Source organism: Zootoca vivipara, chromosome 1, assembly GCF_963506605.1.
Source record: "Zootoca vivipara chromosome 1, rZooViv1.1, whole genome shotgun sequence".
NCBI classification, from domain to species: Eukaryota; Metazoa; Chordata; class Lepidosauria; order Squamata; family Lacertidae; genus Zootoca; species Zootoca vivipara.
Genome location: NC_083276.1, coordinates 41,050,902 through 41,120,953, shown reverse-complemented (window position 1 = coordinate 41,120,953; position 70,052 = coordinate 41,050,902). Strand labels below are relative to the sequence as shown.

The following is a 70,052-nucleotide window of genomic DNA, read 5'->3' as shown; positions in this document are numbered from 1 at the left end:
GAACTCCGTATAAGCATCTTAAATCTTGATTTTTCAACTTTCAAAGAAGGTGCACCTTCTATTAGAAATCCACCATGCCTCTTTAGAAATCCACCACGCCAGTTATAGCCAGAGATATTAGCTTCAAGAACAGGAACAAATCACTCACTTTCATAATCTTCCTGGTTTAAGGTGTTTTGCTGACACTTGCTTTCAGTGACTGAAAACATTGTTCAAACGTTATCTGCCTATTTCACAGGAAAATCCTCTGTAAATATATTAGAAACACGTTACAGCTTATTGCACAAGAGGTGCTTGAAAAATGGCTTGTGACATTTTGCTGGGTGTCCAATGTTAATCTGTTTTAAGCTATCCTCATATAGCCTGGTCCTTGATGTACTTGCATTTATTTAGCAAATTTCATAACCTGGCCTTCAGTTCTTAAGAACTCTAGGGGACTGAACAAGAAAAGAAATGAAATCAAACACAAAAGCAGCAAAGGCAATGCAATAATATTGAAAGAGTGAAGTAACAAAATCACATTAAAAACAAATTCCATAGGTCTGGACAAATGAAAAGCGCTTTGCCTGATGCCATAAAGGCTTTTAAGACTTAGTGCTAGGCAACCTACCCTGGGGAGATAATTAAAAATGGGGGTGGGGAAAACATGTCTAATAATAATAATAATAATAATAATAATAATAATAATAATAATAGGTAAAGGGGGGCCTGACCATCAGGTCCAGTCGTGTCCGACTCTGGGGTTGTGGCGCTCATTTCGCTCTATAGGCCAAGGGAGCCAGCGTTTGTCCGCAGACAGCTTCCGGTTCATGTGGCCAGCATGACAAAGCTGCTTCTGGTGAACCAGAGCAGCGCACGGAAATGCCGTTTACCTTCCCGCTGGAGCAGTCCCTATTTATCTACTTGCACTTTGATGTGCTTTTATTATTTATACCCCGCCCATCTGGCTGGGTTTCCTCATCCACTCCGGGCGGCTTCCAACAGAAAAATAAAATAAAATAATCTATTAAACATTAAAAGCCTCCCTAAACAGGGCTGCCTTCAGATGTCTTCTAAAAATCTGGTAGCTGTTTTTCTCTTTGACATCTGATGGGAGGGCGTTCCACAGGGCGGGTGCCACTACCGAGAAGGCCCTCTGCCTGGTTCCCTGCAACTTGGCTTTTCGCAACGAGGGAACCGCCAGAAGGCCCCTCGTCGCTGGACCTCAGACCCGTTGCTGGACCCTAGACACCATCCATCTCACCTCAGCAGAGCCCCTTACCCTTGCAGGAAGATAGGGAGGGGGTCTGAAATATCTTTCCTCCCAACTCCAAAAACCTCCAAAGATTCACACGCCTTCTGCATCAGGGAATATTCTGGTGCTAGCTAGTTGGCTAGGAGTTTGGTGGGGGCTATCCTAACAAAGATTTAGAACTTTGCTACCGGTATGTGCTGCCTGTAGAATGTTGTCCAATTTCCAATTGGTAAACAACAGTAAACACAGCTTTGCGAGACAAAAGGATAGCAGAGAATCGATCTGCCTACGACAACTATTAGCTGTGTTGTAGAAGCGTGCAAAAACTCCTTGCCCAGTACACTTCCGTTGCGAATGTCAAGCCTTGTTTTTAAACGGTCCAGGAATTTTCCTCTGAAGTTCAGATAACAGTCTAATTGCAGCGAAAGTCTTATCCAGCTTTCAATGCCTGTGAAAATAACTCACGCTCACTCCCTTGTTCATTAAAACAAAGATTTATTGCTTAGGGCAACTCCAGCCAGGAGAAGTCAGGTCCATCTCGGCTGGAACTGCGACACGAACAGAACAGAATAAAACATACGGTGTCATATATTACAGAACACAACAGCAACAGGTACTACTTCCTGTTTCCTGTTTACATGACACATCACAGGGCCCCTCGTGATACAGGACGACTGCTGAGCTATTAACCCTCTCAGCTCACACTGCCTCCACAGTTGGAGGTGCCAATGCTTCTGAACACCAGTTGCTGGAAACCACGGGAGGGGAGAGTGCCCTTGGCTCACATCCTGCTTGTGGGTTTTTCACAGGCATCTGGTTGGCTACTGTGAGAACATGATGCTGGACTGGATGGGCTGCTGGCCTGATCTATCAGGCTCTTCTTATGATGAGATCGCACTGCGGCAGTGCGCCCATGCGCTTTCCTTGTGGGTGCATATAGAGAACAATAGAGCACTTGCCCACAAATAGGTAAGTGCATAGAAAATTAGCTTAGTGTGTGAAAAATGCAATGCTGAGTCCAAAGAGAATTCTTGCTTGTCAAGTTTGTATTTCAGCCAGTACGAACTTTCCTATAATCCACCCAGGTGCTAGGTCGCTCTTATGCTTGCAGTTTTAGCGCCACAGCACAACCACAGAAAAAGCCAAACCCTGCACTCACAATGGAATGATAGCAAATAATACCAGATATAGATAAATTAGTTCCCCAGTCCCCTTGCTAATTAACCATGCATATACATAATTTCAATTTAACTTATTCAAAGTGATAAGCACCCAGAAATATTATTCAGCCCCCAACTGCCCAAGCAGAAAAAGAGGACTTCTTCTCTGACCTTCTGAATCTCACCTCAGTGACTCCACCTGCTACAGGACGGATCCATTTACCGGTAGTTCATGAATCTGATTTATTGCTTCAGGTCCCGTCTCATAGCATTTACAAGCCTACAAAGAGAAAATCCACAGAGCCAGGAAAGTGACAGCACTAAACCTTAGGCATTCAGAGTATTTTCCTCACTTCTGATTTAACTCTTCCTGCTTCTGAGAGGCCCAAGGGTGACTCCAGTTTATCTATTTGTTTGTTTGTTTTGCATTTATATCCCACCTTTTTCTCCAAAGAGCTCAAGGTGGCATACGTGGTTCTCTCCCTCATTTAATCCCCACAACAACCCTGTGAGGTAGGCTAGGCAGCGTCTGGCCCAAGGTCACCCAGTGAGCTTCATGGCCAAGTGAGGATTTGAATCCTGGTCTTTGAGGTCCTAGACCAGGCATCCTCAAACTTCGGCCCTCCAGATGTTTTGGACTACAATTTCCATCTTCCCCTACCACTGGTCCTGTTAGCTAGGGATCATGGGAGTTGTAGGCCAAAGCATCTGGAGGCCCACAGTTTGGGGATGCCTGTCCTAGACCAACAATACTGCACCACAGTGACTCTCACTGGCTAATAAGGGGAAATCTTCCCGACAGCCCCAGATGCTCCCCAAGTGCTTGGGAAATTAATAAATGGTTCATTTTAAGAAAGTTTTAGAAGTTGAAAGTTGAAATGAAAGCAGGGCCTTTGAAATGGCCTACTAACAATCAGCACCTAGAGATCAGGCTGAGGAGGTAGACCGGTCACCTCACTGAAACACAAACATGCCCACAAAGGTGAGATGCATAATATATATCTGCTTCAGTTACTCTATTTATTTTTAAGTTTGCATAGGCACATATAAATTAACACAGCTCTTTTGTCCTTTGCAGGGATGTGACACGCTTCCTCTTTTTTCTGGTGATGCAGAAGTGGCCAGCCTCCTCCAGTCCAATCTTGGCACAAGGCATTCAGCACTTGGCAAAGGATGCTCAAGGGTGAGAGGGAAGGCGGATAGGCAGGAGTCCTTCCACAGAACAGCGTTTTCTAGCCACTGTTGTCAGTGCAGCCTGCTGCGAGACTGTGTTCTGTACCCTACACTGTTCAACTCTCCCCAGTACTCACTGCCTAGGGCTAAATGATAGCCTAACTTTCAATAATGAACAACCTAGGTTAGGTAACTGGCTGAAAAAACAACAGCGCTGAACCTACTGAAAGCAGGCACCAATGGGGAATTTCCCCACCACAGCAGCATGCAGCACTGCACATCAAACATGAGAATTTCGCCAAAGGCTATTCTGGAATATTTATTATTAGGGAAATCAGATACAAGACTAGAGACAGATAGAGAAATGTCAGGCTTTTTTACACAAGCAAGGACAGAGAAACCTTGTTGGAAGCTGTTGATTTTTAAGAAAAGATTTATAATTTGTTAGAGTTTGGCTATTAATAAAGAATTTTGAGAATTTCTGCATATACCTGTACTCGTGAGCATAAATCTAATCGTTTTAATTATGCTTATTAATGTTTAAGGCTACTTAAACTGTAAAATAACTATAAACAGATAGTGGCGAAATGTCTACTTCCAGACAGTATAATCCAGGACTTGTTTACTTTAAAATGTATGACTCATCTCCACTTAAATAAACAGCCAATGGTTGCTGCATGAGAGACACACAGTCTCAGATGAGCCAACCTTCCTTTGAGGAATTGTTTGCAGATATAAATTAACAAGTTTACAGAAGCTAAATGATATATTTTTTAAAATTAATATTGTTAGTGAAAAAGTTACAAGCCTTTAGCAGTTGCATATCTGAACGCTGTGTTTGAATCAGTGGTACTTATTATTGGGGGCAGTGCTTCTGGCCCTCCAGATGTTGTTGGACTCTAGCTCCCATCGTTCCTGACCATTGGCCATGCTGCCTGGGCATGATGGGAGCAAGAGTCCAATCACATCTGGAGAACTACAGGTTCCCCGCCCCAGATTTATGTAAATGCTATAGGACTGCAGCTAAGGATTACAGTCCAGCAATTATATTGTATGGCGGTCTCGCTACAGTTCCATGAATTGACACACATCACTTCCACAGCTGTATACAAAGACGAATAGCTTCCTTGTGGTGTCTAGCCAGTATTTCTCTCCCTCCAGGGTGTCTGCGACAAGCCAATGTTTGGAAATGTAGGTACCCTAGGTATGCTCACCGGCAAACTGGGATTGGCAGCATCGCGTGTAAGAGAGAGACCCAAAATGCATTGTGTGTGCCAGCTGAGTGATTCAAACACATGTGCAAGACCAGCTGCAGTACTATGCAAGACAAGAGATGCGGGTAAGGATAACATTTTGTTGTTTGTGTTGTAGCAGTCACACACTCCCCATTCCCCATTCAGAATTCTGTTCATGAACCACCGCTCAGAAGAGCACCTCTTACTGAAGTGACACCTCAGGCTGTCACACCAACACCTTTGATGGATAGGCAGAACTTGAAAGCCTGCAGGCCCATTAATGCACCTGTTTTCTTTAGCTACCTTCTGTAGTAAGGAATCCAATTCCTGAAATCTGATCAACCTAATTTGAATGTTTGCTAATTATGTGTCAGGACTGGTTCAGCTACAGGTCAGCACAGAGTCTCAGAGATGAGCATTAATAAAGTTAATTCTTTATTCAAGGAAACAGAATACAGACAGGGAAACCTACAGTCAAGATTGGCTCCCAGTAAAGCAGTTTCCAGAACTGAAAGTCTATGCTTCCCACTTCCCTCTACTCCTCCTCCTCCTCAGCTGGATGTTTTCCAAGCAGCCTTAAACTCCACTGAGGAGGAGCTCCCTTTCCTCTTTGTTCTGCTACATGCAAGGCCCTCCGTGCCCCTGGAAACAAGGGAGGAGGGGATCAGCAGGCTGCTGTGAAGTTGCTGCAACTTCTGTGCTCTCTTCCTCCTCAGCTGCCTATCCTGCATCTGCACTGCTTTCTGCCTCTGGTTCCTCTCTCTCTCTCTCTCTCTCTCTCTCTCTCTCTCTCTCTCAAGCCTGTTCAGGGCCATCTTAAGTATATTTGGCGCCCTGGCGCCGTGGTGCGACGGATCTCTCCGGCGCCCCCGCCCTGCCCCGTTTCCCAGCGTGGCGGGCGCAGCTGTGCAGTGCCCCCCCTGGCGGGCTGGTGCCCTGCGCCACCCAGCCTGGCCGTAGGGCCGGCCCTGAGCCTGTTGCTTGTTCAACATCCAAGCATTCTGCTCCTACCCGCTTCATCCTCTGACCTGTCTTCAGTGTCCCACTACCACTGCCTTGGCTCTGACCCTTCCTCCTCTGAGGCGTCCCTGGTGGGTTCTCCAGATGGAGCCTCCCACCACTCCTCATCATAGCCAGTCCCTGACATCATGCAAACCATGCAGTGGGTTGGGAAGGGGTTATTTCCCATGATTTGCATACTATGCAAATGAGCAGTGTATGGCATCTTTGGGCAGCTGCTAGGGCCCCAATATTCTGGCAGGGCCCATTGTTGATGCCTAACTTGGCCTCATCTTGACTTTTTTCGTCCTGGCCCAACATTCCACAAACGCAAGGCAGCTGAATCTAGCCACCCTTTTAATTTTACACAATGCTTCTGGCCTAATGTGGAATTAGCAGGGCTGTTGAAGCCAGCCACCCAAGACTGCTTGGAATGCTTCGCAGGAACATGCTAATTCCTAAGGAAGAGACTGCAGCATGTTTGCTCCTCCCTGGGATTTGTAGGTTAGGGTGGCGTGGCAGCTAAACTAAAGTTTAGCTTAGTATATTTATCCCAGTCTAGGAACATGAGTAATCTCCTTGGTCGCAATCTGTAAACAAACCTTGGTTATGGATCATGGATCATGGTTAATGAGAAACCTTCATCATGATCCCAGGTCTGGACAACACACCAAGCCTAACTTGGTTTACCCGACACACTGCACTGAACTAAAAAGTCAGGGGAGGAGCGAAGTAGCTGTGATCTTCACCTAGGGAGCTAGCATGCTCCTGCTAGGGCTAAACCATGGTTTGCAAACATAATTAATAACTGGTCTTTGTTTGGCCTCAATAGCAGGTTTCCTCCTGGGACAAAGAGCAGCCACTAGCAGATGAGATGCAGCTCAAGACTGTCAGGAGGGACAAAGGGTTAAAAACCTTTCTCTCCCTCCCCCAATAGGTATATCTCCCTTTTGTCCTTGCCTTCGGCTGATTAACATTAAATGCGCTGAGGGGGGTTATTGTTTTGTTCTTGTACTTGTCTTCTATTATGTATCTTGTATTTTTATGCCGTGAACTGCCCTGAGCTCTTCGGTGGTATACAAATTTAATTAATAATAAGAAATAGTACAGAAAAAGCAAGCAGCCAACTGCTGATCAGGCAGTTAAAACCATGTCTAGTCAGAGCCCGACATTGCTTTCCTTAATCTCACAACTGTCTAATACCTAAAACAAAAATCCACACCCTTCAGTACTATTAACAAATACTAGTCTGATATTGACGTAGTCTACACAGAGGTGTTTCTTTACAGTCTTTTATAGAACAGATCAGTGGCATAGCTAGCCGCTAGGGTGCCCAATGCGGCACCCATGTCCTGCAGCTGGGGCGGGGTGAGCTGCCCATGGGGGGGGGCAAGCCAAGGAAGGGTGCACTGCATGGAGCCTCTCCACAGCCTTTCCCTCAGCTATAGCATCATAATCTTACAGATCACACTCAGACAGGTTCACCTTCAGTTGTTACTTTTATCATCTTTTAATCCAAGCGTTTATTCACTAATTCATTCCTTTCGCATCAAAGTATGTACTATTATAATCTTGTGGGGGTTGCCTATACCATGAACACTAAAGGAAGGCCAGTTGTGGTCGCTGTCATTTCACTGGGTGAACTCACACAGGGGTGTGGAGGGCCTAGGAACCCAGACAGAGCAAAAGCAACAGAGCAGGATGGCCTCTGTGACCTCAACTGTAGCTCATGATTCCAGCAAAACCCAAGATACGCCTCCACACATGCAAGAGTTTATCACAGGTGATACCAACACAGAGACAGACCTTACCTACACCTTATGTAACACACTCCCCTCTGCAATACAGCAGGTGCCAATGACAGTTTGTTTCTGGCACCTATTAGAAATAGTTCTTTGCCCAGGTGTTTCCCAGTCATTGCTGCCAGGTGTGACTTCCTTTGGGGGTGTAGTGACATTTTGCTGCAGTGACACCTCTTTTACTGGCTTTATGTTTACTGCCCCCCCCCCAATAAATCACTTTATTTTTTGAGTTAAACAAAAGTCTCAAAGCAGGCAGATAAATAAAAGTCCAGCAAGCTGCATTTGCTGCGGGACCAAACCGTACTGCATGTGGGAGACTGAATGTTCAACTGCTCCTTTTCTTTTTTCTCTTTTATTAGCTAGCATTAGATGGCCACAGTTGTGGCTCCCTGTTAAGGAAGAGTCAGCTGAATTGCATTCTGCCATTATAATGAGAAAATGGGCTCACAGTGGAAATCAGTTTTATAGTTAGAAAATGGTTCAGTGGACTTATGTGATACAGTGGTACCTCTGGTTACAAACGCTTCTGGTTACAAACGCTTCTGGTTACAAACGCTTCTGGTTACAAGCTCCGCTAACCCGGAAGTAGCTGCTTCTGGTTGCAAACTTTGCCCCAGGATGCAAACGGAAATCGTGCACCAGAGGCGCACGTGCAGGGGGAGGCCCCATTAGCAAAAGCGTGCTTCAGGATAAGAACGGTTTCAGCTTAAGAACGGACCTCCAGAACGAATTAAGTTCGTAACCAGAAGTACCACTGTACTTTGCTGTATAGCCGAGGTACAGTAAGTATGAGGGTCATTCATGCTAAATTTGTGGTGGAGCAGATAAGAAATGACTTATTTTGAACAAGTTGATGGAGTGACTTTGGAAAGTTGGCAGGTGGTATGCATTTTTCTTCCTGCAGTGAGTTGGGGGAAAGATTTTGCCATTCATACTGCATCTTTCGGTAAATCATTGAGCTAGGGAGATGTCTAGCATGTGCTGTTAGCCACAACTTGTGTAACATGGCTGTAGTTTTTATTTAAAAAAGCATTTTTGTGGCCAGTGTTATTCAATAGGAGACAGATCAGGTGTCAGCCTTGAAATTTCTACAATTCAGGTAAGCCAAGACGTTCCACTAAGTGAAAGGAGGCAAGATGAAACCACAAATAAAATAGTTTAAGGGGTACACAGAGAATATCCCTGAGGTGAACAGCAGCTGGATTTCTTTATAAACAACATATGAAGGCGCATGAGAATATTCACGGTGGGATGGGGAGTCTTACAGCACACTCTTAGCCTTATCTACTCAGAAGTTAGTCCTATTGAATTCAATGAGACATCCTTCCATTTAATTGCAGCCTTAGGGGTAACTTGTTTTAATAATAATAATAATAATAATTATTATTATTACCCTGCCCATCTGGCTGAGTTTCCCCAGCTACTCTGGGTGGCTTACAATGTATCTAAAACACATAATAAAACCATCAAACCTTAAAAACTTCCCTAAACAGGGCTGCCTTCAGATGTCTTATTAAAGTCAGATAGTTGTTTAATAATAACAACAAAGTTAGTTGCTGAATTTCCTTTTTCTGCTGCAACTTTTAAGGCTAGTCTCACCAATTGACCTGCTTGGCCTTCTCCTCCTGCGCCTTTAATGACCACACAATGTGCAGAGGCTGGGGTGATTATAGGGCATGGGAACCAACATGAGCACCTGCTCATGTTACCCAATGAACTGGCTGTTATGGGCAGTAAAGCAGCAGCGCACAAAAGTTTGCCAGCCCATTGAGGGCACAGGGGTCTAGTTAGGAAAAAAACTGGCAACCTTTGTTTCTAACCTTTTTTCACTTAATTAGTCACCTAATGGCTGTAAGTTGTTTGTGGATTGCTAAGTGGTATGTAATTTCTTATTGAGGCTATTTCTTCCTTTATTTGCTTATAATAAATATGTAACATGCTCTACAGCCAGAGACACCCAGGAGTGTGTCCAGTAGCAAGCTCTTTTTAGACGAAAATGTTTAAAGAAATATCAGATATTCTTAAGGAACCTATTCAGTTTCCTCCACAAGTAGTACTCCTTTATTTGAGGGTGCAAATGATGGCATTAAATTTAAAGACTTAACCTTTTATTTGGTAGATGCACAAAAATGGAAAATGCTGTCCAATCTTCATGTTTCGTCTTGGTTACATAACACTTGGAACATCACATTTCTAGAAAAAGAACTTGGCATATTAGAGCTATAAATGTAATAGCAAAACTGGACTCCTTCCAAGTACCTTGATGGAATTTTGTTTCCTATGTCAATGCAGACCAATTACAACAAATTACAAATGTACAAATTACACATGTCACCTTGTATGCATGGGAAAGGCGATACTGTGAAAATCCTGGTGTCACCTTCTGTCTTTAGATATGTACTGGATCTTCTTTCTTGCTATTTTACATTATGTATTCTACTTTCTTTACTCTTATATTGAAAATTCTGTTATTTTTATTAGATTTTCCAAAAATGTTACTTAAAAAACAACTCCCAGAGTTGCTTGCAGCAATTAAAAGAAAACAGTCCTTGCCTACAGGCTTGTAAACTAAAAGATATAATGCATAAGGAAAAAAGTGAGGAAAGTGTGAAAAAAGCAAACAAAGACACCAATTTTTAAAGTTAATTGTTGTTGGAATCAGCATCTGTCTGTCTCAAGATGCAATGATTGCGTCTCTGGTGGTGAAGTCAAACCACTGTGTTGGCAGCACTGAAGTTATCTTCCATGGAGTGCAAGCCTGGGCAGTGTGTGGAGGTCCTGGGCTGCCCAGATGACAAGTTATGGTTAACTTGTTGTCTGTGGAATGTAATTTATTAAATTTGTATACTGAACTTCATCTGTAGATCTTGTATTTTTATGTTGTGAACTGCCCAAGACCATTGCCTTAGTGTTGTGTTAATCAAGCCACTGAACCAAAAGCATATATAATGGGAAGTGGAATGCTCTCCGCAGACTGAAAATCATTTTTACCTATGCAGAATAGCAGTCATAGGGATCCCACTGCTTCTGCTGTAGCTCAGCACACACACACACCCCACTGTGCTATTTGCTTTAGGAGAGAGTTCCCATTTAGCACCAATATGGGTTTACTTCCCACTGTAAACAGTAACTACAGGAGCAGAGGTTACACCCCTCAGTTGCTATTTACTTAAATAAAAAACCAACCTCACCATTAATTATGTAAACAATTATTATATCTAGTTTTAACTTAAGTCCTGATATTTCAGTTCTTGAATTTTGTTACAGCTCAAACACACTTTTAGTTGCTGTGCCTACTCAAAATAAACTGGCAAATAAAAAAATACTTAAAAACAAACAAACAGGCAAAGCAAATTGTTGCAAGAGCCACCAGCAGCATAACATTTCATCCCATTGTAAGTCACAAAAAACCAATAGCCTCAGCAACCAGGTGACAAATTCTGAAATCCAAGTGGCTGAATACAGGTGAGCACAACATAGTTTTATTGAAAGGTGTTTACAAGGAGTGGACAGAACAGGCCACGTATTTATAAGAATGCAAGGATAAAGAATTCAAGCTGCTATGAAACAATATTTAACAGACATTTTAGCAGCTGTACACAAGGAAGCTTTAATGTGGCACAGAGGGGTACCTCCAAAGAATAGATGAACTGTACATGTAAGTAAGGCATCTTTTACAAACGTACTTTTACAAAGACATGAAGAAATAAATGCAAGCAGTATTTCAACTGTTTATACACTGTACACCTCAAAGTAAAAGAAGATCAAGCAAGAACTCTCACTTGTGCTTGGGGAGGTGAGAGAGAGTGAAGCAAGGAGGGGTGTAGAAAAACGGGGTGGTCTTAGAAGGGTATATCCTCTAAGTCAGAAGAGGTTCCAGATTTGCCGAGGGATCACTGGGGAAGAACTGAAATGCAGCACTCAGTTCTTGTCTTAGCTCTCTCAGCAGAGGCACAGTAGACTCGCCTTTTGCGTTTAGAATTCTTTCAAAGAATTTACTCCACAAGTCACTGCCAGCAGACCTAAAACCAGATAGGAAAGTAATTTTCATTCAAAATGTCACATACATGGATGCTTGAGGATTCTTGCTTATATGTCAATCTCTCAATTTTCACTGAAAATGATATTTTGAGTCCATAGTTAAGAGTAGATAAAATTATTAAATTTCTAGCCTACAACTTTTAACACAAATTTTAGAACATAATTTACAGTAATATTTACAGTAATACTGTAAACTGTACACTGACTGAATGTGGCAAATTTGAAACTTACTGCAGATCACCTGGGACTAAAAACCAGCTAGTTGCCAGTAACTAATACAGAGCTACAAGCTGAAAAACTTGCTCACTCTTTACTGTTTGCTTCATTATGCCATATTGCTTCACTCAGTTTGTTTACCCAGAGGGCAGGCCCAGTTGAAGACAAATAACTCCAAGGAGGTATATATTCACTGCAGCTCTTGCCTCTTGCAATGCACCTTTTACCTGTTAACCAACATTTTTTAAAAAGTGTACTGGTTGTGTACAAGAGTCATACTGTAATAATTTTCACTGGCTAAAAAAGCCAACCCCACATTTGCATTCACATGCTTCATTAATTCAAGATGTCTACTCACAGAGAAGGTAAAGGTACCCCTAACCATTAGGTCCAGTCGCGGATGACTCTGGGGTTGCGGCGCTCATCTCGCTCTATAGGCCAAGGGAGCCAGCGTTTGTCCGCAGACTGCTTCCAGGTCATATGGCCAGCATGTCTAAGCCGCTTCTGGCGAACCAGAGCAGTGCACGGAAACGCCGTTTACCTTCCCGCCGAAGCGGTACCTATTTATCTACTTGCACTTTGACGTGCTTTCGAACTGCTAGGTGGGCAGGAGTCTACTTGGAGTAGTGCAACATAATTCAGACTTGCTTATAAGATATGTGCATTGTGTAATGGAATTTGAACTTTACGTCTGGTTATTAATATTCTGCCATGTTTCAAAAGCAATAGTATATATACACAGCTCTTTAGAAAGTTTGTTTGCTTTAATGCTACAGGCATGCAGAGATCTCCATTCTAATTTCATAGATAGTAAATGCCAAGTACTGACCATCCACCTTTAAAATGGAAAATATAGTTGTGCTTAATCCAACAATCTTTTGCATGGAATGCAATTTGGCAAATATTAGTTGATATTTGATCACTCAACTTTGTCAGCCTACAGCTTTCCTGCTTAAACAGCAGCACTGGAAATCTTTGAGGACATGATAACATTCAGTATAAAGCTTTGCACAAGAAATCAAGTAGGAATGGGGAACCTATGAGTCATGTTCAAATATATAAAAGGATGTCATATAGAGGAGGGAGAAAGGTTGTTTTCTGCTGCTCCAGAGAAGCGGACACGGAGCAATGGATTCAAACTACAAGAAAGAATATTCCACCTAAACATTAGGAAGAACTTCCTGACAGTAAGAGCTGTTCGGCAGTCGAATTTGCTACCAAGGAGTGTGGTGGAGTCTCCTTCTTTGGAGGTATTTAAGCAGAGGCTTGACAGGCATATGTCAGGAATGCTTTGATGGTGTTTCCTGCTTGGCAGGGGGTTGGACTGGATGGCCCTTGTGGTCTCTTCCAACTATATGATTCTATGATTCTATTCTATGAATGCTCCAGAAGTGCTGGGCTACAACCCTCACCATCCCTGATCATTGATCATGCTGGCTGGGGTTGATGTCCAACAGCATCTGGAAGGTTACAGCTTTCTCACCCCTGACCTAAAGCATTCCTCCTACCAGCTTCTCAAGAAAAACCTCACCCAAGGACCAGGAATGAAACAAGTTGAAACAAAAAGCGTAACAACACCAGCAGCTGCAAACCCCATGTAGTGCAAATGTGTTTAATATCTGTATTTTAGAGAACCAGGCTTGCCTAGACAGAGTGTTAAGTGTTAACTGAAACACCTTAGTCAGTTTTGCCTATCTGGAAATCTTCTATCTACGTAATTTAAGATTCAATTTAAGAACAGGAACAAGGAGTTCCTGCATACATACACAAACACTTTTGGCAAAGGTATCTCTTTTTCTGCAATATTCTGAACCTTCCAATCAACGTAAGCAGGCACTGAATATACTGCTCCTTGCAAACCCATCACACCCACACCATGAGCCAGCTCCATGAAGAACTGCTGCTGATGTAAAACTATCTATATTAAGCCCATCTATAAAAGCAGATGGCTATAAAAAGGCAGCTTTGTTCCAACTCTTTAGAGCACATAAAGTGCAACAGATTTTCTTCTGCATTGGAACAGACTTAAACAGGAATTGCCAGGATGGTTGACAGTAAAAAGGAAAGGCGTCAATTTGCATCAAACAACCATCTATATACCCCCTTGATTCTACTTATGTAGGGGATTAAAAGCAAAATATAATAAAGAGACAGGATAAGTTGATTGGTAAACATTGCACAGAAGATCACTCTCTTGGGCAGCCTTCACCATTCTGAAGCCCTATGGATGTTCAATTCCCATCAGAGTCAGCCAGCCCAGTACAGTATACAAAAGTTAACATTCCTCCTTCAGAGAAAAGATTGGTATGCTACAGATCTAAAACACATATCATTCCATGTCTGAGACAAGTTAGCAGGCGCAAGGTCAGCCAAGTCAGTTTGCTATGGCAATGGCCCAGTGCCATATTTATAAGTTAGGCGAGTCAGTGAGTGCTGTATATGAGTTGGAGTCTGTGTTATGTCTTGAATTGCTGGAGCAAAGAAACACTTCCTACTTGCCTATAGATGTATCTGAAATGCCTACAAGCTGTATGTATACAGCAATGTCCAAAACTGAAGCTTGATCTTCTGCAGTGGTTAACAATTTTGGACCTTAAGCTATCTCTATGTGGTGACTAGAACGGGGGGCAACTTCCACTTCGTGGGTATCTCACCTAAGATCTCCAACACATCATCCCTGACCATTGGCTATATTGGCTGATATCATCTGGAGGGCCACAGGTTCCTCATCCCTGGGTATAGGGCATTGGGAAACAGAGAAGCAATGGTATCACAGCTGATGTCTGGCCTCTGCAACCTTGGCTTCCAAGCTAAATATGTTGGCCATACCTGACCCAGAATGTAGCTGTGGTGTGGCTATGAATTTGCTCCAGAAAATCAAACATTAAATTGGCTTGAAATTCAGTTGCGCAGCTACATTGGTATCCCTTCGCCTCCCTCAAGACCTGTTAGCATCCCTCACCACTTTACAATATAAATAGTTGGGGAATAGGGATCTCCTAACAACTCTCAGCACCCTTAACCACACTTCTCAGTGTTCTTTGGGAAAGCCATTGCTGTTTAAAGTGGTATGATATTACGGTACTTTAACTATACAGTGCAGATGGAGCCTGCAATTTTCTCTGTTCATCAACTGATCAATAAATGTAGCCCTAATTCAAACATGCACATACCATTAGCTGGCAGATGTTGTCACTTCTACAACTATGAATCAGAACCAGACAATAAAGAGGAGATAGAACTAAAATAGTATTTGCTTGTCTGTCTAATACTTACTGAGATAAGTCTCTCATCGTTTTCCAGTGGCCTTTCTCCTGATAAACTTTCATGGGCTCCCGAAACAATATTAGATGTATTGTGTCTGCAATGCCAAGCAAGTCCACCTAAAACCACAACATCATTAGTCAGACTTGGTACTGTCCTCACCTGCAGTTTTAACACCCATCATCATTTAAGTTGCACAGTAAAACAATTTGAAAACTACTCCAGAAATACCATTATCAGCTTCTACGATAAGTCATCATGGGGTCTTCCAGTAAGTGATGCAAGAATTTTTTTTTAGAAAACAATTCTTTCAAATAAAATATAAAAAAGCAAATAGTGGCAATTAGCTGCACATGGGAATAACACAACAGGAGAAGTAGGCTGCCACCTTCTTTTAGCCAATAGAAAAAAGGAAGACTGAGGTGAAAGGGGTGTTCCCATGTCAAAGTCTTGCATGGTTTGTGCAAACAGCTCCACAAATCTAGACTACATGCCACCTACATAAAATGTCAGCACATCTGATTTTTCATAATGGCCAAGGACTATCAATAATTTTTTTCTACAGATATATGTATTTACCTGGTGAGGAAGTGATTTTTCATCAAGGATCTGTTGCCCGTTCTGGGTCTGAGCTATTGGAAAACTTTTTAGTGAATTCACTGCTGGCTGCAGCTGCAGATCTAAGCTGTGGGAGAAATCCACTATTTTCAGAGCACTGGTGGTCTCAGCAACAGCATTCGATTTGCAAATTCTGAGGAAAGATTTGTGACCACAAGTTTGTTGAATGCTCCATTGCACTTGCACTTCGCTATGCTGCTAACTCCCTCTAGTGTTTGTCTTAAGAACTGGTACTTAAAGGAGTTTACACTGACAGCAAATTATTATATTATAGTTCTCAGTGTATAATTACTGTGGATGAAAAACACGTTTCTGCTCCTTCTTCTGTCCTCTTATTTGCCCCGTAAAATCTTCTCCAGAGGTTTGGGAGAAGGAGTTGAAGGAAGAAGTCCTATTGCATTAGTGCAAGTACACTTAACCAATGTTAGCTTTTTCCCTATAAGAACACATCATTACAGACTATAGAATAATTGGAATCTCACCCTCTGTTGGCATCAACCAGTATAGGACCATTTCTGCTACAATTCCTACATTTGAAAGCCAACACCCCCTTGGTACTTGTAGAAGTAAGCACATAGTATAGCTACATATTTATGATCGAGACCATCAAAGGCTACTGAAAGATTCAGCCAGGTCAACAAGCTGCTTAGAAACCTCAAAGAAAGGTAGGACAAAAATAGAATCAACAAAGCTTTACTATCAACAACTTTCTACATTATGATACTGTAATGATACAGTATATTAATAATAATATTAATACTCTGCATATTCTATTTACTCACAGCACTAGTACAAAACAAACATCCTACATTTAAAATTCCAACCATCTGAACACATTCTCCTCCCACCTATCCCCATCCAAATGACTTGTATCAATTCAGGATTAACTTTAGAAAGCACAAAGCCCAAGGCGTGGGGTATGGGGTCACTGGAAAGGAGCAGCCAACCTGTCTCCCAAGAATAGTGTCCTTGGATGCAGATTTCCATGGACTATCTCCACTCTGTGTAATTTCTCCACCACTTCTAGAAGATTGTTGACAATCAACATGACTTCTTCTTGGGGCAGGGTATGAATCATATCCTGAGAAGGAAAGAGCAACATAAGCTATTGCAGTACTATGCCGTCATGGTCCAAGCAGGTACTTTAGTTCATAGGTGGGAACCTATTGGGCTTGAGGAGGGTGATTTTGTCAAAACATAGAAAATAGCAAGCATAATGTGTATTATAAGGACTCAAGATTAGCTTCCCCTTACTCAACTAAGTGATCCCATTGATAAATCAAGTCTCTTATACTTTTCCACATTTATATGACCAAGACTCTGGGTAGATTATTTAAACAGAAACATGTACTTTAAACCATTTAGCACAAGTTATACTGGAAGCGTTTGAGTTCATGCATAAGCATAAGCATTCTACTAGCTGGGGGCAGAGGGATCTGCATTCTTCTTCTTTGGCGTTCACTCGTATCCGAGTAAGATTGTCTTCCATAAACACAGTTTTAACAATGGGTCCATAAGTGACTGTGGAGGCCAATTCTGGATCCACACGTCCTTCCACAATGGGGACATTGGTTTCTGGGCGGGAGTTGATCACGGTGTGGATTTGCCAAGCGTGCCTTCCTCTTAGCATGTTTCTCCCTTGTGCCCTGAGATTGAGTGCCTTCAAAGCCCATGACACCTTTGGTAAAGGCTGTTCTCCAACTGGAGCGCTCACAGGCCAGTGTTTCCCAGTTGTCTGCATTATTAACTATATGACTCTGAAACCACTCAACATTATAGCAATGTGCTTTGGTACAATTGAGGTTACGGTCATACTCTAGATCACAAGCGTGGAAAATCTCAAGAGTGCCAGAAAACAATGCCAAGAAGATGCATATATCACCTGCAACTTAGGATTGATTCTCACATACAAGTCCTGCTTGGCTTTTTCCTGCACTGTATTGCTTGAAGATGCAAACTGTAAACCGAGGGATTTATTTATATGGCACCATCCAAGTTGCACATCGTACTTGATGCAAATAATGAGGTGACTTTCTGCCCAACCACAGCAGACTTGCACTTTAAACAAAGGCAAATGGGAGGTGACGGGAGACAGGAAAGGAATTGGAGGCAGGGATAAACAGAAGAATATGCTGTTGCTGCAGTTCCTCCAGCTTAGTCATGGTAGGGATATGGGGGGGGGGGGACTCCTGTAATCACTTGGTGGGGAAAACTAAAGATGGCTTCCAGCTCTGTCTATGCACTGCCTAGTTCATAGTAAACATTTCTTCACACAGTTGTGTCTATGCTCACATGGCCAGAGGGGGGAAGAATAAGTGAAACCAACATTTTTAGAATCATTTTCAATATGCACCTCAACTCTGCCCATCATACTAGGGTTATCCACACTGACCTGGACAGTAACATCACTTATCCCCTTGTGCAGAGTCACACAGCCATTGTGGTATAAGAAACAAGAGAAGTTTGCATTAAAGCTCTGATCAAACTCAGTGCCTAGACGCTCTTGGAGTTTCAGCGTGATATAGAAGTCCCATGGCAGAGGTTCTGAATGCACCTAAACAGAAGGAAAATAAAAATACCTATAGTTGAAACTGCACCATTGACCTTAATGATTGTTCACACGGAATCCAGGTGACTTCTGTGCTGGATGGCAGCCTCTATGCAGCAGATTAAAATCCTGAGTTGAGATGACAGGCCTCACAGCATAACTAGCAAGGCCATTTTTATACTGTCATCTCACCCAGCGACATCCATGCTTACACAATGTGCTCTGGAATTACTGCCAATACAACTTATATTGGATAACACAGCACAGCTCCACCAAAGCAGTATGGAAGAGATGTGAATGCAAAGTGCCCCATCCCAACCTAAACATCTTACAGAGAAGTTATAAAGGACTTGAACTAGAATGTTCCCCTTCATGGAGATGCAGGAAAACGGTAAACAAAAAGAGAAATCAAAGCACACGAGGACTCCTCATTAAAACCTGCAAAAGTAAAGTTATGCTATATTACTTATTTAAATTAAACTGCTAAAAGCTGTTTTCCACACACACCACTACCAGTAATGTCTGGAACAAGCAAGCCTTCAATAGCATGAGAGAGCCCATTCAGAATACTAAATATAAGATAAAGGTAAAGGTAAAGGTACCCCTGACCATTAGGTCCAGTCGTGACCGACTCTGGGGTTGCGCGCTCATCTCGCATTATTGGCCGAGGGAGCCGGCGTATAGCTTCCAGGTCATGTGGCCAGCATGACAAAGCCGTTTCTGGCAAACCAGAGCAGCACATGGAAACGCCGTTTACCTTCCCGCTGTAGCGGTTCCTATTTATCTACTTGCATTTTGACGTGCTTTCGAACTGCTAGGTTGGCAGGAGCTGGGACCAAGCAACGGGAGCTCACCCCGTCACAGGGAATCGAACCGCTGACCTTCTGATCAGCAAGCCCTAGGCTCAGTGGTTTAACCACAGCGCCACCTGGGTATAAGATAATAACTAGTAAAAACAGCACATGGCAGAAATAGTATATCATTTAAACATTATAAAACCCCAAGAAGTCAAGAAAAAAAGAAAAGGAACCAAGCACATTAACCATAGGTGATCAAGGATAAGACCTTCTGCACTATAAAACCTGTGTTGTTGAAGTGCCTTCCCAATAAAACTTCCAACTGGTATGAAGTCTGTTATGGACACCAGGTTAATACAGTTTTATTCTCACATGCTATTAGCTGAACTGAACTTACGGATTTTTATAACTGCTGCTCTTTGGATAGGCTATGCCCTTACATTTCAAAGTTGGTTTTATGGTGCCTTTCTGCTTTTATGCTGCTGTAAATTTAAGGTACTTTATAATATCAACACAGCAACATTTTATTGTGTATTTTTGTTCCTAATTTGGGAGCTACCTTGGGGATTTCAACAAATTGAAATTCAGAAGAGAAATAAGAGGGCCCCAACGCAAGTCAAGCAAAAAGATGAAGGGGATTGATAAAGGAGTAGTGAAGATATTGTGGAGTTGGGTGAACTGTAAGGAGGACACTTATATACCTTTATTAAAAATGTATTTTCTTCATCTGCACAGCTGGCTGTTACAGCAGAAAACAGCTTGTCACCTTCACTGATCAGATGCTCCTGAGTGATACAGTATTTCACACTCCCTGTTGAAACAGAATTTTAAGACTGAAGTAATCATGACCACTACATATTGAAAACAACCTCTGGAGAGAACCTTCTACAATATAGATAATAAAAATTTAAGAAAGCTGACTTCTGTTGCCTTTAATGTTTTCAAACCTGAAGTGTGAATCATAGATAAGATCATCCACCCCTTTCTACAAATGTGTAAATAATATACTTTTCAATCACTGCCTCACAATGGGCAGGAGTCAACTAATGAGTCCCACCAGCAGAAGCACTGTGCAAGGACTTCCACTTGCACAATGTGGCTCCCCCCAAAAAAAGGCTTTGGGGAGGGGAAAGAACCTACAGAACCACATGTGGAGGAGATGGAAGGGGGGGTCATTCTATCTGGCAAGCCAAAATGTTTTCCCTGACATATATTGTCTTACCATGACATCAAATTCCTGCCCAGAATTGACAGGTGCTGTCATATGTTTTTTAAATTAATTCAGACAGGTACAGCTCGCTTTGCTTATCTACTATGTATTTTGGAAAATGGCCCAAGTGTTCTCTATGCCTTTGGATACCTCTTAAGATATTGTAACCAAACTTTACATTTTGGTTCCTAAGCTCAAAGAGCAGGCTTTTGTCTGCTTGGATACAATTTTGCTTCAAAGCTGGAGGCTTCACCTTTCAAAACTGTACTAGTTTTGGTATTTCTTAGAATTTCCGAACAATGCCAAGTACAAGGCAGCTAGTGTTACATAAGAAAATACTAGTTAAAGCAAATAAGTAGTCCAAATTCAAGATACCACAAGCTAGGCTTATGAAATATTCATGAGACTACAAAGTTTACTGACAACTATTAAACCACTGAGCCTAGGGCTTGCTGATCGGAAGGTCGGCGGTTCGAATCCCTGTGACGGGGTGAGCTCCCGTTGCTTGGTCCCAGCTCCTGCCAACCTAGCAGTTCGAAAGCACGTCAAAATGCAAGTAGATGAATAGGAACCGCTACAGCGGGAAGGTAAACGGCGTTTCCATGTGCTGCTCTGGTTTGCCAGAAGCGGCTTTGTCATGCTGGCCACATGACCTGGAAGCTATACGCCGGCTCCCTCGGCCAATAATGCGAGATGAGCGCGCAACCCCAGAGTCGGTCACGACTGGACCTAATGGTCAGGGGTCCCTTTACCTTTATTCTTCCACACAGCAGCATTATGAGACCAAGCAAGGTGAACTAGGTGGGAAAATAAAGCATACTGGTTTGAGAGCTTGTGTGTGTGTGCATTTTTTATATTTCAAATATAAAAAGAATTCTAGCAAAAAAAAAATCTAATCATCTTTACCAATATGAACTTCTTTTCCTAGCTCCATCCAAGGCATAGGCTGAGCCTCCAATTTAAAGTCAGGAGACTTTGTCAACAAGTCTGAAAAAGGTTGCAACAGTTGTTTGCGCCGCTCGGCATTCCACAGCCCGTCAGGAGAGTAACCTAAAACAGGCAAACAAGCAAAACTATCAGTTACAAGTTACAACTATTGATAAGGACTGCATGGGCATCCCTCCCCTATTGAAAATATTAGTATTTCTATTATTTCCAAAGACATTCTCAAAATTCAATCATTCAAGCAATTTAAATATTTTTATTCTAGAATCAGTTCTGCCTTTTCTGCCTTAACACTTAAGATCATTTCTCTTTTAACCTCTGCTTACACTACTTGCTAGCTTTAGCTGATTTTTCACTGTCATTTGATAAAGCTGTAGGATATACCCCATACCAAACACTGTCAATCATTTAGATAAAAATATTTATTGTTCTATCGGTCATTTATAAAGGTAAAGGTAAAAAGGTAAAGGACCCCTGGACGGTTAAGTCCAGCCAAAGGGTGCGCCGCTCATCTCACTTTTCAAGCTGAGGGAGCCAGTGTTTGTCCACAGACAGCTTTCCGGGTCATGTGGCCAGCATGACTAAACCACTTCTGCCGCAACAGAACACCGTGACGGAAGCCAGAGCGCACGGAAACACCATTTACCTTCCCACCACAGTGGTACCTATTTATCTACTTGCACTAGTATGCTTTTGAACTGCTAGGTTGGCAGAAAGCTGTGGCAAAGCAACGGGAGCTCACCCCATTGGGTGGATTTGAACTGCCAACCTTCTGATTGACAAGCCCAAGAGGCTCAGTGGTTTAGACCACAGCACCACCCACTCCCTATGGTCATTTGTAAAGAACCTGGAGGAAGAAAGCAAGCTATCAGCAGCATACTCACTAGAGCCATTTTCAACATCACTGACAAGTTCATCAGTTGAGGTATGAGCCAACTCCAGCTTCTCTGGGATTTGTTGAAATTTAGAGATTTGTGTAGGGGAACATGAAGATGCTGAAGATGCGGTATCTTCCTGACTTGCCTCCATAATTGGGCTATACATAATTGGGGAAAGATATTAAGATTTACATGTGACAAATTTATTCAGACTCCCTTGACAATTCATAATGCAACAGTTTAAGATCATATCCCTTTAATGAAAAGAAGTTTCAAAAGCATCATATAAAGCATAAATAGAAATGCACTAGTTCAATTTTTAAAGAAAGTATTAACAGGTGCTTCAATATTCATTCAAAATTGTCCTACTTGGAACCTGTTCAGAAGCTATTTCACCCCAGGATTCTGCCCAGGATTATTTTGGGAGTGGGCCTCAAGATTGTGCACTCATCACCCATGCTCCTTACCTCCTTACCTACATTTTTGATACAAACCTGGGGGTGAAATAGCATCAAAGCAGAGTTTTCAGTATCATGAATCCATTAAAGCTTTCAAAATACTCATAGGACCCACAGAAAATGAAGAGTTGTTTTAGAAAAGAATCGAGAGAGAAAAGGGCATTGCAGGCAAAAAAAATTAGATGTATGGGCAATTTGAAATAATAAGCAATTTGGGAAGAATGTCTCCACGCTGCAACTTGCATTGTTGCCAGTAGGCAAAGAAGGCCACTGAAAAATTCGAGCCACCATCGAACACTGAATCATGCAGTTCCTAGTACAGTGGTACCTCTGGTTGCGAACAGGATCCATTCCGGAGCCCCATTTCCAACATGAGCAGTACGCAACCCGTGTCAGCGCTTCTGCGCACACGCGGGTCACGATTTGGCGCTTCTGCGCATGCGCGAACCGCCAAACCCGGAAGGAACCCGTTCCATTACTTCCGGTTTCGGCGTGTTTGTAACCCATGTTGTACGCAACCCGCAGCATTCGTATCCAGAGGTATGACTGTATATGAAGGCAAGGCAGACATGTGTCCCACCCTAGATAAAACCACATGAAGCCCACTGAATCCTCTTCAGGTACCTCAGCTTCTTCGTAGAGAGGGCCTCAGCATATTGATTTTCATCAAGAATTGTCTGCTGGCTCAGAGATGTAGGCTTAGATTTTGGGTGTTCTTCCTTTGGTATGTCTTCAAGCTTGTCATCAAGATGATTCCTCTGTTCTGTTATCTCATGGAAAGGGGTTGATGCCAGGTGGGCAGCCCTAACAAAGTCACAGGTGTCTTCAGGATTAGGGCAGAGGGTTTTGTTCTTATACGGGCTTGTGAGAATTGCATCTTCACTCAATGGTTCGATTTCACTGAGTTCAGCCTAGAGAGAAACACATAATAGCCACCACCAAAAGGTATTTTTTGTTTTCAGAAATTTTGTCAAAAAAATCTACCTGCTGAACAGCATGCAGGTACATCTATAGTAAGAATTTACTTCTACACCACTTTGCTCATTACCCAGGCGAGAGACCCCCTTCTAAATGAAACATGGAACTAAGAAATTTAATTCAAGTCCAGCATCCAGGAGGGACCCAATGTTTATTGCAGCCATGCAATAGGGCAGACCTCAACTTAACATGGTTCTTCTAGCCGAATCACCAGTTAAAGTCTGCCACAAGGGGCATCAGAACAAGGGTTTTATAGGCAACACATAAACAGCTAAACATCTTAACATTATTAAAACAAACATCCTTAGGTTGAAGTCTGAATTAGGTCACCCATATGTCTTAAGTCAGGGAGTATCAATTTTGGTTTTCTCGGGGGACATGCTCTTCTCAGATACTAGTCCTGAGAGCCAGAAGGAATTACGCTAGACAAACCAGCCCCTTCACGAAGTCAGCAACAGCATCAAGAAATAAGAGCTTTACCTTGGGAATGCCTAGGTTACTGAAATCAAAACATTATTATTAAAGTGTGGAAACAGAATTATCTTTAAAACTGTTGAAATTTATCTCTCATACTTATGCTCTCATAGGGTTGCTAGAGGCCAGACAAAATTGGTTTAGTGGTCTGACCCAGCTCAGAATTGTCCCGTCCCACCCCCGCAAGTCTACACTGGTGTAAAACTGATTGAACACAACAGATCCTTCACACATGATGGGTGACATATCTTTAAAGGTAAGCAGTGCATACATATGTACACTTTGGTCAATGTGTGAAGTGGTCCTTAGAGACAAGATGCCACAAGTGTTCATGTGTATGCCTTAATTCAAGAGGTAACAGGATATTCTACATAGATCTAAATAACTCCTAGCAGTTCGAAAGCACGTCAAAGTGCAAGCAGATAAATAGGTGGGAAGGTAAACGGCGTTTCCGTGTGCTGCTCTGGTTCGCCAGAAGCGGCTTTGTCATGCTGGCCACATGACCTGGAAGCTGTATGCCGGCTCCCTCAGCCAATAACGTGAGATGAGCACCACAACCCCAGAGTCGGTCCTAATGGTCAGGGATCCCTTTACCTTTATGAAAAACTTACAAAAATTTCAGGGGATATATTTTCCTTGGCAGTTATACTTTCTGAAGGTTTGCGAACACCAAGAACTCGTCTGGAACGTCCCACTGGAGGGCCAGTAGAAAGACTAAAGGAAAAAACAAATAAATGCCAATTCATTCCATTCAAGAATTTCACCACTTGCATTCATTTTCTTCTGGGCTAGAGGATTACAAACGTACTGTACAAATACAGCTCTATATGTACATTTTAAAAAAATGTAGGTGGTATAAGCATAAAGATTAATGAATATTCTTGATCATGAAATTGATCCGAACATAGAATGCTTTTAAAATAAAATTGAGATCGTTCTGTCTCCTGCTGAGAAAAAATACACAGTTACCTGGTACTCGCATTTTCTGACGCAGATTCTTCAACAAATATAGAAAATGTCAAAGGATTCACTGGAGGAGGAATTTCAAAATCTGTGGAGGGGAGAGTCAGTAGACTTTAAAAGCTGTTTGGAGTTATTTGATAATATACTTTTTACTGAACACATTGCAAAGGTGTAGTGCAATCAGCCAATTCCAGTGGCCCATCTTCACATCAGCTGACAATCTAGCTCACCAGCAAGATCCACTATAACAGTGAGGATGAAAACCTATACTGTAGCAGGAAGCACATGGTATCCACTAAAGAAGTTCTCAAAGCAACACATGTGTGAAGGAATGCAACTGCTTCAGTCATTTTACATTCTGTTTGTTGTAAAAGGTTTAGAGCTTTCTGTGCAGGAAGATAAGATTTTCTTCCTATGACACTGACACACAAAAGGAAAAAGGCAAGTCTAGCGACTAAAAGGGGGAGAATAAGCAAATGTAATTAGGGGAAAATGGACACACATAGAATCTACTGTCCTGATTGGTGAAAAGGTTGCAAAAGGGATTGACTTAGACTGAGTAACATGATGAACTCAGACTGGATGTTCTCTTGGCCTAACCTACGTCACATGCTTACAGTTTTGCGGATTTCAGAGTGGCTAATAGATTTTTAAAAAACAAAATGGGTTTTGTTTTTAAAACTGAAAATTCTACACTTCTGTTAAATAATTTAGATAAACATGCTAGCTCCTACAGTTAATCTATAAAATGCATTTGAGCTAAGGGAGACTTCTCTTGTCAAATGAGGAACCAACTTTATTGTTTCATGTATTTACACTCATTTTCATCTGAGGAAAACAAGCTGTTCTGCTGTGATCAGCAATTTTCAAGATTTTATTTTTGCTTCCTGCTTTGTTTTTGTGAGGGTGATGATGGATCAAAGCAAAGTAAGGCAGGAAGGAACAATACTGGAAAGAAGAGATGGGTTGCTAACTTCCTGTGGGTCCAGGGCCAGACTGCCTTATTGCAAACCTTCCAGGTCGCACCCCAAAGTGGTATGCCCAGAGTCAAAGAGCAAGCAAGGCTTCAGACAATTTTAACATCTACATGCAGCCGCTGGGAGAGATCATCAGGGGGTTTGGGCTGGGTGTTCATCAGTATGTGGATGATACCCAGCTCTACCTCTCTTTCAAATCAGAACCAGTGAAAGCAGTGAAGGTCCTGTGTGAGTGCCTGGAGGCGGTTGGAGGATGGATGGTGGCTAACAGATTGAGGTTGAATCCTGACAAGACAGAAGTACTCTTTGTGGGGGACAGGAGGCGGGCAGGTGTGGAGGATTCCCTGGTCCTGAATGGGGTAAATGTGCCCCTGAAGGACCAGGTGCGCAGCCTGGGAGTCATTCTGGACTCACAGCTGTCCATGGAGGCGCAGGTCAATTCTGTGTCCAGGGCAGCTGTCTATCAGCTCCATCTGGTACACAGGCTGAGACCCTACCTGCCTGCAGACTGTCTAGCCAGAGTGGTGCATGCTCTAATCTCCCGCTTGGACTACTGCAATGCGCTCTACGTGGGGCTACCTTTGAAGGTGACTCGGAAACTACAACTAATCCAGAATGCGGTAGCTAGACTGGTGACTGGGAGCGGCCGCCGAGACCACATAACACCGGTCTTGAAAGATCTACATTGGCTCCCAGTACGTTTCCGAGCACAATTCAAAGTGTTGGTGCTGACCTTTAAAGCCCTAAATGGCCTCGGTCCAGTATACCTGAAGGAGCGTCTCCACCTCCATCATTCTGCCCGGACACTGAGGTCCAGCTCCGAGGGCCTTCTGGCAGTTCCCTCGTTGCAAGAAGCCAAGTTGCAGGGAACTAGGCAGAGGGCCTTCTTGGTGGTGGCGCCTGCCCTGTGGAACGCCCTCCCATCAGATGTCAAAGAGGAAAACAACTACCAGACTTTTTAGAAGACATCTGAAGGCAGCCCTGTTCAGGGAGGCTTTTAATGTTTAATAGATTACTGTGTTTTATTTTTCTGTTGGAAGTCGCCCAGAGTGGCTAGGGAAACCCAGCCAGATGGGCGGGGTATAAATAATTTATTATTATTATTATTATTATTATTATTATTATTAATCAGTAATTAGTCAAATATTGGCCACCCAAAAGAGATTAAGCATAAGTAGACATAGGGATCAAGTGACAGGAAGGGGGAACTGAGAAGTAGGGGGAAATGAGAAAGGTTAGAAACAGTCTCAGATTCTATTCCATCAGGGTAAAGAAAAACCTCAAAAACAAGCAAGCAGACACACACTGCTAATTGCCCCCTCCTGCTCCTCCTCAAATGATTAAAATTAGCCTCAGTCATTTAACAGTGTGCATACTGCTTAATTGTAACTAAAACCTCTAAGTGGTTTTATTGAACACATAGGAGGAAATTCAAGAGACTTCCTTCAAGCAGTAGTCTATGGACAAAACTTACCGCTAGAGCTTGATTCCTCGTGTGGAACATTTCCAACCATATCAAGATTGCTATAAAGAAAGCATTGGATTAAAAAAAAATACAGGGCACCATTCAGATCACAAGAGCAGACAATATAGTAAGCCACCCCACACCACTCTGAAACATATTTTGAACTGGAATATCATTTAAATATCTGACAATTTTAAAAAGCCTTTTCTTTTCTCCAGAGCCAACTCCCACATTACCTTTTCAATGAAAAAACATCTGAAAGGCATTCTTCAACAAATGCTTCATCATCTGCCAGAGAGAGTTGTCTTTCCTTTAAAGGATGCTTCAGAATCTCAGCCTCTGCCTTGTCAGAAGGCACACCTGCAGGCTCCTGCTCCACTACTTGCTGAAATAGTTGAAGAGAACAATCTGCTCACAAACCACACTCCAAATTACGTTCCATATGCACTAGAAAGGCCACTGCCAACAAATAGCCTACCAGAAATTAAGGTGGGATATTACCTGTGCACATGATCTCTGCTCATCATTTCCTTGCCGCTCTCTCGCCATCTTCTCCAACTCCTCAATTTTCCTTTGTAACTCAGCTTTTTTCTGTGCTAAGGCCTGTAGTTCCTCTGTATGAAAGAGAAGGTAATAAATCACCACATATTCTCCACAATAGAAGTATAGCTAGAAAGACCATGTATAGTCCCAACCCTTTTCCCAGGTTGCCCTGTTGTAGACTTGGGGTGGGAAAGGGACTGCACATCTGAAACACAAGGCTCCCACCAAAAGAAAAGAAAATGGACGTTACTCCCATGTCAAGTTTATTTCCTACCACCTGCAACATGCAGTGGAACTCTGTTGTTGATTAAGTTGAAATACATTTCTCAGAGGAGAGGGAAACTGAACTGAAGGCTGCTATGATCCTACACAAACAAGGTTGCTGAATAAATACATTTACACATTGAGTATTCTAGATTAAAGAGAAAGGGGGAACATACTTTGTTCTTCCTTGACTATCTCACCTTCATCTGTTTTTTCTTTGGTTAGAAAGAGGATTGCCCCAAGGCATAGAAAGGTAAACCTGCTACTTACGCAGAAGGGCTTACTAGCAAACAAAGCAGGACACTACAGTGCACTCTTGCCCAGCTTAGAAAAATAATCTACAGGACGAAAATTCTATGAAGAAATAGAGTATTTGATGATGAAAGCATTTCCTTGACTTGTAACATGATCCAAAAGTGCTTTTCAACCAAATTCTTTCTAAGAAACTAGCACAGGCTCTGGAAATCTATACATTTTCTGACTAACATTAAGCAACACTGGAGGATTTTCCTGTATTTGCCCGTTTCTAATAGATACCTTCTCTTCTCTTTTTTGCTTTCTGCCGGTAGATTTCAGCTCTGATCTCCTCCAAGGAAAACTCCTCCACTCCAGCATAGACTTTCTCTTTACAATACATTGGCTTTTCTTTCTTCTCCTGGCCATCCTGTTGATGACTTTGCACACGATGTAGGGGATCCTCCTCCTTTCCAGGCTTCCAAGTGCTTAGCACACAGTTTATGCTAGACTCTATTTTACAAGGAGTCCTAAGGGAGGCAAGTATGAAGCAAGAGTGAGGATTGGACCAGGTACGTAAGAGCAAACTATTAGGAAGAGTCCTCTATCTAATGGGTATGGGATTATGCAATGGAACAAATAAACAGGGTTGTAATTTTGGTATTTAAAACTGCCAACTATGTTACCACAAATATCATTGGGAAGTTACTGCCGTGTTCAACAAGCAAATGTTTGAAACCAAAAGGAGGAAATGGTGATATGGTATAGCAACATACTCAACTTCATACGAATCAAATTATAAACTACTGTACATTTCACTATGTGTTCAGGAGCAATTTAAGGGCAAAATCTGTCTTGGTCATCCTGATAGATGCCCTTCTTTGTGAGAGGGACAGGACAAGTGCAACACTTGCTCTTGCTTGATCTCTCAGCAGCTACTGATACTGTTGGTCACAGTATCCTCCTGAACTGTCCCTGTGAGCAGAGGTGGCACTGTGTTTGCGTTTCAGTGTTCTACTTCAATTAATGGGGATTATGCATCCATGCCCTTGCAGTTGTTATGTGGTGCCATTATGTCCCCAATGTAATTTAATACCTATTTGAAGCAGCTAGGAACACTCATTAGGAGCGTAAGCTGATGACTCTTTCTCTGCAACATTTGAATCAGGAGAGAGTGTGACTGTTTTGAACTGGTCCTGGATGCAGTGGTGAGCTGGATGCAGACCAGCAAGTTGAAACAGAATTCTGTTAAGAGGAAGACGCTGTGGGCAAGTGGTTCCCAGTTCCAGGCACTCCGTTCAGAAATAACAGGTACATTGGGCGGTGTTTGCGGGGTAGCGGTGTTCTAGAGCTAACCTTGTCAATGAAAGCCAACGTAACTTCTAGGGAAAGGAACATCTATCAATATAAGTGATCCACTGATCTAGGAGCTGTAGCTGATGCAGTCAAGTTGAGATTACACCAGAAGGAATTGCACTGGAAGTCAACTGCCTACTGGGCCATGTTTAAAGTATTGTTACTAACACATGAGAGCCCTCAACAACTTGGGGTCAGATTACCTGTGAGACTGCCTGTGCCTTTCTAAACCTATAAAATCATTTATTTCCCCATACAATCATTTAATCATAGCACCGCACTCTACAGACTATCACTGAGTGGGTGTGTTACCCAGGTTCAGGCATTTTCCTGCTATTTGCCCTGCATCCCTTTACCATGCATGAATCATCATCAGTTGCTTCCGATATCTTGTAAAGAAATACTTTTGTCCAGGCCTTTCCTAACCCATAAGATTGAACATTAGTTAATACTGAGTTTGTTTTTATTATACGAAGGCATACAACCTACATTGTTTGTTGTTGTGCAGACTCTTCAACATATGGAGTAAAGCTAGGGACTACAGCAGGGGAAACAGTAGCAGAAACCAAATTGTTCCGAGGACGCTAAAGAGAAAGAAAACCAGTATCAGTATGTTCACATATGACCATACCAGTCTGTCATAGTGGCCTTTTAGATACTTCCATCAGATAGCCCTTTACAAAAAAAAAGTGCACCACACCAGTCCTGCAAGCATTCCTTAAGAGTACCTAAATACAAAACCTGGGAAGCAACATCACTAGAGACTGAAATTTATTCTTCATTGGTTCATTATAGCAAGATAAATCAAAGCTAAATACAAGGCAAGAGCCTTTTCTGTCTCTGTGTAGAACCCACTACTTTAAAGCCATGACTTCAACCTTCTGGTCCAAGCCGCAAAGTATACCTTGGGTTTTGCCTCCTATAGAGCAAATTTCTTTTCCCCACATTTCTTTCTTATGCAAAACAATGCACAGAGCACCTTTCACATCCAAGGATGAATGGCAAAGCATTTTGGAAAGTGTTTATATATCCCATCTAACGCCTAGAGTGTTAATAACCAGGAGCTGTAGACTCTCCAGAAGCCCAGGAGGTACCCCACACCCAAGGTTAAAACAGCAGATGCTAACCAGTGCTGCATGAAAAAGGACTGCAAGATAGATTTAACTACCAGGACATTAAGACAGGAAATACTCAGACCAAAAACTTTGAATGGTCTGAAATAGTCAGAGAGAGCGCTTTAGTTTTAGACCGAGCCCAAGATTAACATTAAAAAAGTGAAGGTGAATTCCCCACACTCAAAATAAGCATTCACTTTTGAAAGATATTTCTACATAGGCACCCATTATGTTCCAACTGTAGTGGGAAGATTCACCCTTTTTCCTTACCCTGCCTGTGTTCCAAGGTCCTGCCTGCAGTTCATTCTCCTTAGCCTTTACTGCTGGAGGTACAACCCATGGCTGTGGTACAAGTGCAGGAACCTCAGCTCTAGGAGCTACAACTCTGTTCTCATCAAATATGGCAAAGCCTGGGCGATGTGATGCTTGCTGAGATGAATTATGGAGTCTCTGTTCCTGGCTGGGGACTAGAAAATGACACTGAAGTTAAAGGTAAGTGTTCATTGTTCACATGTGAGACTAATTGTTTCCAACATAGCCAAGCTTCACTTACGCTTCACAGCATTTCCTACACGGCTGATTGGTGCTTTCACCATTTTCTTTCCTCTTCCCTTCAGTTCTGCCAGTGTAGCTCTTTGAGGTTCAGAAGCAAGAGCACCCAACTCCTCTTCTCCATCAGCATCTTCTAGATCTTGCAAGGCCTGTCGAGACACACGGGCCTGGAACTGCCTAGACACAGAAGTAGGAAGTTCTTTGCAGTGTAAATGACATTACTTGGGTTTTCTTTTTGGTTGTGCGGGTGGTGGAATTGCTTTCCATATTCCCACAGGCCCAGTCTCTCTTGTGATAGGTTACCTGTGATGGGACTGTAGTTTATCTAAAGGCTCAGCTTTGAACTGCAACCCATCCTGGAATATCAAGTCAGCTTTCTGGTAATTCCCTCTTGCCTCAAGTTCCTCGGCCCAAGTGATGAAGAGTTGTGCCAGGGATGTGCCTATCCCTTGGCTGTACATATAGCTATATAGGTCCAGGGGTTCACTACAACAGCTACCCTGCAAAATGAAATAGAAAATTAAGGCTTTGTTGTATCAAAAGAGGGAGGTACAAATGTTCTTTTTCAGAGCAACTCTAGACTTCAGCAACTTGCAATGCTCTGCAGCAATATGGAACAAAACGAAGCACACTTCTAGTCCTCGGGGTCTCAGAGACATTGAAGTATGGGAGAATGAAGTGTTCTTTAAGCTGTTTACTCTCATTCTGTGATGAGCATGATCACCAGGATACTAAGCAGTGCTCAGTCTGACCTGTGCTCAAAATTCAAACTAGTCCTCATCAAAACATGAGAAGCAATTTTAAATTCTAATCATTAGCCCTTAGTCTTTTCTCTTTTTTGGCTTATTTGTTATTTTAATATTTTTATTTTTGTAAGATGCTTAGAGGTTATATTGTAATCAAGTAGAAATTAATACGGTTATATTTACATACGGTTAAAACAATGTTTCAAAAGAAAGAAACATGCTTAGTTATTAGATAATCCACACATGACATAGCAAGCATCCCTTCCTGAATGAAGAGAGGAAGAATGCTTCTTAAGAATCTACTTGGCATTGACATATTTTAAAGAGATCTCAATATCCCTTATATACTGTGGGAGTTTCTCCTAAAGGTCCCAAAGAGATCAGAAGCCTGCTCCACAGTAAATAGGAGCAGGGTGAAAGCAGGTGTATCTGCCCCTGTTCTGTAGAGCAGCATTCCTATTGAGATATGGCAGGTATATTATATACTACACTTTCAAGAAACAATTGAAGGCATTTTTATTCTGACAAGCTTTCCCAGTTGACCCAAGAAGTCCCTGCCATGAGCATCTCATTTTCTAATTCATCTGCTGTTATTTTTTGTACTGTTCTTAAGCCATTTTTATTATATTGTGTGCATTGCCTTGAGACATATTTCAAAGGTGATTAACAATCATTAACAACAAATATATACTAGCTGACCCAGCTATGCGTTGCTGCGTTTTCTGTTTTTTTTTAAGAGTATTGAAATCATTTTTATTTTGAAAGTTAATGGCTTAATACCTTTGTTTTTTGAATTGTAAGATGTATTCTGTTTGTTCGGATGTTTCAACTTTGTCCTTGTATTTATGGTTTTGTTTTTTGTCTTCTTATGATTGTGTATGTTTGTTTGTTTTGGTAGTTTTATTTGTATTTTCAATTTTTTGAAGTGTGATTTCCTCCACCCTGTTCTGAGCCATGACGTTTCCCAACCCTTTCTCTCCCCCCCCCCCCTCGGCTTATCCCTGTGATTTCCCCTCTCCCACATGCCCTTTTTACATTTATTATTTGTGTGTGATTGTGGGTTGGGGGGGGGGCTAATTGATGAGAATTTGTTTGGTTTTTTTGTTTTGGGGTTTGAGTTGGTTTGACGGTGTTTGTGGCTCCCTACCCTCGGCTTATCCCTGCGATCCATATGCCCTTTTTACATATAGATAGATGGGGATTAATGGATTTTTATTATGTGGTGTTTTTTTAGAGGTTAATTTCCCCCACCCAGGCAGGCCCCTACCTCCACTTGGCCTGGTCTGGAAAGTGGCCTAGTCTGCAAAGCCGAGGCGAGATACTGTGGAGAGGGCAGGTTTCATCCCTGTGTCTCCCCCCATCCTGTTCTGACCCATTACCTATCTCTGCCCCCTATTGCCCCCCCCCAGGCAGGCCCCTACCTCCACTTGGTCTAGTCTGGAAAGCGGCCTAGTCTGCTGCGGCCTATTCAGTCTGCTGGGCAATGTTGGGCCTTGTTGCTACAAAAGGCCTATTTTCAGTTGGTTGCTGTGGAATTTTGTTATGTCATCTGGTGGCGCGGCTTTGGAGGCAGCAGCGTGCAATCTGCCTTTCTATTGGATGCTGCTGGAGTCTTCAGAGCTTCTGCTGGTGATGTATGATTTGCGTGCCACTTTTTTGTGTTTAATCATTATTTTAGATATGAAAGGTGTGCTTTTGGGGGGGGATTACGCCAGATCCCTCCCTGGTGGGCAAGGTACGCTTTGCCCTAATTTGATGCAATTTGGTTCAGCAGTTACAGTGAAAGGTTGCTACATCTGCGCGTGCAATGCCTACATTTATATATATATATATATAGATATAAACTTCCTGCCAACCTAGCAGTTCGAAAGCACGTCAAGTGCAAGTAGATAAATAGGAACCGCTACAGCGGGAAGGTAAACGGCGTTTCCATGTGCTGCTCTGGTTTGCCAGAAGCGGCTTTGTCATGCTGGCCACATGAACTGGAAGCTATACGCCGGCTCCCTCGGCCAATAATGCGAGATGAGCGCGCAACCCCAGAGTCGGTCACGACTGGACCTAATGGTCAGGGGTCCCTTTACCTTTAGATATAAACTACCTACTTAATCAGGGCTCATTCACAGTTTATTATTACATTTTATATTGTTATAAAATATTATAAATGTTATAATAATTTTCCTGCCTTCTTCCCAGTCTGGGACTCGGGATAAAAGGGTTTGAATCCACACCAAGTGCTGTTCCAAGTATTTTTGTATTTATTGTTAAGGGTTTCATTAACTCTTGAAGAATACTGCAGCATATGTGTAAGGGAGTTGTTGCGGCTACTCCCGAGTAAAGACGCTGCAGTCCGTTGTGTCTTTAAAAGTTTTACTGTGCATGCTATTTACAGTGCAGATAGAAGAAAACAGAGATAGCCTAGTCACTCTCAGAACCCGGCAATGGCATCCGTCGGCTTCGGGGCCAGCATAATAACCTGGGCACCCTGAAATGCCACCCCTTCACCCTGCGTTTGGGCGCGCACCTCAATCTTAGCTGCCAAGTATCCAGTTTTTCGCGGGAAACCCCCGGATTTTAATTCGTTTCCCGCTGTTCTCCCGAATGGAAAAAAATCCCAGAAATCCCCCCGATTTCCTACCTGCCAGGGAGCCTCCATTTTGGGTGCTGCTCTGACCATGTGTGGCATAGCTGCCAAGTTATCCCTTTTTAAAGGGATTTTCCCTTATGCTGAATAGGCTTCCTCGCGAGAAAAGGGAAAACTTGGCAGCTATGATGTGTGGGCACTGGAAATAGGGCAGAGCGGCCCCGGAAGTTGCTTCTACTCAACTTCTGGAGCCGCACTGCTGCTGATCCCGTATTTTTTAGCGGGAGACTTGGCAGGTATGGCCTCAATTCAGGCGCCGGAAGGAGCGGTGTCCCTTCTTACTCTTGCTGGCTGGAGCGGTGCCTGGGCTCCGACGCCTCCCTGAGCCATCCCTCCCTAGATGGTCAGAGTGGTGCAGGAGCTCCGATACGTCGCTGAGCCCTTCTTCCACCGTCTGTTCCCCGGAGCGTTGCCAGGGCTGATGCCTTGCCTGGCGAAGTGCTGGTCAGGATGATGGGGAGAGGCCTCCTGACAATAGGGGAGTCCCCCTGACAATACTGTATGTAAAACCATATTTTTGCACCTGCCATATTTTGTGAAAGTGATATGTGAATTGTTGCTTAGCATCTAGCTTGTCTCATGGCATTTTCATCAGTTTTGAAACGTATGGTTTTGATATTGTAATAGATGCAGTACAAGAGACATGTCCTATTAGTATTAAACTCTTTTGGAAAACTAAGTAAGTCCAAACAGGATACAGTTAGAGTATTCAGAAGAGAGGATCAACTAGGTAAAGGTTAGAATCTCCCCCCCCCCCAATGAAATGCTGTGGTGCGTGTGATTTCATCATAGGCAAGAATTGGCCAGTGCAAATGAATGCACACATCCTCCCATAAATGGAGACAGTTCATGTGGAGTGAGCTGCCTCAAGAAAACTCATGAAGTACAATAACTTATGTGATGGAATAATAAAGTCAATGAAACTTATTGATGTTCAGAGCATAAAGTAACCTACTACAGTCTGACAAGGTTTAGAGCTCAGCAAGCTGGAAAAGAATACACAAGAAAATTCAAATAATATATCTATCACTCACAAACTTAAGCCAGATACTGAGATAGCGGGGGTCTTGGTAATATCTCTGCTGCTCATTCAGTGCTTTAACAGCTCTCTCCAAAACAACAGAAAGGTTGCTCTCTTTACCACCTTGAGGAAAGGTTTGCTCTGTCCATTTAATATACCTAGAGATAGCAGAACAATTATGAGCACAAGGAAATGACACCTTTATTTGAGAATTGCCCGTGTTCTTGCTCTATTATTTTATGTTATCCAAAGATCATCTGAAGACCTTAGGATATCAATACAAAATAAATAAAACAAAACTAGAACAAATAACAACCCCCCACAACAAACCAATAATGCCCCCCCTTTCACAAAAGCTTACCTGTCCCAGACATCCAGTGGATCATCTCCATTATAAAAGCGAATTTCAGATTCAAATTCCCTGGAAGTAAAGTAATCAATAGTTAAGTAGCTAGAAATATATATATTTACTATTTCTTAGCATAATTTAAAAATCAACATCAGAGGTTTTTCCTCAGTTAAGTCTACTTTTCCTCACAATATACAAATTATTTGATTAGCAAGATACCACACTTTGGAAAATTCTTTTTCAAAAGATAGTAAAGATTCCAGGTTTATAATAGTGATTAGCTTGTTTGAAATACTATTTTGAGGAGAACAGACAATGTTTTACTTGACTAACTTGTGCTATTTGGATCTCAGGTAGCAGAGCTAGGAAAATTCAGATCAAAAGTCACTGAAAGTTGAAGGAGACAATACTGAACTAGATTGACCAATGGTCTGAATGAATACAAGATAGCTTCTTATAGCTGGCTTATACCGTGTTTCCCCTATTTTCCCCTAGTCATAAAATAAGCCGTAGCACGATTTCTAAGCATTTGAGAAATATAAGCCGTACCCCCAAAATAAGCCATAGTGATAGGCGCCGCGCAGAAGAGAGCGCTGAGCGCCCTGAGCCAGCGGGACCCAGCAGCAGCAACTCCGGCCACGGCAGGAGAAGGCAGGCACCCGGAAAGCCACTTCTGTCCTTAGAAATGTCTCCCTACACGCTGTGGCTTACCCTGCTCCTCCCCTCTCCACGCAGTGCTGACGCAGAATCAGGACCATCGTATCAACGGATTGAATAAGCCTCCGACGTCGGCTGCGAGCTGCTTCAGCGCTCGCTGGAGGCTTATTCGCTGACAGGGTTAGCGAGAGGGGTCACCTACGGTAAGCATTTGGGGGGTGGCTCTGTTCTGGCTTTCTGAAGCTGTGTTTGCTGAGTCCTGTCTTGCTTTTGGGACTTGGGTACTGTGCCAGCTTGGGATGGCGTGCGTGCAATTGCTGTTGCCACTTCGTGTTTTTCAGCGGGATTCTCTGGGTTCTCAGCGCTTTTCCCCGTTTGTGTGCGAAGCAACACTCGGCTGCAGCCCCTGCCTCTCCCGGCAGCTGCATTAATAAACACCTGGCAGCATTAGGCAGATTTTTTATCTTTAACTAACTTTCCTTTCCATATTTTTCCATATATACCTCTACACTTTCCCATTCCTTCCTAACTCTTTGGATAGAGCGCCCCCCCCCAATTATTGCTGTTAATTTTGCCAATCCTGGGTTGTTATGGAACCGAACAGCTTGGGTGCTTCGAAACGCGCCTTCTGTTGCTACCGGGCTGTGGGGCTTCGCTATTTGACCCCCCCCCCAGGTCGGGATTTTAAAAGTAGTTATGTGGGTCCCAGGGCGCAACATCACCCCCGATCCTTTCCTTTGCCTAAACGGACCTCTTCCCCCCTGGCTTTGGGAGGCTATGCTTCAAGGGTGCTACCAGGGGTTTTTAAATATCTGTGCCTCATAAGGATTGTTACGGTCCATAACTTTTGTTGCTTTCTACAGGGTTGTGGGTTCAAAGCACTGCCACCACCACCCCTGCAGGCACTCGGAACTGGCAGTGCCGACAAAGCACCCAGCAGCGCGCGGAAGAGAGCGCCGAACATCCTGAGCCAGTGGGACCCAGATGGTGTCTTATTCTCAAAACACGGTAGTAAATATCAGGTTCCTGGATCCAGCACAGATTCAATTGCTGGAATAGCTATGCCAGCCTGGTTATGGCCCTATGGATCCTTAAGAGAACAAAGGGAGTGACTGTGCCAAAGGGCAAATGGGTGGGCTCCTTTAACTGTTAGAAAGACAAAATGTCAGAGTTAGGAGTCATGTAAGCCCAAAGCTGGAAGAACAGCTGCAGGCTGCAAGGGCAGAGGCGGCCATGTTTGATTTCTATTTGAATCTAAGGCCACTTAAAGACAAAGACCTTTAGGCAGTGGTTTCCAACAGGTATGGCACCCTGGGGTGCCTTGAATGATAGTCAGGGGTACCGTGGGCAACACTGGCCTCCATTCCTTTTTCCTTCCCTCCCTCCTGATACCCTTTTCATGTCTCTGCCTCCCAAAGGTTTGCCTGGCTGTTTGTTGCAGCAGCCCTGGCTACAAGCTCCTCAGGTGAATGGTGCCTCTGGGGCTGGCCAGAGGGTGCTGGTTGCCAGGAGCTGAGATAGCCTCTGAGTAAGCAAGGAAGTGCTTGAGGAAGCCCAGCCAGCCAGTCCACCAGCCTTTGCTGTTGGGATAAGTGGGAGGCCAGGCAGGCAGGCGCTGCACTGGCCTTTCTTGTGCTTAATTGTGCAAGGCCTGTCTAGGAGCTGAGTGCCCAGTGCTGAAGGAGAGCCTTTCTGCCATGCAGGCCCAGTCGCACCCGCTGCTGTCAATCAATGTAAGGTGCTGGCCGCACGTTCACCTTTGGCGTTGGGCCACTAAGGCTGAGAGCATCCACTTCCCAGGCCCCTGTGGGGCAATGTGAGGAGGCATCTCTCTTTGGGACAGGGAGGGACAGCTCAGAGACCAGGGGCAGCAGCTCAGAGGACTCCCAAGGAGAGGGGAGAGGAGATGGGGGGAAGCTGAGGGAACTGCTGACATAACTGGGCTCCTGAGCCCCACAGGGGTGTCACAGAAAGAATGTAGTTGGTTTAAAGGGGCAGTGGACTCAAAAAGGTTGAAAACCTCTGCCTTAATGGATAGAGACACAAACCATACTATGCTCACCGCTTTTGCTGCTGGATGGCTGTATGGCTGGAAACATCTTGCTGAGCCAGAGCTTCCTGTAGGGTAGCCATCACTCGTCCTTGCCTAAGAGGCTGCACATTCTCCTTGCTCAGCTCCCACTCGCTCCCATCCGAAGACATAGTAAACTGTATTTTATGCACACAAGGCAACAGCGCCTAGGTGCACGATTTCAGGATTACAAGCCCTAGTGATAAGGAGAAATGAAAACAATGAGGATATTAATTTGTGTGGAATGAAAGCAGACATTCAGCTTGTTGGTATACAGGTGAAATTAGGAAAATGTTCTCGAAGCTACGAACATGAGTTTGACCAAACTGCGGGAGGCAGTGGAAGACAGGAGTGCCTGGCATGCTATGGTCCATGGGGTCACGAAGAGTCGGACACGACTAAACGACAACAACAGGAAAATTAGAACATCATCGAAAAGTGCATTTATTTCAGTAATGCAACTTAAAAGGTGAAACCAATAAATGAGATAGATGCATGACATGCAAAGCAAAATGTGTCAAGCCTTTATCTGCTGTAATTGTCGTTAGGCGGGTCAATTATAAATGGAATGTAATTAATGAAATGTAATAGCGATGTTTATTTTTGTATTATTGTGACTATTTGTTTTATTACTGTGGAATTTCCAAAAGAAAGCATTTGTAAAAAATAAAAAATAAAAAGTTGCATTACTGAAATAAATGCACTTTTCGACGATGTTCTAATTTTCCGAGTTTCACCTGTATTTCCTAGCAACCTGACAGTATACACTTGCAGGCCACCCCAATCTGAGTGGTGCAAGATTCCAGGGGTTCCAGGTGCTTACCCAGGGTTCATGTTTCCTCAGAATGGGGGACAGCAGAGACAGTCTTTAGGATATATGGCTAATTTACACACATACTGTATATACAAGCTGAGTTTACGATGGAGGGGCTCACAGAATTAACACCCCAGAGGCTCTTGCTTCTCCCATAGCCACAGCCTTGGATTCCAGCAGAAATCGGGCATGTCTCTCCCTCACGGGCTTCTGCCTGCCACCTGCTTCTAGCTCACTCTTTCTCACACACAACTCTCCACTGTCTATTTGCGTGTCACAACTGCAAGCAAGCAAAAACGTGGGAGGAGAAAGAAGCGTGTAGGCTCTTATGCTCTTGCCATTCCCTTCGCGGGAGCAAACGGGTTAGCAAGAGCCTCGAACCTCCCCCCGCCCCGGCGTTCCTTGGACAGTTGCTGCCAGGGCACTAGCGAGCGCCGTATTTGTCCAGCTTAAGGACTGGCGCTCCACGCCAAAAACAAACAGGGAGAAAGCAGAGACTCCCTGCCCCGCGGAAGAACCGGCTCAGCTAAAGGAAAAGCAGAGCGACAACCGCTCACCTCAGCCTCTCGCACGGCCTGGGCCCAGGGAGGGAAAAAGGCGCCTTCCGAAGGAAGCGGCTTCTCCGGGCTCCAGCTCCAAACTCCCGAGGCTCCTCAGCAAGTCTCTCCCACGTCCACGTTCAAATATTAACCGCCGCAAACACGCACACCCCTCACGAGACCCCGCTCCGCCTTAACGGCTGCCTCCGAACACCGCCGCCTGCCATTGGATGGTAGGGAATGCAAAGCATGACGGGTCCGCCGGTGCATGATGGGAACGGTAGTTACCTCTGGGTGTCGCGTGAAAGGGAGGAGAGCGGGCGAAACGGAGCTCGCTTTGCGGTGCGGCCTTCTTCAGGACGACGTTCTCTCCCAGCAGCACCCCCGCTATCTGAGCGATAGAAGACACTTGGGAATATGCACAGTGGGGCGTCCGAGTAAGCAGGCGCAGGGTCGGGGGCGGTGACCGAGCAGTGTGCATGGTGCTTTAGAGAGTACAAAAGAACAGGTCCCGAGGGCCTTACCATCTTAAAGTACAGTACAGTACCGTACAGAGAAAGAGAAGAGGAATGAGTGTGTTGCAAAGGGCAGGGGCGTACACGCAAGCCCTCGTCAGGGCCGGATTTAGGTTTGATGAGACCTTAAGCCATGCATCCCCAAACTTCGGCCCTCCAGATGTTTTGGACTACAATTCCCATCTTCCCCGACCACTGGTCCTGTTAGCTAGGGATCATGGGAGTTGTAGGCGAAAACATCTGGAGGGCTGCAGTTTGGGGATGCCTGCCTTAAGCTACTGAAGGTAGTGGGGCCCTTTATATGTCCAGCTGTACTTTGCCAACAACAAATTGTCGCTGTTTTTTTGGGTTGAATATATGCTATATCAGGCATCCCCAAACTTCGGCCCTCCAGATGTTTTGGACTACAATTCCCATCATCCCTGACCACTGGTCCTGTTACCTAGGGATTGTGGGAGTTGTAGGCCAAAACATCTGGAGGGCCGCAGTTTGGGGATGCCTGTGCTATATGGTAATTCATGGACCTAATAGGTATCTAAAACCATTTGCACATGCAGAATGTAGGCACCCTATATATAGAAATGAGCAAACCAGTGATATTTTAGGGAGCAGGCTAGCAGGCGGGGCCCATTACTTACATCATAGGAGCCTACACAACACAAAATACTGTTGCTGTATGTAGGTTTTATTTTATTTGTTTTTTATCTTATATTCTGGAAATGTACATCCAGTTGTTTTCCGGCACTGTGCCTCATGTTCACGCATGGGGACACTGGAGCGCCAGGTTTGCACATATGTATGCACACACATGCTCTTCCGTTTTGCTCCTAGTATTGCCAGGAGTGAAATATGTCGGGTGGGGAGAAACTGGCTTTCCAGATGTTGCTCAACTCGCATCATCCCTGGCCTTTGCCATTGGCTATCCTTGCTGGGACTGATGTGAGTGGCCGTTCAGCAACACAAAGGACTGCTCCCCTCGGCCCCCCCACACCTGTGATATGTGATTCTTTCAGTGAATTAAGCTTGTATTTTATTATTATTATTATTATTAAAGGTTTTCTTTGTTTGCAAATATATGTGCAATGTCTCTCATAACATTTTTACAAATCAGTTTCATTTGTTGAGACATTGGCAAGAAAAGGGGGAAAGAGGTAGATGGGGGGAGGGTGGGTGGGGCTAAGGCGGGAGCTAGGGAGCTGTGCCAAACGCTTCATGGAAAGAAGAGTATGTAGTTCTTTGGGCAGCCTTTCGAATGACAAAAGCATTTCTGGGTGAAGCAGAACGATTTCCTGGCTCCACACTTCTTTTCCTACTTCTCACTCATATGGTTTAATTCAATCCCAGAGAAAAGGAGTCATGTTTTAGCAGTATATATTGGGAGTAAATTGCAGTGAATACTGCAATTGATGGGGTGGGGGGAGAATGGAACCTTTGCTTGGCTCAGCTGCAACTTGTAATTCTTGGTTTTATTTTATTTTAAAAGGTTTTTGTTACGGGTGACCGAGGAAGAAGTAGATGCATCAGGAAATTATGCACAGAGCTGATGCATCATCAGCCTCAAATGGCTTTCATTTCCCAGAGTTGGTGAAGAAGAAGAAAAAGAAGAGGAAGGAGGGCCTTGATGGACAGGGGGATGACCAACCTGTGAAGGCTGCCCCTTGCTCGCCTCCATCTTCTGGACATTCCTCAATTTTTCCTTTGCTTGTTGAGGATACAGAAGCTACTGGGGTCTGTAGAAAAAAAACAAAGAACAAAAAAGTTGAGAAAGAGATTCCAGACTCTGAGTCAGATGCTACTTGGATCCCAACAGACAGTGAGCTGAATAGCAAGGCTGGAACAGATACCCACGTATGTAATAAGAAAAAGAGGAAGTATCAGCCTAGTGAACAAGAGGGTGGCAGAGACTTTTGCATTCCTGAGACTCCAGAACAGGTCAGCAGCCTGTGTCCTGTGGTACCCTTAAATCAGTGCTTTGATCTTTCCCTGCAGGAGAAAAAGCAGACTGCTCAGTCGGACAAAACTGCAGAATTTTATATTCCCATTGCACGGAAGAAGAAAAAGCGTAAAAAAGCTGAAACTCCAGAAGAGGCCAGCAGCCAGCTTGAAGCCAGTGACTTGGAAAATGCCGGTTATGTCTCTGAATCCACACCTGTTCAGAAGAAGAAAGCAAAGGTGCTCTTGTTAACAGAGCAGGCTGAGACAAATAGAGCTTCTGACAGGCTCACAGATATTAGGGCTAACCCTCCGAGTTTGCACAAGCACAATAGAACAGACTGCAGTGACACAGAGGACACACAGGACCTCTTTGCACCTTCACCTCCTGCACTAATCTTAACACAGCACTCAGACCTTTCCCATGAGGAAAGAAAAGAGACAGCTGAGTCAGACAAAACTGAGGAGTTTTGTAGTCCCATTGCACGGAAGAAGAAAAAGCTTAAAAAACCTAAAGCTCCAGAAGAGGCCAGCAGCCAGCTTGATTCCAGTGACTTGGAAAATGCAGGTTTGCACAAGCACAACACAACCAACCGCAGTGACACAGAGGACACGGAGCAGGACATGCTAGGGCCTCCTCTTGTGGCCCTAACACAGCTCTCAGACCTTTCCCAAGAGGAGAACAATGAGGCGAATAAGTTGGACAGAACTGTGAAATTCAGCAGCCCTGCCACACGAAAGAAATCACATAAGCGTAAAAATGCTCCCAGCACGAATGATTCTGATGATGGGCCACAGAAATCTCCAACTCCTGTCCATTCGGATGCTGAGGAATCATCTTCCAGCAAGTTTTCCCTTGTGGACAATGAGTTTGTAGAATTTTCCCAGCTTGCAATGAAAGATCTGGACTCTGCCACCAAGGAGCTGGAAGAGTTCATTCCTCATGTCAGGACCCTGAGTGATTCAGCGATCAAACAGCTGGCTGGTCGGGACCTGGTCAGGTTTAGAAATTTTAAGAAAAAAGGCATTGCAGTGCGGTTTGGCAGATTTTCCAAGAAGGAAAATGACCAGCTGCGGCAAAATGTTGAGGCCTTCTTGAAAGACACTGGGATAGAGTCTGCAGAAAAACTCCTCTTTGCTCACAGGTTCCCCGAAGAGAGAGAATCCATCAGCAAGCTGAAAACTATAAACTTGTTTGGTGCAAAGATTGCTCAGGGAATTCCAAGGCCTTGGAGGCTAGTATATTACCGAGCAAGAAAAATGTACGATCCCAAGAATTATAATGGAAGGTATTCTGAGAAGGAGGAAAAGAAGCTCAAGAAGTATCAAGCCATGTTCGGCAACAACTGGAAAAAGATCTCGGACCTGATGTCTCGCAGCAGCCATTCAGTTGAAACAAAATTTTCTGAGATCAAGTGTGCATTTAACTCCGGTCCCTGGGGTTCTGAAGAGAAAAGGAAGCTAGTTCAAGCCATCAAGGAGACACTGCTGTCCAAAATGAGAGACTCAGACTCTGCTTCAGAGAAAAAGGATGAGGATGGAGCACTCGCACTCAAGTATGAGAATCTCTGCAAGGGCATCTCGTGGTCCCAAGTGGAAGCCAAAGTGGGCACCAGGCACTGGAGGCAGTGTAAAAACAAGTGGATTAATATTGTAACCGAGAAGATTATGGGTAAGCAGACGAGGAGCAGACTTGAACATCTGCGGATAAATATTGCCCTCATTGAAAGGTTGTATGAAGTGGACGCTGATGATGTGGAAGAAGTTGATTGGGAAGAGATATCCAGTGCTATAGGGAATTTCCTTCCATATTATATTCGGACCAGATTTTACAGACTCAAAACTTACCGTGTCCCTCATTGGAATAACAGAAGCTTCATGGAAATCATCAGTCATCTGTATGAAGTGACGCTTCCAATGTTAAAGAAACAACAGACAGAGCTAATGGCAAGAAAGAATATAACTGTGGAGCCCCAGCAAGCTGAAGACCACAGTTGGAAAAGAGGTTTCAAGTTCAGTGACATCTTTCATGACGGCTACGATATCTCTGATGATGACTTAGACGATGATCAGGAGAATTAGGACCTGGAGCTTTCAATGCTAAGAGCCAGCAGAACTCTCTGAATTCCTAACAGACAGACAGTAATTCCACTGATAAAAAGAAAGAATATAATTTTTTTCTTCACTGTTTATAAAAAGATAAATAAAGCTTTATTTAATTTTGGAAAAAAAGGTTTTTGTTACAGTTTTTGAATAATACAATTTAAGCAACATGCAAAAAAATAAAAAAGGGAAATGAAATAGGAAAGAGGAGCATGGTTAAGGCAGGGGTAGGCAACCTAAGGCCCATGGGCCACAAGCGGCCCTCTCAATGAATTCTGGGCAGTTTGAGCAGGGAATGCACTTCAAATGTGTTTTGAAAGTATAGTATGTATGCAGTGGAGCAAGACATTTCACTGTTTGTGTGTACCTGTTTCAGTGTATCTGAAGAAGTGTGCATGCACACGAAAGCTCATAACTATGACAAACTTAGTTGGTCTCTAAGTGCTACTGGAAGGATTTTTTTTATTTTGTTTTGACTGCGTCAGACTAACACGGCTACCTACCTGTCAGTGTTTGTTTGCATTTCTGGCCACTAGGTGCTGCTATTAGGATAGGAGATGTATACAGTAGATATAGATATAATTACCTACTAAACATTTCTTGTCACAATCTAGCTGCAAACATTTTTTCTTTCCTAAGACAAGTGTTCAGAACTGTACAATGTTCACCCTATTGAATATCTCTTGTGAATATAAACAGGGCCAGTCCAGAATAAGGGGCCTGTCCATATGGCTATTGGTAGGAAATCATTATTAATCCAGGAGCACTTGGTGAGTTTCATGAAGCAACCGGTACCTCTTCACCTGACATCATGTCAACCATGTTAAATGGCATTACAGAAGTGCAGGTTGGTATCCCTCTAGCAGAGGAAGATGAGATCAGATACAGGATTCATATTTTTAAAATTAAAACCTGCGCTATTCTACTAGGCTAGGAGTCTTTGAAAGTTACTTCAAAAAGGAGAAACGTCCTCAATTAACTATCCACAACAATTGGTACTATGTATCGTGACTTAAAGGAAATTGTTTGACCTAATAAACTTGTCCTGGTTACAGGTAGGTAGCCGTGTTGGTCTGACGTAGTCGAAACAAAATTAAAAAATTCCTTCCAGCAGCACCTTAGAGACCAACTAAGTTTGTCATTGGTATGAGCTTTCGTGTGCATGCACATGAAAGCTCATACCAATGACAAACTTAGTTGGTCTCTAAGGTGCTGCTAGAACAAACTTGTCCTGCACACTCTTGATCAAAAGCAAAAGCAGTGTGTTAGAAACATATCAGAGGCACTATTTAGGCATGGAACGATTGCCCCACATTCCATGTTACATTGAACATGTATTTATTTTTGCTTTTTGTTTTAATTGTATTTATTACTTTCATTTATATCCCACCCTGCCTCCAAGGAACTCAAACTTGGATCCCCCCCCCAAATTTTATCTTCACTGCAGCCTTGCGAGGTAGGCTAGGTTAAGTGAGAATGACTGCTCAAGGACATGCAGTAAGCCAGGAACCGATGGTGTGATACTGCAAAGCTGCCATCCCCAAACTGGCATTGCTGCAGCTTACCTGAATGCTATGGAGGTGGGGTTATGACACTAATAAGAACAGAGTTGTGCAGGCACACCAGCAATAGCTCCAGATTGGCTGCTCAGCCTCAACCACACTGCAGCCTCCTCCTCCTCCTGATAAACAGCAGCAACACTGCTTCTGGGAGGCTAGTGCTGTGCCTCAGCCCCATCAGATGAACTGTCCTGCACATCCTCCTGAAAGCCTGGCATGGCTCCCTTGAACCTCATTATCATCTTGAACTAAGTGGTGGTGTGTTTCTACACAAGGCATGTATTGTGGAATAGTCACACTTCGTTCATTCACGGCAATGGGTCAGTTTTGTCTAGCTGTTAACAAGAAGATTGGTGGTTTGAGCCTACCCAGGGACGGCTGTGGGCAGGATTCCTGCATCACACAGATTTGGACTAGATCAGGCACCCTCAAACTTCAGCCCTGCAGATGTTTTGGACTGCAATTCCCATCATCCCTGACCACTGGTCCTGTTAGCTAGGGATCATGGGAGTTGTAGGCCAAAACATCTGGAGGGCCGCAGTTTGGGGATGCCTGGACTAGATGATCCTCAGGATCCCCTCCAACTCTACAAATCTGTGTTTCTATGATACAGGACATCTACCCGACATCATCCAATTGCTGTACTCCTGTGTCTCTCACCCCCGTCCCGCTGCTTCCATCTTTTACAAACTGTTTAAAATCTTATTTTCTTTTAAAAGAACGGCAGTAGCACAACCTTCATAGCTGTGGATGATCCTTTGTGTTGCTCTTTTGGCTTTTTCAAGATGTGGGCAAGTGAGTCTATCACCTTCACTGTTACCTTTCCAGTCAGCACAATATCAGCTGCATATTTTAGTTAATCTTTTAATTAACATTATTACGGATACATTTATTATTATTAAAATATTTGTGCAACAGAGTTTAAATGAAATAGGATGGTTGCATACATTTTAGAAACTGCATTGTTTTAAGAAGGAATATTGCCATTCCGTTTTTTCTGCTCATTGCTATTTTTATGACTGTGTTGTTGTTTTTCCAGGTTTTTAAAGTTTATTTTCTCTTCTACCTTTAACACTGAAGTAATTATGGAATTCCTGCCAACCTAGCAGTTCGAAAGCACGTCAAAATGCAAGTAGATAAATAGGAACCGCTACAGCGGGAAGGTAAACGGCGTTTCCATGTGCTGCTCTGGTTTGCCAGAAGCGGCTTTGTCATGCTGGCCACATGACCTGGAAGCTGTACGCCGGCTCCCTCGGCCAATAATGCGAGATGAGCGCGCAACCCCAGAGTCGGTCACGACTGGACCTAATGGTCAGGGGTCCCTTTACCTTTAATTATGGAATACTGCTGAAATTCAAAAAGTACTTCTGCAGGTTGAGGCTAATAGACGTTGTAGTCCAAAACATCAGGAGGCCACTAAGTTGGCAAAGTCTGGATTAATGTGTTGTAAATCTTCTCCTTAAACTGCTAACATAAATTGTCAGTGAGGGATGTATTACAAGGGAATGATGTAGAGCTGATGGTTGTTCTTTGGGAAGCTGTTCAAAATGACCAGGGGTTTCATTATTTCATTGTTTTCACTTGTAACAAATATTTTGCAGTTTGGTAATGATAACCAGGAACAGCCTCACCTCAAACATTAACCTTTAATTAGAAAGTACTGTACAGGAACTGGAAATTTCAAAAGAGTACCAAGCAGCATTGGGTTTTCAACATTCATATGCCTTATCATTATTGAGCCCAGTTTGGATTTCACATGGCTGCAACTCAAAGCAGTAACAATGACATAAAATTCACAGATTAGAGGGCTTGTTGCTGCCTGTTTCATTAAATGCTTAACATCTCATCCAATTGACTATCCACGTGATACAAGCAACAGAGCTTATCATAAGCAGTACATCATCACAAAAAGCAGCGATTAGGAAGAAGTTGTACTAATATTGTTGACAGAATGGTGCTTGTGATATCAGAAAACTGTAACAACCTGCATGTTACATGCTGCAGAAATAATAAAGTCTGATAATACCTGAATGCATGCACACACACCTTACCCGGTACCACCCACAGAAACAAACATAGAATCCAAATAAATAGAATTCAACTTGTTTATGATGGGCACACATTCACACTGGCTTTTCCTAAACTCCCTGGGAGTTGCTATCCCTATTTTCTCTTTTGAACCGTAGCCCTAGTTAGGCGATATGGCTCTGGGAAGCTTTCCCAGTCTGCAGATAGTTACTCCATTACTGTGCATTTGTTTAATTAATTGCTCATTTTGTTCTCAGGCTGTTGTGTTGGCCTGGTGTGTTTAAGGTATGCATGAGTGCCTAAAAGGTGACAAGCCTCTGAAGGATGACTCTGTCCCTTTCATTTATTTATATGACTTAGGCACATGATCCCCTGTTAATTGCAGGCACTGTTAGTTTAGTGTGACTTGAGATAATGTAGTGTTGGCTCCAGGCCTCTTTAGCTGGCCGTACACTGGTATATTAACTCTAGCCTATATAATCAAGATCCAAACCCCCAAAGTGGCAGGCGTTCTCCCACAAAATGGGCATGTGAGTTCTAAAAATGTTTATTCTTCATTTGGCAGTGGAGGCAGACAGGTTGAAACTAACCTACAGGCAAGTTCAGAAATTGCAGAAATCATATTAAGGGCAAGGTGTCAAGAGGCATCAGAACAGAGTGTCTGTTCGTAGAGAAAGCGTAGCATACCCAAAGAACCCACATCCAAGCACAGGACAATGTTAATAATATTCCCTGATTGCTTGAAGGCAATTCTTACTCGCAAGTATAAATCAGATGATCAAGCAAGTGGTGGTTTTACTAGTCTGGCATTGGCCATCAAGACTTTCACTTCCACTCCATGCCAGCAAGGGTGATCTATCAATGGCAACAGGCTTCTGGATGTGGATCCCTGCACTGGAGGCAGAGGAAATGGGTGCTACAAGGGAGAAAAACGCTTGAAGCAGCTAGGATCCAAATACAGGTTATCATGCTCTTATTCAGTAATGGGAATATTTTAACAAGCCTGTTCAAAGATGGTAGTGCTGATCATCCTGTTCTCTGTTGTTATAGATGACCACAGTTTGAGACACAGTCACCCTAAGGCAGTGATGGCGAACCTATGACACGCAGAGCCCTCACTGCTGGCATGCACCCCATCGGCCCATTTGCACTGTTGTTGTTGTTGTTGTCCCCCCCATTTGTTCTCCCACTCCTCCTCATGCTACAGCTTGTTTCCGCTGTTAAAACCCACCTGGAGCCTTTGTTGTTGTTGTTGTTGCTGTTTTTTAACCTATTCTGTGCTGGTTTTTTTGGCGCTTTGGCAAACTATGTCGGTGCTGCATGTTAGTTCCAGCGAAGGTATTATTCGTTATTTGTTTCTGTTCTCTTTCGCCCCAAAAAAGCGCTGCAGATTTGGGGCATCCTCCCAAAAAAAACAGCAACTTTTGGACCCCCCAAAAAACCTCCAAAACTTTGGTCAGCGGCTCCCCCCAAAAAGCTCAACAACTCTGGGCACTTTGTGATAAATAAGGGTTTTTTGTTTGGTTTGGTTAAATAATTGGTTTTTGGTTTATACAGTTATATATTACAATTATACATTTTTGTTATTTAAACTATAAATATTGTGAAATTATGGTGTTTTTTTCTCGAAGTGACACACCACCCGAGTTATGCTCGGGTTTTTTTTGCAAATTTTGACACACCAAGCTCAAAAGGTTGCCCATCACTGCCCTAAGCAGTGGGGATAATGTTAACTCCTTCTTCACTGGAGTTTTCCTTTCTACATGTTCTATGCACAGAATGAATAGTCTGGAACAGCTACCCTGGAAATTAGGATGGTGCCAACAATTCATTTTAAGGCATATACATAACAACAACAACAACAACAACAACAACAATTTATTATTTTTACCCCGCCCATCTGGCTGGGTTTCCCCAGCCACTCTGGGCGTCTTCCAACAGAAACATTAAAATACACTAATTTCTTAAACATTAAAAGCCTCCCTAAACAGCGCTGCCTTCAGATGTCTTCTAAAAATCTGGTAGCTGTTTTTCTTTTTGACATCTGATGGGAGGGCATTCCACAGGGCACGCGCCACCACCGAGAAGGCCCTCTGCCTGCTTCCCTGCAACTTGGCTTCTCGCAATGAGGGAACCGCAAGAAGGCCCTCGGAGCTGGACCTCGGTGTCCGGGCAGAACGATGGGGGTGGAGACGCTCCTTTAGGTATACTGGACCGAGGCCGTTTAGGGCTTTAAAGGTCAGCACCAACACTTTGAACTGTGCTCGGAAACGTACTGGGAGCCAATGTAGATCTTTCAAGACCGGTGTTATGTGGTCTCGGTGGCTGCTCCCAGTCACCACTCTAGCTGCCACATTCTGGATTAGTTGTAGTTTCCGGGTAGCCCCACATAGAGCGCATTGCAGTAGTCCAAGTGGGAGATAACTAGAGCATGCACCACTCTGGCGAGACAATCTGCAGGCAGGTAGGGTCTCAGCCTGCGTACCAGGTGGAGCTGATAGTCAGCTGCCCTGGACACAGAATTGACCTGTGCCTCCATGGACAGCTGTGAGTCCAGAATTACTCCCAGGCTGCGCACCTGGTCCTTCAGGGGCACAGTTACCCCATTCAGGACCAGGGAGTCCTCCACACCTGCCCGCCTCCTGTCCCCCACAAACAGTACTTCTGTCTTGTCAGGATTCAACCCAAATCTGTTAGCCGCCATCCATCCTCCAACCACCTCCAGGCACTCACACAAGACCTTCACCGCCTTCACTGGTTATGATTTGAAAGAGAGGTAGAGCTGGGTATCATCCGCATACTGATGAACACCCAGCCCAAACCCCCTGATGAGCTCTCCCAGCGGCTGCATGTAGATGTTAAAAAGCATGGGGGAGAGGACAGAACACTGAGGCACCCCACAAGTGAGAGCCCAGGGGTCCGAACACTCATCCCCCACCACCACTTTCTGAACACGGCCCAGGAGGAAGGAGCGGAACCACTGTATGGCAGTGCCCCCAGCTCCCAGTCCCTCTAGACGGTCCAGAAGGATGTTATGGTCAATGGTGTCAAAAGCTGCTGAGAGATCCAGCAGAACTAGGAAACAGCTCTCACCTTTGTCCCTAGCCCGCCGGAGATCATCGACCAGTGCAACCAAGGCAGTTTCAGTCCCATGATGAGGCCTGAATCCTGACTGGAAGGGATCCAAATGGTCCGCTTCTTCCAGGCATGCCTGGAGTTGTTCAGCAACCACCTGCTCAATCACCTTGCCCAAGAATGGAAGATTTGAGACTGGGCGATAGTTGGCCATATTGGCCGCATCTAAAGATGGTTTTTTAAGAAGCGGTTTAATAACTGCCTCTTTCAGTGGGTCTGGAAAGGCTCCCTCACAGAGAGAAGCATTCACCAACCCGCGAAGCCCATCACCCAGCCCTTCCCGGCTAGCTTTTATAAACCAGGATGGGCAAGGTTCAAGGAGACAGGTGGTTGGTTTCACTCGTCCAAGCAGCCTGTCCACATCCTTGGAGGTAACAGATTGGAATTGATCCCACACAACTGGACTAGACAGGACTCTAGCACTCTCCCGCCCCAGCCCTGCTCCCACGGTGGAGTCTACCTCTTCCCGAAGCTGAGCGACTTTATCTGCAAAAAACTTTGCAAAATCGTTGCAGGAGATCTCAAGACCTTTTCTTTTATTCATCCAGGCTTTTCCAGGGCAGCACAACTGGATAGTGTTCCTACTGGTTTTACAAATAGATTTAATGTGGGGTTCCCCCCATATGCCATAACAGTCTTTTTGAAAGGTGGGTGGTTTATCATTAAAAAAAATAAAAATAAACTAATATAAAAGGAGCATATTGGCTATTTTGGCTAGCATTCAGTATTCACTAGAGGCTGGGAGGAAACCCTCTCCCCCCCCAATTGATCTCTATTCAACATAAAGATGAGATGCATATCTGTGAGCATCAGGGAGTTAATTACATTGATGATATGCCGGCAATGTAAATAACACCTGCTGCCTCCGCAACTGAATACTATCAGTTATAACCACACCAGTATGTTTTCACAGTTACATATTACTAGTGGTATGGGCACACTATAGATCCGATAAACACACCCTTGTTACTACATTGTGCACTAGATTCTGCGTGACTAGGGTTGCATATGGATGACCAAAAGATACCCACTTGGGTCTCAAATTTCTTTCAATGCAGCAGACGCTATTCTAATTATAATTAGGGTGACATTATTTACTGGGGTAAATAATACTTTAACACACAAAGCTTCTTCCAGGAAGGTTGCTGACTTTGTGTAATTTCTGTTAAGGTGGTCAGGTACCACTCAGCAGAGCATGTGATAGACAGATGAGATTAGAGTTTTAAAAATGCCAGGATCAAATGGCCGTTTTCTGTTACTGACTTCCAGACAGCTGAGATAGAGCTGAGATACGACTATGATACGCACCGTAGAAAGGTTTACAACTGACATTTGTCATTGAGAAGCCACTGAATAAACCATCTACTCCTTACACAACAGTGTAGTACAGATGCTGAAATATCAGCTATCATCTTTTGATTGACATTTCTAGCTACACTGATCCCTGTCTCGCAAGATCTGGTGACTGCCCACTATTCACGCTCATCGTCTTTAAATGTCTTGGGGAAAGTAAATGGATCTACATTGTCACAGAAGTACATTTCTTTTCCCTTCCTTAGTTGTCCTCCAAGGAAACCAAACATTAACCATTTACGGGAACATAAACATAAACTTTCCCTTGCACTCCGTCTCAGACATCGAAGCTTGCGTGCGCCACTGCACAACCACACACCTTCAGAATGTATCTGTGAGGATTGTTTTGTGAAAGCACTTCCACGTCATTCGTTCCTTGAATTTATTGGTTGCTTTTTTTGCCACAGCAACTCAAAGCGACTTGCAATATTGTAAACAAACACATAATACATTAAAATCGGGGGGGGGGGGATCTTAAAGGCAATTCTGTTTTTAAAAAGCTACGTACCGTAGATTAAAACTTCCCACTCAACTTCATTGGACTGGTCATGTCATTCGGATGCCTGACTATCGTGTTCCAAAGCAACGACCCTATTCCCAACTTAAGAATGAAAAGTGAAACACCAGTGGACAACAAAAGAGGTTTAAAGTATAAGCACTGATAATTGGGAAACACTGGCGTGTGAGTGCTCCAATTGGATAATAGCCTCTACCAAAGGCATCATGGACTTTGAAGAAGCACGAAGTCAGGACAAAAGGGAGAAATGAGCTACAGTAAGAGGAAGGCACGTCTGGCAAATCCTCACCATGATCCAACTCCCGTCCCCACTGTGGAAGGGTGTGTGGATCCAGAATTGGCCTCCACACTCACTTACAGACTCATTTTTAAAAACGTGTTTATGGAAGATCATCTTCAAGTATGCATCTTCAAGATCATCTTCAAAGAAGATTATTTTTTATGCTTTAGTGTTGTGAACTGCCTTTCCATCCTTGGATAAAGGGGGTTTTATATAGTTGATAAATAAATACATAAATCATTGACAAGCATTTATGAGTCAGAGTTGACAGCACTGAGCTAGATGTGCCCATGACCTACCTCAGTGTAACTTTCTTTTTGAAGGGCTAGTGAGTAATCATTTGCATATGTCCATAATCACCATCTTTCACGTACTAAAAATAAAAGTTTCGGAAGCATTTGGACCTCTATATGAGGTCCTCCATATATATAAAAAATCCTTTAATGTGAACTGGGACCTGCCTGTCCGCATAAATAAACACCTGCATGAATTGACTGCATTCAGGTGGGCTGTCCACTGCAAAATAAATACGAAAGGCTGGATGAAGTGTATGAACAGAGCTCACTTGCCATCTTTTGTACAGGCCTCAGTTCATACTGCCGGTTCTATTCCTTGTGAGCTCAAGTTCACTCCCATGCCTCAGCACAGGTGAAAACTGTGTGTTGGGCCCACATGTAAACGTCTGGACCTAAGAGATGTGTGACAGTTCTGTGGTCGAGAACGTATTGTGTAGGTTCAGTTATAAGAACATTTATCTTTCAAAAAGCAGGCAGGAGGTGTGCAAACAGCCTCTCAGCAGCTTCTGCTGGAAGGGTGTTCAGTAGCAAAAGTGAGTGAGAAGTGATTGCGTGAGTCTGTCATCTCCTTTGGCATCTCTGCCGTCGAAATCCTGGCACTCTTTCCTCGGAGGCCAGCTCCTTGGCTGCCCCTGGCATCGCTGAACAATTGCTTTGTGAGGCTGTGTTTAGACTTTGGACTGGTGCCTGGTTTTCAAATCCGACGCACTTTGTGCAGTGAGTTAAGGTACCCCCCTCAAGGATTTCCTCCCTCCGCCTGCTGCTCAATCCCTGGTGTCACTGTTCCACAACAGGCTGAGACTACAAAGCTTGAGGCCAACAACTTCTCCATTACCTCTCAGGTAACAGTCAGTTCTTCCGATCAGATGCAGTCTCCAGAAGTCCCTGATAATGTGGTGTGCATTCCAGATTCCACTTCAATTATTCACACTGGGATTGTACTTCAGTATCTTTCGCTCAGATAGTCTCTATCTCACTTTTCTTTCTTGCTTCTCTTTTTAAATAAGACATGCCCCGTGCTCAAACACAGAGAAGAGTCACCAGTATTTATTTCTCAGCTTTAGTTTCTACCTCTTTTATTTATTTATTTAAAGAAATCAGTCTGAGATATATTCCATAAACTGTCTGAAAAACAATGTTGTCTAGAGATACTGATCAAATATGTCTTTCCTAAGTTTTTAGGCCCTTCACCTCCTCCACCTGCTCAAAGATGGCTACAGCTAAAAATTGGGGCAGCAAACATTGTGGGCTAGAGTTAGTTAACAAATTGAGGCGACAATCCTAAACATATTTACACAAAGGTTGCATTCACACATCAGTTTATTCCATTTCCCTGACGTTTCTGTAGCTGTTAATTTCCACTTTATATTTGAGCTTTCACGTGAAGTAAAAGCCACTTCCAGAAATATAGTGGAATATATTGCAAATTTAGCACTCATTTCCATGTTATTTGCTAATGTTACTTGCTTTAAACAAAATTCCATTTTCGAATAACATGAAAATGAGCAATAAACCTGCGCTATATTACACTATATTTCTGGAAGTGGCTTTTATGTAATATGAAAGCTCAAATATACAGTTATAGAATCATAGAATTAGAAGGGACCACAAGCATCATCTAGTCCAGGCACCCCCAAACTTCGGCCCTCCAGAAGTTTTGGACTATAATTCCCATCATCCCTGACTACTGGTCCTGTTAGCTAGGGATCATGGGAGTTGTAGGCCAAAACATCTGGAGGGCCACAGTTTGGGGATGCCTGATCTAGTCCAACCCGCTACTCTGCAGAAATCTCAGCTTAAAGCATCCATGACAGATGGCCAACCAACCTCTGATTTTAAACCTTCAAGGAAGGAGAGTCCATAACCTCCCGAGGGAAACCATTCCACTGTTAAACAGCTCTTATTGTCAGAAAGATTTTCCTGATGTTTAGTTGGAATCTTCTTTCTTGCAACTTAAAGCCATTGGTTCGAGACCTACCCTCCAGCGCAGGAGAAAACAAGCTTATTCTCCCTTCCATGTGACAGCCCTTGAGATATTTGAAGATGGCTTTCATATCTCCTCTCTCTCTCCTTCCCCCCCCCCCAACTCCCTCAACCACTCCTCATAAGGCTTGGTTTCCAGACCCTTGATCATCTTGGTTGCCCTCTTCTGCACACATTCCTGATTGTCAACATTATTCTTAAACTGTGGGAGCCCAGAACCGGATATAGTATTCCAGGTGTGGTCTGACCAAGGCAGAATAGAATGATGTAATAATGTTAAAATTAAATTAAGGAAACGTTGGGAAAACTGATGTGAATGCTGCCTTACGCTATATTCCAGGTGTATCCGAAACTAGAGCAAGCATCTCCCAGGATTACTTTCTTTAGATTCTCAGACAAAACTGAAGAGAATAAATTCCTCTATGTTCAATGGGACTTTGCTCCTTAATAAAGTGCCTAAGGTTTCAGCCTTACCGGATCAAGAGGGATTTATTCTGTCACTATCCAGTGAGAGGCAAACATTTCTAACGTTAAAAATTCAATGAACTATTAGTACACAGAAAGCAAATTGAAAAACGTAAAAGGAAGATGATCCCTAATAATACTTTAATGATGCATTTTTTCATTCGTATCGCTGACTTTGCGTGCATATTGAAGGGTGTTTTAATGCACACTGTGCTTTAAGGTATTGCCTCAGGTTAGAATGAATCCCTGGTGCAGGCCCCTCTCAGCAGTAGCAGGTTACAGTCTGAAACTGGTCTTTGACCGACAGCTCCTTAGATACAGCAAGACTGGCGAAACCCAACTACAACCCATCACTCTCTCTGTCTAGCCTTGGAGTCACTTTGGTCAGCAGTGGCCTGAGCTGAACAAAAGAGTAAGGAGACATTTGAGGAAAACACCATGCAAATTTAATGGTGTTCCAAGAAGGCCAAGCATAATAGGCAAGAGCCAAGATCTCCCCACCCCCACCCCAGTACATTCATGAATACTTTTATTTACAATACACGGAAGCACACAGCGTAGAGCAGGCATAGGCAAACTCGGCCCTCCAGATGTTTTTGGGACTACAACTCCCATCATTCCTAGCTAACAGGACCAGTGGTGAGGGATGATGGGAGTAGTAGTCCCAAAACATCTGGAGGGCCGAGTTTGCCTATGCCCGGCATAGAGATTATGCTGATATATGTATGCACAAATGTGCAAATGCTGTAGGACAGGGGCAGGCAATCTCATGCCCGGGTGCCGGGTGCGGCCCAATTGCTTTCTCAATCCGGCCCATGGATGGTCCGGGAATCAGCTTGTTTTTACATGAGTAGAATGTGTCCTTTTATTTAATATGCATCTCTGGGTTATTTGTGGGGCATAGGAATTCGTTCATTTTTTCCCCAAAATATACTCTGGCCCACCACATGGTCTGAGGGACAGTGGACCGGCCCACGGCTGAAAAAGGTTGCTGAGCCCTGCTGTAGGAAAATCTTAGCACATATATGGACAAGTGTATAACTCTAGAAAGTTATGATGCATGATAGTCACCAGATTAGTATATGAAACAGCTGCAGCCTGATGATGAAATGTGCTGCTGATCATTTCCATAACCCCAAACTGTAGACATAGGAATGACCCCCCAGGATAGACATGAGATTGCTTATTCACATCACTGAAGCAGCCTACCCATCCCTTCCTTCATCCAGAGCTCAGATCATTGGCATCAGTGCAGTGGCCTGACATAATCTGTAGGGGCAGCTAAAGAACAACTCTCACTTGTAAACCTGCACTGAGCATGGGTACCAACCCTGAGCTGATGCAGACAGTGATCCATGCCTGGTCTGGCAGGCCTGCTGTTTGTTTTAATTAGTGATGGCCTGTGCATGCTGAGCACCATTAAAATGCAGTCTAATTATTCATTTAGCTGAAAGTGCACCTACTGATAAAGAACAATTTATATATTTATTTCAATAGTGTGCATGTGTAATTGTTTTAAATGGAAAGGTAAAAAACATATGTGTGTGGTATGATGGGCACTGCCCATCAGAAGGTGCCACTACTCTTGCCAAAAGCTGAACATCTGCGAAAGAGGCATCAGGAAAGCAAATAGATGTGAAGCACTAAAACAATGCCAGGAGCTAAAAAGGAATGAGTGCAAATTAGCATGTGGGAGGCGGGTGAAAATTCCATGGTCCAGAACGCATTAGAAATCAATGGAAGAATCAATGGAAATTATCAACTCATTATGTGAACGCTGAGCTAATGAACTATTTCCAGGGAACGCATTGTGTTTGGGACAGCGGGACCTGGGTATTTAATCTTATACACTCATATCATTTCCCCCTTTCACTTGCCTTTTTGCTAAACTCAAAAGCCCCAAATATTGTAACCTTTAATCCTAGTTGATTTTATTGTTATGAAAGAATTTATATCTCACCCTTCCTCCTAAAGGAGTGCAGGGAGTCTTGGTAGAGGTGTGTCTCATACTCGCATTTGACCAAACCCAGATGGTAAAGAATCACAACTGTAGCCGCTTTCCTCTTCTTCATCATCATTTTATTTGTATGCCGCCTTTCCACAGTTAAAAACAATGCTCAAGGCGGCTTACAACATGACAAGATTTACATAATTACAAAAGTCATAAACAATAAATAAACCACATTAAAAAATACATAACCAAATGGAAAACAATTTCCACATAAATCAGAATCTAAAACTAAGAATACAGCATTAATATCACAGTTTAAAATGACATACTGTAGATAAAAAAACCCCAGCAATTTTAAAAACAAAAACAGAGCCCTCTCTGCCCAGCAGCAGCAGCAGTCCTCTATGGAGCCTATCATAATTTAGCTTTATGAACGAAATTCCTTTAGTGCATTAAAAACAACAACAACAACAACAACAACAACAACAACCTCTACAAATACGTAAATGCAGAAGAGTGGCTTATTAGTAACTCCAGGATCACAGCATCGTCCTCCAGCTTTGGCTCAAATTTTGCTGTTTAATACTCATAGCCAACTTCTTTGGAGTTTTCTTCTTCTTCTTACTTTGGTGATCATTCGTAGCCAAGTAAGATTGTCTTCCAGAAACATGGTTTTAACAATGATTCTGTAAGTGACTGTGGAGGCCAATTCCGGAGCCACATGTCCTTCCACAGTGGGGACATTGGTTTCCAGGCAGGAGTTGATCACGGTGTGGATTTGCCAAGCATGCCTTCCTCTTAGCACGTTTCTCCCTTGCATCCTGAGTTCAAGTGTCTTCAAAGTCCATTACACCTTTGGTAAAAGCTGTTCTCCAATTGGAGCGCTTGCAAGCAAGTGTTTTCCAATTGTTGGTGTTCATATTACATTTTTAAGATTTGCCTTGAGACAGTCTTTAAACCTCTTTTGTTGACCACCAGCATTACGCTTTCCATTTTTAAGTTCAGAATAGCGTAGTTGCTTTGGAAGACAATAATCAGGCATCCGCACAACATGACCAGTCCAACGAAGTTGATGTTGAAGAATCATTCCTTCAACACTGGTGATCTTTGCTTCCTCCAGTACACTGGTATTAGTTCGCTTGCCTTCCCAAGTGATGTGTAAAAAATTTCGGAGACACCATTGATGGAATCTTTCAAGGAGTTGGAGATGGCATTTATAAGCGGTCCATGTTTCACAAGCATACAGTAAGGTTGGTAGTACAATAGTTATTTGGAGTACAGGTCTACTGGATCAAAAAAGAGGAGGGCAGAAATCCATCTGTAAGCAAAAAGCACAAACTATTCAGGGGACCATTCTCCTATGCTTAACTGATGGATGGATTGCTAGCAAGCTCCCTGTCTTAGCACTATCAAGGCAAGCTAAGGGGATGCAACAAAATGGGGGCAACCTATCTTATCTGATTTAGGGAGGTGTGTTTACAAGGGGTGGGATGGAGAGGGGGTAGTAAGAGGATCTGTTCTGTCTCTTTAATAAATAAAGAATTTGGGTGACACAAGACCTTCTTGTATCCAATGGAGAACATTTCTCCCCTTGGGAACCTGAAGCTCAGTTGTTATTAAAAATGAAAATCTGTTTCTGCCTTGCAACCAATTTTGTAGAAACAACACATGCTTAAAAGGAGCAGAGGAGGAAAAGGAGAGAAAGGACAGCGGAGCCTTCCTGACACAGGGATCTGAGGGGCTGTGCCGAACAACCCTAAGAACAGGCAGGACAAGCAAAAAGGGTGAGCTGTTCTCGTTTGTTTCTTTTACACATGGTATATTTCCATTTTCATGCACAGTGTAAAGGATTTGTCCCGGCAGCTGTGCCAGCTAATTCTATGCATGCTTACTCAGAAGTAAGACCCACTGAGTATTACTGCCTACTCCATAGCACAAACTATAATTTCAGAAAACTGCTTGGTGCCATTGTCTGGAAAATAAGCTTCCTCCTATTATTCCTAGGGTCACTTCCAGATTACTTGTTTAAAGAGCATTCAGTCTGATTTGTCTGCAGACATATTAGACGGATGTTGCCTATTTAATGAGCATTCAGCCTGATTTGTTTGTGGGGAGATTATAAAACCATGAGCCCAGCAAGTGTTAACCGGCACCATTCAATTCATTTCCCTGTCAATTTCTGCATTGGAGAGAGTCAGATCTTTGGAGAAAGCAGGTTCGTTTCACAAGACATCCAAATCTTCTTTAATTGCAGTGCTTAAATTTGCCAGATTGTGATTGAAACTCATCCCAAAAGTGACTGCTTGGAAGCGCCCTTCGGCCAAAGAAGCTTTTAGTATTTATGGGAGTGAAAGCTAAATCAAAGGCCATTAGTAGTGGCTTTATAAAAAAAACAACCCACGCTAACAGAGTAACCCCATGTATGTCTGATCAGAGGTAAGTCCCCTAGTGTTCTCTGAGACTTACTCCCAGTCCCCAATAAAGTGTAAATACTTTGTCAAGGACATTCTGAGATTTTCATATTTGTTTTCAGCTTCTTTTTGGTTTTCCCATTTAGGATTAGGGTGGAGAACCTTGCAGGAAAGGGGGCTGTGAATCCCCAGTGAAAATGGAGGAACTTTTCCATAGTCACACTTCACTGCTACAAAGATTAATTTATGTTAGCACCCTGAGTAAATTATAACGAGATAAAAGGATAGCAAATTTACAATAATTTTAGGAAAGGGGAAACATTAGTGCACAACAGACAGTCAAAAAAGCAGGCATTTGTATATGCATAACACTTTTGAATGGGAAAATGGGGAGGGCACTTTATAAATTTACTGTTATCCAACATTAAAACTTAAGGGAGTTTAAAAAATAAGTATGCAAAATACACTTAGGTCAAAACAGACCCTCTCCTTCACTTGTTTCCATGCATTGCTAGATGTGTTGCTAACTATGTCTTTCAATTTAACCTGAATGTTTTAAAAAATGCAAATTGCATCAACTTGGCGTGGGGCTGAGAATTAATTGTTTCAGAGCCTGCATGGAGGGAGAATTTAGGTCTTTCCTTCCATCCTATGTTCCTGAGTAAAATCCCTCCTCTGATGATAATATCTGCTTTGCGAGGAAATCTCCCACTGGTGCCAAACCTACATTTATTAGGGTATAAATCACATTCAGTGTAATGGAGTACCAGTAAATATGCTTTACAATTGTGTTGTAATGGCCTTAAACCAAAGTACTGTAGCCTAATTGATTGCTGGGTTATAATCTTAGTGCATTTAAATTATTAATATATTTATTCCTTCTGTTTCTGATATTGTCATCCTAAGTCACCTTGGTTCTCAAACTGGAGCCCTGGATGGTAGGTGGGGGGGGGGAGCCCAAATAGGTCACAATCCCCTACCTTCCCCTTGCCACTTCCTGGGTTTTTTATGGAACTGAACAACTCGGGTGCTTCAGAACGCGCCTTCTGTTGCCAGGCCCTTGCAGGGCCAGACAGAAGCCCGGCCCAGGTAGATAATATGGCCCTGTTTTTAACCCTTTTGTTACTTTTTTCATTTTACTGATTGTGAATATGCTGACCGAGGCCCCCTTTGGATTCGGAGGCCCGCGCCAAGTGGCCCATATGAGCCCCCTCCTTCTGTCTGGACCTGTCTGCTTTGCTATTTGACCCCCCCAATTGGGATTTTAAAAGTAGTTTTCTGGGTCCCAGGGCGCATCATCACCCCCGATCCTTAATCTAAAGATATAGAAATGTTCACGATGCATGCGCAGGGGCCAATGTATGGAGATACAGGGGGGAGGGGACAACAGAGGGCTCACACAAAAGTAAATATTGGGAAATGAAACCCAGAAACTGACAGTTCCTTCTCCAAGGGTGGGGGGCAATGTAGGAAGATACTGGGGGTAGGCGCCAATACCCCCCAGGGACAACAGAGGGCTCAGACAAAAGTGCGTGCTGGGAAATAGAACGCAGAACCTAACAGTTCCTTCTTCAAGGTTGGGGGCCAAGGTATACAGGGGAGAGGGGCCAACACTCCCCAGGGACAACAGAGGGAAGGGTATCCTACCGAAACACAGGGATGAGCCGGGGTGGAGGGAGGAGGGGCAGGATACGTCATGTATTGGGACAGGGGGGGATCACAGGAAAGAACCACAGCAACGCGTGGCCGGGTCAGCTAGCTGATCCATAAAATGAAAGCAATAATCAATGTACTGAGGTCACACACTCAATCAATCAGTAGCTGAACTGGGTTCCACACAGTCACAAAAGCAAAAGCAAAAAGCCGCAAAAACAAAAATTGCAAAATAAATAGCAAAAACAGACAGACCCTCAGCGTAACACTCAAAACAGAACTGTGGCAATCAAATCAGAAATGTAACACTCAAAATGGAAGCGTGGCACTCAAAACGGAGGTGTGGCACTCAAATCGGAAGCTAAACACTCAAAACAGAGCACATTCAGCTTCCCCAAAAAGTTCACAAACCAGAACACATACGTCCGGGTTTGCAGTGTTTGGGTTCCAAGTCGTTTGAGAACCAAGGCGTTTGAGAACCAAGGTACCACTGTACCGAGTAAGGGCTCGTCCACACTTCCACTTGTCTTGTGAGTAGAAAGTATGGGTCCGATTGCTTCAATTCAGCGGTAAAGAGCGGGTTTTCCCTGGGGGAAAGCAGCAGGACAAGTGGGCGTGTGCACGAGCCCTAAGACTTGGTTCGTACAGAACAATGCAAAAGCATGTACCAATCCTGTTAACTTGGGAGAGAAAACAAAAAAAGAAATTGCATTCTCTAGCCAGTGTAGGCATCACATTTTAACTGCTGCCACGAGAAACACAAGAAGCCAATTTTTAACCATGTGAAAAGAGCCCAAATTTGATCCAGATGGGTAGGCAAACTTAAGGCCCAGGTGCCGGATCCGGCCCAATTGCCTTCTAAATCCAGCCTGTGGACATTCCGGGAATCAGCGTGTTTTTACATGAGTAGAATGTATCCTTTTATTTAAAATGCATCCCTGCGTTATTTGTGGGGCATAGGAATTCATTCACACACACCCCAAGAATATAGTCCGGCTCCCCACAAGGTCTGACGGGACAGTGAACTGGCTCCCTGCTGGAAATGTTTGCTGACCCCTGGCATAAAATATTACCAATGATCAAGAAATCTGGCCTGCCAAATCAGGAAAGCAAAGGACAGAAAATCTAAAACTTGCTGAAGATATTTAAGCAGAGGCTGGGTGCCATGTATCAGGGATGCTGTAGTTCCATCCCACAACATAGTTCCATTGTAGACCCTGCATGGAATGGGAGTGTGGACGCGATGACCTCGAAGAGTACTACCAGCTCTGTAATTCTATGAGAACAGATGAGCTTGAAAGAAACAGGGCCACAGAGGAAATGCTGTTTAAACAATACACACACTTTTCTGGATCTTATCCAATGGTTACTTTGTGCTGGCAGAAGAACGGCTTGCACACAGCAGAGCACCGGGGCTGCCAACAGGATTTTCTGCATCCAGAATTGGACCAAATATGGGCCCTCTGTTGCACTCAAAAAGAAGATAGATATTTGCCTACACAGTGGTGCCTCGCTAGTCGAATTTAATTCGTTCCACAGGTCTTTTCTTATAACGAAATATTTGTCTAGCGAATCCCTTAGGAATGCATTGAATTTTTTTTTGCCCATAGGAACGCATTAATTGAATTTCAATGCATTCCTATGGGAAACCGCGATTCGCTAGACGAATTTTTCATAAAATGAATTCGTCTAGCGAGGCAACCTCCGCTAGAAAAAACCTTTCGTTAAGCGGAAATTTCATTAAGCAGGGCATTCGTTAAGCAAGGCACCACTGCACTTGCAAATGTGTACCCTCTTTTGTAGATGGGGATGGCAGGCCCAAGGAAATAATATGTCTGACGGATATGATGTCAACAGTTGAAACTTCCCCTTGATTGTATTTCCACACCTAAAAAACAATTTCCCTGTTCAATTTCTACTTGTCACCCAGCTGTTAAAGGGACGAAGGCCCTGTTCCCCTACTCCAGGCTTCCTCAACCTCGGCCCTCCAGATGTTTTTGGCCTACAACTCCCATGATCCCTAGCTAGCAGGACCAGTGGTCAGGGATGGTGGGAATTGTAGTCTCAAAACATCTGGTGGGCCAGATTTGAGGAAGCCTGCCCTACTCCATGTCAGCCTTAAACCATGCAAATAACTCAGGTGTCTTGAGTTGGGAACCAGTTATTATTGTAGGTCTTTCACCAATTGATCTTAGGCCAGCAATACAGGCAATGGCCATTTTGCATGGGGGTTCTGTTCACGGCCCCCACCCTAATTTTGTTATCTTCTGGTTCCAAAAGGACCCACACGGTGCCAGCGATTGTGCATCAACTGGATGCGCCTACCTACAATGGTCGCCACTTCTACTACATCCAATGCAAGACCAAACGTGGTATTTCAGATGGAGGGGCTGAAAAATAATAATAAGATTTACAGCAATCCACATGTTCCTGCTTGGATAAATTCAAGTTTGAAAATGGTAAAAAAGCAAGCTGTGTATTGTAAGATAAGTTGTGATCATTTATTAATATATCATAATAAGAACAGCAATGTTGTCACACAGATGAGACAGTCACCGTGCCCATTTAAGGGTTTATACCACAGGCAGCAATTACCTTATTTTCCCCTTAGGAATGATAAAGCAATTAATCACCCCTCCCTCCATCCTACTGCTACAATCAACTTCAGCAACACACAAAGCTTTCCCCCCACCCTGCCTCTGAACTAATGTGTTTGCCTGGTTTGGGTATTACTGTATTACCATTGGAGGTGGATCACATTTGGATATTCTTTCTCTAATACAGTATTCTGAGTGTGTGTGTGTGTGTGGACAGTTCTGGCTTCTAAGATCAGTTACTGCTAGCAAGGTGCCAACAAACAGGGCTGCATTTGTTCATTGTGGACGCTTCAGCGCAATGAAAGGCAACCGCGCAAGAGCGCTATGCTTGTGCTGTTTCCATTCATCTTGAATGGGTCTTGCGCGTGCAGGAAAAACTTCTCGGCTGATTGTTTCCTTTTGTCTCCCCTCTGCTATTGTGGCAGCTTCGTTATCAACCTTGAGCAAAACCACCGCTGCACAACTTGCTTCAGTTCACTGTTTCCTCTTTCAGACACACTGTCTCGGTCTTGGTTTTGGTCTATTTACTCAGAGCCAATGCTTAACAATGACTAATTTCCTCAAGGAATTCCTCCGAGTCCATCCTTTCATTAAATCCCGCCGTATCTCTCTGTAAATCATTGCAATGCAAAATATCCTTCCAGACCTCTATTACTGTATTAGGCTGTCAGACGTGCAACTTTTACTTCTCATCTTAAGGTGCAGGCAGGCTTCGAATCTTTTCCTTTGAGCAGTCTCACTAAAATCAGCGACCCACAACCTATTCTTCACATTCTGCTTACTTTTTATACCTGGGGTTGCCAACTTGGTGCCTGTTGGTGTAACAATACTAACAATACCCTTCAGGTATTCCCTTTATACCCACAAAACTCCGAGTCCCCTTGATCATGAGGAGGTGAAGGTGGTGATTCCCCCCCCCACCCCCGCTTCATGCTTCTTTGAGAAGGACATATTGCTGAAGAAGGAAGTTAGAGAGTGGCACTCTTTTCCATTTCCTCTTTTAGCTCCATGCGATTTTCTACGCTCAGATTAATTCTACTGGATCAAACTACCAGATTCTTGAAAAAGTGACACATGTGCCCATGCGTGCGCTTTCAGCAGGGGAAGGGATTTTCTGGCGAGTGGCCCAATTCGGGGAGGTGGGAGTGAAGTGACCAGAGGATGGTGTCTACAGCACTTGCTCAAAAAATCCAAATGTGCCCAATCAGGCTTAAAAAGGTTAGTGATCCCGGTACATGGGGGCATTTATGTTAGGCAGTTGCCTCCCTAAATGAGGTAAATCAATAAAACTACTTAACTAACTGAGGTTCTGCCCCCCAACATAAATCCTGGCTATGCCCATGTCCCTGTATTATATACTGTAAGTTAGATGCCATAACACCACCTTCCTTCCTTGATGGTTTTAAGGTAGTACAGGTTGAATTCCCACCTGGACTCTCCTCCAGGCACCGAGAAGACCTAGACCTACCTTTAGCTTCAGCACATCATGTGTCTTCACCCCATGCCAGTAGAGTTCAAGGCTTTATGAAGCAACTTCATCGCCTTTGCTCTGTAAATGAGAGGGAGTCTGAGGAAAGTCTTAAGGACCCAGTCTTTGTAGCATACACCGCTGGGCTAAATGCCCACCAGCTATGAATTATGAGCTGCCAAGATGTACCCCTTGCCCTCTTCCTGTTTGTGCAGTTCTAGGCAAGCATCAGAAACAGCAGATTTAGTTAGCACCTGCAAGGCCACCCTATATGGCTGGACACATGCATTGCAAAGAAGAAGAAGAAGAAGAAGAAGAAGAAGAAGAAGAAGAAGAAGAAGAAGAAGAAGAAGAAGAAGAAGAAGAGGAGGAGGAGGAGGAGGGGGAGGAGGGGGAAGAAGAAGAAGGAATACATCACAAAAACAAGACATAAATTTGCACAAAATATGCATACACTAATGTGTGTAAACCTAGAAACAATACATCTCATCACTGTGGAGAAGACTGTGACCTGTGTCCCTGCTCAGTCTTCTATCCAGGTACGTACAGTGGTACCTCGCAAGATGAATGCCCTGCGAGACGAATTTTTCGCAAGACGAATGCGTTTTGCATTTTGCACGCTGATCTGATGGTGACTTGCAAGACGAATTCATTTTGCGAAAAATTCATCTTGTGAATCGCGGTTTCCCATAGGAGTGCATTGAAATTTAATTAATGTGTTCCTATGGGCAAAAAAAGCAATTCCAATGCATTCCTATGGGAAACCGCGATCCACAAGATGAATTTTTCGCAAAACGAATTGACTCGTGGAACGAATTAAATTCATCTTGTGAGGCACCACTGTACTAACTGTTGATGGGCAACTTCAAGACCCCTGCTCTCCCTTCTTATATGTATATATCAGGTGAATGATGCTGAGGGGCAGGAATGGGCAGAGCTGTGGGTGCCACAAACCCCTAAGCCAGCCTGCTGCCCTCAGGGGCATATAGTTGTTCCTTCACCAGTGTTCAAGTAAAATTTACTGTAGTTGCCACTCTGTGTCCGAAATGGGGAGAGATGCAACTCTGATCAGCTTCTGTGTCCGAAATGGGGAGAGATGCCACTCTGATCAGCTTCTGTGTCCGAAATGGGGAGAGATGCCATCTTTGCCTCAGGCAGTAAAATGTCTTGAGCCAACCCTATTTAAGAAGGACTTTTGTGTGCAGTGTCTGTTCTCTTTTGTTTCTTCATTTTTTTGGAGTTGCTTGATAGGGCTTTTCACAAAGGAGTCTCCCGAGAAATCTTTGCCCCGTTACTAACCTCTTTTGTTCCTACGGATCATTAATTTCCCCCCTCATATTAGGCACATCGGCATAAAAGCACATAAACACACATTTAAAAGTGCTCCATTGTTTCCTTTAGTCTAGTAGTGCACTGCTCAGACTTCAAAAGCCTCTGGGAGCCTCAAAAGCCCAAAACAAACAATAGTTTGATTTGGAAATGACTGGCTGTTGTAGCAGAAGTCTGAAATCAGTTGCAGGCCCAGCCAAGAGCTTCCAGAGCATCTGTTACGATGGCACTGCTTTCAGAACTGGAACCAAGGCTGTCAAAAGTGGAGAATAATCCAAGGCTTTAAACCCAGAGATATCTGGCTAGCAAGATCAAATGCAATTTTGTTTTGCTGCATATCCATTATGTTGTAATTTGCATTCCATTCTTGTTAGTCATGCATTCTTTTCGATTCATTTAGGATCACAACAATTAGGAATGGAAAAGGACAAATCTAAAGAAGATCTGCTGCAGGGCCACAGGTTCCCCAGCCTTGGATTATAAATTAATTAATTAAATTTGTTTATGAAATTAAAAGATTGTATGATGTCTATTAGAAAAGCCCCCATCTCTCTTTCTCTTTAAAAAAGGCAAAATTTAAGGGAGATAGTGTGGGTGGGATAAATATTTCAGAGCCACCTGCTTCTAGCTCACCCAGAGAGATCTCACTGAAATGAGTTCTAGAAAAGAGTAAGAACATTTGACATCAGGGTGATGAGTATGCTTCTAGAAGAGCAGGACAACTTCCATTTTTAGGTGTTGCCCAAAACCCCACATTTTTAAACTGGTTTCAGGTTGCCATAACTCTGGGAAGTGTAGCTTTGTGATTCTCTGTTCTTAGTCTCTAGCCACTTAATGAATAATCCCAGGGTGCCTTGTTTAGAATACATACTTGAAATCCTTTGAAATTCCTGGTGTAGATCTGCAGCTGGATTTTGTGTAGAGCCTGGTGACTGGGAAAAAGACCACCTTAAAAAGGTGATACAACTTTGGTTATTGTGCCTGAAAGCTTGCCTTTAAGAAAGGTACAATTGTCAGATGTGAGCCTTCACTTTCATACCTTCGCTGAGATTTACAGCAAAGCCTGGTGTTTTTCTTTTGCCCCTTACAAAACAATTTTCAGCATTCTTTTATTTCCAGTTCACAAGTGATTAAGGATATTCTTGCCTTGCAGTGCACACCTGCCAGAATCAGATCCTGTTGTTAAAATATTTTTAATGGGATCAGTACTGGAGCCAGAATACACGACAACAGGGAAGAAACGTGTTTCCTACTCTAATGTTGATGATACTGGTTTTCATTTCGGTGCTTGTGACATGGAATAGTTGATTCATCTGCAAAGGTTACACATGCCTATTCCAGTGAATAGACAAATCTGGGACTATGCCCACAATTCCGATTGTCCTGTGCTTTCTGGGCAGTTTTGTCTTTGCCCTGCCACTGCCCCTGGAAAACCTGTTCTTTACTGCTAAATCAGAGCAAACATCAATCCGGATAAAACTTGATTGACGTTTGCTCTGATTCGGCAGTAAAGTGGGTTTCGTGGAGGTGTGGAGCAGCCCTTAGACTTAGACCCACCACCCTGCCACTGACAGCCTCCCAGCTCTAAGGAAGCGCTGAAGCTGGGACCAGTTACATCATTCCATATCAATATGGCCTAAATAATGTGTCTCTTAAGGGTGTGGCCCTTAACAGCTGCAATTTCCTGCTATTTTGGAGCTTGAGTGAACATCCGAAGTCCTTAATAAACCATGTTCAACTGAAAGGTTTCTTATTGATTTCTTTCAGGAAAATCACCACCGCAGCCTTTATTATGCAGAGAGGTAGAATTTATCATGCAAACATAAATAATTATTTCACCTTTGGGGCCCTTGCCCAAACATTATGATTCGGGCTCCCCAAGCTGTAATTCTGAACTAAAATTACTGTAAGTACCAAAACTGTATCGTGAGCTTGGTTTGGTGCATGTTACAGAGCTGCACAGATCACTATTATGCATGTTGAATCAGAAGTAAGTCCAACTGTGCTAGAACTCACCATGAACCCCTCCCTTGCTCTCATGGAATGACAATGGCTTCCACTTGAGAGGTGCTGGAACTGAGTTCTGGCGAGTTCCAGCTGAAAAAAAGCCCTGCTCACTAGCAAATGGATTTTTAGATTT

General features: G+C 43.5%; 2 protein-coding genes across 3 annotated transcripts; one reads left to right on the top strand and one right to left on the bottom strand.

Annotated features, from left to right (window-relative positions):
• Nucleotides 1-10,795: 10,795 nt before the first annotated feature.
• BUB1B (BUB1 mitotic checkpoint serine/threonine kinase B) lies at nt 10,796-40,548 on the bottom strand. 2 transcript variants are annotated; one of them, XM_035110977.2, is made up of 23 exons: nt 40,356-40,548; nt 38,976-39,180; nt 36,269-36,328; nt 35,921-36,065; nt 31,803-31,999; nt 31,501-31,676; nt 31,218-31,414; nt 30,322-30,416; nt 28,780-29,006; nt 27,937-28,049; nt 27,672-27,820; nt 27,445-27,494; nt 25,000-25,081; nt 24,642-24,744; nt 23,203-23,489; nt 22,127-22,278; nt 21,204-21,347; nt 19,789-19,898; nt 18,135-18,296; nt 16,690-16,823; nt 15,704-15,875; nt 15,137-15,243; nt 10,796-11,625 (listed from the first exon to the last, which is right to left on the bottom strand). In XM_035110977.2, the coding sequence occupies exons 2-23, from the start codon at nt 39,113-39,115 to the stop codon at nt 11,463-11,465; spliced, it is 3,165 nt and encodes a 1,054-aa protein (XP_034966868.2). In that variant the 5' UTR covers nt 39,116-39,180; nt 40,356-40,548; the 3' UTR covers nt 10,796-11,462. The 2 variants fall into 2 exon arrangements, with proteins under 2 accessions (XP_034966868.2, XP_034966879.2); XM_035110988.2 differs by lacking the exons at nt 35,921-36,065; nt 40,356-40,548 and having other exon boundaries at nt 38,976-39,049.
• A 58-nt stretch (nt 40,549-40,606) lies between these two features.
• LOC118083015 (transcription termination factor 1-like) lies at nt 40,607-46,005 on the top strand. The gene is made up of 2 exons (XM_035110964.2): nt 40,607-40,774; nt 42,336-46,005. The coding sequence occupies exon 2, from the start codon at nt 42,368-42,370 to the stop codon at nt 44,864-44,866; it is 2,499 nt and encodes an 832-aa protein (XP_034966855.2). The 5' UTR covers nt 40,607-40,774; nt 42,336-42,367; the 3' UTR covers nt 44,867-46,005.
• The last annotated feature ends 24,047 nt before the right edge of the window (nt 46,006-70,052 follow it).

What these genes read in the sequence shown, in the direction of transcription:
- BUB1B (XM_035110977.2), bottom strand. Translation starts at nt 39,115, where the DNA reads ATGTCTTCGGATGGGAGCGAGTGGGAGCTGAGCAAGGAGAATGTGCAG. An exon ending in GACCTTGGAACACAGGCAGG is followed by an intron (nt 30,417 to 31,217) that starts GTAAGGAAAAAG and finishes CTTTCTCTTTAG; the next exon opens with CGTCCTCGGAACAATTTGGT. An exon ending in ACGATGAGAGACTTATCTCA is followed by an intron (nt 11,626 to 15,136) that starts GTAAGTATTAGA and finishes ATCTGGTTTTAG; the next exon opens with GTCTGCTGGCAGTGACTTGT.
- LOC118083015 (XM_035110964.2), top strand. Translation starts at nt 42,368, where the DNA reads ATGCATCAGGAAATTATGCACAGAGCTGATGCATCATCAGCCTCAAAT.